This window comes from Triticum urartu, chromosome 3 (assembly GCF_003073215.2).
Source record: "Triticum urartu cultivar G1812 chromosome 3, Tu2.1, whole genome shotgun sequence".
Taxonomy (NCBI): domain Eukaryota; kingdom Viridiplantae; phylum Streptophyta; class Magnoliopsida; order Poales; family Poaceae; genus Triticum; species Triticum urartu.
The window spans coordinates 93,206,447-93,278,535 of NC_053024.1; the positions used below are offsets into that span (position 1 = coordinate 93,206,447).

General features: G+C 44.8%; 1 protein-coding gene across 1 annotated transcript; it reads right to left on the bottom strand.

Annotated features, from left to right (window-relative positions):
• Positions 1–34,667: 34,667 nt before the first annotated feature.
• On the bottom strand, positions 34,668–42,750 carry LOC125543056 (ABC transporter B family member 11-like). Its single transcript, XM_048706301.1, has 12 exons — positions 42,334–42,750; positions 41,259–41,313; positions 40,123–40,298; positions 39,306–39,527; positions 38,991–39,229; positions 38,356–38,881; positions 37,988–38,261; positions 37,247–37,874; positions 36,921–37,149; positions 36,571–36,837; positions 36,226–36,489; positions 34,668–35,608 (listed from the first exon to the last, which is right to left on the bottom strand). The coding sequence occupies exons 1-12, from the start codon at positions 42,559–42,561 to the stop codon at positions 34,964–34,966; spliced, it is 3,753 nt and encodes a 1,250-aa protein (XP_048562258.1). The 5' UTR covers positions 42,562–42,750; the 3' UTR covers positions 34,668–34,963.
• Between the last annotated feature and the right edge of the window lie 29,339 nt (positions 42,751–72,089).

Below are 72,089 nucleotides of genomic sequence, written 5' to 3' on the forward strand. Positions count from 1 at the left end.
CATTACTAGGTTGAGCATCATTATGAACATCATCATTAACATTTTCATTAGGTTCATGTTCATTACCAGATTGAGTTTCAGCATCAGAAATAGAAATATCATTTGGATTATCAGGTGGTTCAACAATAGGTTCACTAGAAGTTTGCATAGTTCTATCATTTTTCTTTTTCTTCCTTTTAGAAGAACTAGGTGCATCAATATTATTTCTCTGAGAATCTTGCTCAATTCTCTTTGGGTGGCCTTCAGGATACAAAGGTTCCTGAGTCATTCTACCAGTTCTAGTAGCCACTTTAACAGCATAATCATTTTTCTTACTATTCATCTTATTCAGCAATTCCTTTTGAGCTTTAAGTACTTGTTCTACTTGAGTGGTAACCATAGAAGCATGTTTGCTAACAAGTTTAAGTTCACCTCTAATATTAGCCATATAATCACCCAAGTATTTAATTATATTAGCATCTTGTTTTAATTGTCTACCAAAATAAGCATTGAAGTCTTCTTGCTTAAACATAAAATTATCAAACTCATCCAAGCATTGGCTAGCAATTTTAGCAGGAGGGATTGCAGCTTTATCATATCTATAGAGAGAATTTACCTTTACTACCTGTGTCGGGTTATCGGGGTCTGGAGGTTCTTCGATAAATAAAGGATTAAGATCATAGGTTTCTTCAACAGGCGGTAAATTAAGACCATGTATTTCTTTAATAGGAGGTAAATTCTTAACATCTTCAGCTTTAATACCTTTTTCTTTCATAGATTTCTTTGCCTCTTGCATATCTTCAGGACTGAGAAATAGAACACCTCTCTTCTTCGGAGTTAGTTTAGGAATAGGATAATTAATTGGAGCAGGAGCTGGCTCAGGAGGTGCCCAATTATTTTCATTTGTCAACATATTATTCAATAAGATTTCAGTTTCATCCGGTGTTCTTTTCCTGAAAAGAGAACCAGCACAACTATCCAGGTAATCTCTGGAAGCATCGGTTAGTCCATTATAAAAGATATCAAGTATTTCATTTTTCTTAAGAGGATGATTAGGCAAAGCATTAAGTAGCTTGAGAAGCCTCCCCCAAGCTTGTGGGAGACTCTCTTCTTTAATTTGCACAAAGTTGTATATTTCCTTTAAAGTAGCTTGTTTCTTATGAGCAGGGAAATATTTAGCAGAGAAGTAATAGATCATATCCTGGGGACTATGCACACAACCAGGATCAAGAGAATTAAACCATATCTTAGCATCACCCTTTAATGAGAACGGAAATATTTTGAGGATATAAAAGTAGCGAGATCTCTCATCTTTAGTGAACAGGGTGGCTATATCATTTACTTTAGTAAGATGTGCTACAACAGTTTCAGATTCATAGCCGTGAAAAGGATCAAATTCAACCAAAGTAATTATAACAGGATCAACAGAGAATTCATAATCCTTATCAGTAACACATATAGGTGAAGTAGCAAAAGCAGGGTCAGGTCTCATCCTAGCATTTAGAGATTGCTTATTCCATTTAGCTAATAACCTTTTGAGTTCTATCTTTGCAAGCTAAAATAGCTAAATAAGCATCTTGATCAAATAAATAACCTTCAGGAATAACAAGTGATTCTTCATCATCACTTTCATCTTCATAATCAGATTCAATATTTTCAATCTCTCTAGCCCTAGCAAGTCGTTCCTCGAAAAAATCACTAAGTGGTATAGTAGTATCAGGCATAGAGGTAGTTTCATCATAAGTATCATGTATAGCAGAAGTAGCATCATCAATAACATGCGACATATCAGAACGAATAGCAGATGCAGGTTTAGGTGTCGCAAGCTTACTCATAACAGAAGGTGAATCAAGTGCAGAGCTAGATGGCAGTTCCTTAACCCCCCCCCCCTCGTAGTTGAGCGATAGATCTTGGTTTTTGGATCTCTCAAGTTCTTCATAATGATAAGCAGATATAAATCCCAAGTGACTCAGAGAATAGAGCTATGCTCCCCGGCAACGGCGCCAGAAATTAGTCTTGATAACCCACAAGTATAGGGGATCGCAACAGCTTTCGAGGGTAGAGTATTCAACCTAAATTTATTGATTCGACACAAGGGGAGCCAAAGAATATTCTCAAGTATTAGCAGCTGAGTTGTCAATTCAACCACACCTGGAAACTTAGTATCTGCAGCAAAGTGTTTAGTAGCAAAGTAATATGATAGTGATGGTAACGGTAACAAAAGAGTAATGAAAGCAAAGTAATATTTTTGGTATTTTGTAGTGATTGTAACAATAGCAACGGGAAAGTAAATAAGCGTAAACCTATATATGGAAAGCTCGTAGGCATCGGATCAATGATGGATAATTATGCCGGATGCGGTTCATCATGTAATAGTCATAACATAGGGTGACACAGAACTAGCTCCAATTCGTCAATGTAATGTAGGCATGTATTCCGAATATAGTCATACGTGCTTATGGAAAAGAACTTGCATGACATCTCTTGTCCTACCCTCCCGTGGCAGCGGGGTCCTAATGGAAACTAAGGGATATTAAGGCCTCCTTTTAATAGAGAACCGGAACAAAGCATTAGCACATAGTGAATACATGAACTCCTCAAACTACGGTCATCACCGGTAAGTATCCCAATTATTGTCACTTCGGGGTTAACGGATCATAACACATAATAGGTGACTATAGACTTGCAAGATAGGATCAAGAACTCTCATATATTGATGAAAACATAATAGGTTCAGATCTGAAATCATGGCACTCGGGCCCTAGTGACAAGCATTAAGCATAGCAAAGTCATAGCAACATCAATCTCAGAACATAGTGGATACTAGGGATCCAACCCTAACAAAACTAACTCGATTACATGATGAATCTCATCCAACCCATCACCGTCCAGCAACCCTACGATGGAATTACTCATGCACGGTGGTGAGCATCATGAAATTGGTGATGGAGGATGGTTAATGATGACGACGGCGATGAATCCCCCTCTCCGGAGCCCCGAACAGACTCCAGATCAGCCCTCCCGAGAGGTTTTAGGGCTTGGCGGCAGCTCCTTATCGTAAAACGTGATGATTTCTTCTCCCCTATTTTTTCTCCCCGAAAGCAGTTATATAGAGTTGGAGTTGGAGTCGGGAGGTCTCCAGGGGGCCCACGAGGTAGGGGGCGCGCCCTAGGGGGGCGCCCCCCACCCTCGTGAGAAGGGACAGGCCCCCTGGTCTTCATCTTTGGCGAGGATTTTTTATTATTTATTGTAAGATATTCCGTGGAGTTTCAGGTCATTCCGAGAACTTTTGTTTTCTGCACATAAAACAACATCATGGCAATTCTGCTGAAAACAGCGTCAGGCAGGGTTAGTTCCATTCAAATCATACAAGTTAGAGTCCAAAACAAGGGCAAAAGTGTTTGGAAAAGTAGATACGATGGAGTCGTATCAGCGCCTTACCCCCCTGGGCGCGCCCTCCACCCTTGTGGCCGCCTCGTGGCTCTTCCGACTTGCACTCCAAGTCTCCTGGGTGTCTTCTGGTCCAAGAAAGGTCGTCGAGAAAGTTTTATTCTGTTTGGACTCTGTTTGGTATTCCTTTTTTGCGAAACTCTAAAACAAGGAAAAAAAACAGAAACTGGCATTGGGCTCCAGGTTAATAGGTTAGTCCCAAAAATCATATAAATAGCATTTTAATGCATGTAAAACATCCAAAACAGATAATATAATAGCATGGAACAATCAAAAATTATAGATACTTTGGATACGTATCAAGCATCCCCAAGCTTAATTCCCGCTCATCCTTGAGTAGGTAAATGATAAAAACAGAATTTCTGATGTGGAATGCTACCTAACATATTCATCCATGTAATTTTGTTTATTGTGGCATGAATGTTCAGATCCATAAGATTCAAAACAAAAGTTTAATATTGACATAAAAACAATAATACTTCCAGCACAATAACAAGATAATTATGTCTTCTCGAAATAACATGGCCAAAGAAAGCTTATTCCTATAAAATCATATAGTCTGGCTATGCTCCATCTTCATCACACAAATATTCAAATCATGCACAACCCCAATGACAAGCCAAGCAATTGTTTCATACTTTTGACGTTCTCAAACCTATTCAACTTTCACGCAATACATGAGCGTGAGCCATGGACATAGCACTATGGGTGGAATAGACGGTGGTTGTGGAGAAGCCAAAAAGAAGGAGATAGTCTCACATCAAATAGGCGTATCATGAACGTGGTCATATAAGGTTGGTCTAGGCCGCTTCATCCAACAATACCGCCGAATCAAAATAAGACGTTGGTGGTAAGCAGTATGATGATCACCGCCCACAACTCTTTGTGTTCTACTCATGCATATCATCTACGCATAGACCTAGCTCGGATTGAAGGAAATATGCCCTAGAGGCAATAATAAAGTTATTATCTATTTCCTTATATCATGATAAATTTTTATTATTCATGCTAGAATTGTATTAACCGGAAACTTAGTACATGTGTGAATACATAGACAAACAGAGTGTCACTAGTATGCCTCTACTTGACTAGCTCGTTGAATCAAAGATGGTTGAGTTTCCTAGCCATAGACATGAGTTGTCATTTGATTAACAAGATCACATCATTAGAGAATGATGTGATTGACTTGACCCATTCCGTTAGCTTAGCACTTGATCGTTTTAGTTTACTGCTATTGCTTTCTTCATGACTTATACATGTTCCTCTGACTATGAGATTATGCAACTCCCGATTACCGGAGGAACACTTTGTGTGCTACCAAACGTCACAACCTAACTGGGTGATTATAAAGGTACTCTACAGGTGTCTCTGATGGTACTTGTTGAGTTGGCATAGATCGAGATTAGGATTTGTCACTCCGATTGTCGCAGAGGTATCTCTGGGCCCTCTCGGTAATGCACATCACTATAAGCCTTGCAAGCAATGTGACTAATGAGTTAGTTATGGGATGATGCATTACGGAACGAGTAAAGAGACTTGCCAGTAATGAGATTGAACTAGGTATTGAGATACCGACGATCGAATCTCGGGCAAGTAACATACCGATGACAAAGGGAACAACGTACGTTGTTATGCGGTTTGATCGATAAAGATCTTCGTAGAATATGTAGGAACCAATATGAGCATCCAAGTTCCGCTATTGGTTATTGACCGGAGACGTGTCTCGTTCATGTCTACATAGTTCTTGAACCCGTAGGGTCTGCACGCTTAAAGTTCTGTGACGATCGATATTATGAGTTTTTGTGTTTTGATGTACCGAAGGTAGTTCGGAGTCCCGGATATGATCACGGACATGACGAGGAGTCCCAAATGATAGATACGTAAAGATCGATATATTGGACGACTATGTTCGGACACCGGAAGTGTTTCGGGAGGTTTCGGGCATATACCAGAGTACCAGGGGTTACCGGAACCCCCCCGGAGTATATTGGGCCTAATGGGCCCTAGTGGGAGAATAGGAAGGGCGGCCAGGGCAGCCGCGCGCCCCTCCCCCTCTAGTCCGAATTGGACAAGGATGGGGGGCGGCGCCCCCCTTTCCTTCTCTCCTTCTCTCCCTTCCTTCCCTTCTCCTACTCCTACTTGGAAGGGGGGAGTCCTACTCCCGGTGGGAGTAGGACTCCTCATGGGGCGTGCCATAGGAGGCCGGTCCCCTCCCCCTCCTCCACTCCTTTATATACGGGGAAGGGGGCACCCCTTGGAGACACCGGGAGTAGGACTCCTCATGGGGCGTGCCATAGGAGGCCGGTCCCCTCCCCCTCCTCCACTCCTTTATATACGGGGAAGGGGGCACCCCTTGGAGACACCGGGAGTAGGACTCCTCATGGGGCGTGCCATAGGAGGCCGGTCCCCTCCCCCTCCTCCACTCCTTTATATACGGGGAAGGGGGCACCCCTTGGAGACACCGGGAGTAGGACTCCTCATGGGGCGTGCCATAGGAGGCCGGTCCCCTCCCCCTCCTCCACTCCTTTATATACGGGGAAGGGGGCACCCCTTGGAGACACAACAATTGATCATTGATCTTTTAGCCATGTGCAGTGCCCCCTCCACCATAATCCACCTCGGTCATATCGTAGCGGTGATTAGGCGAAGCCCTGCGTCGGTAGCTTCATCAACACCGTCACCACGCCGTCGTGCTGAAAAAGCTCTTCCCGGAAGCTCTACTGGATCGTGAGTTCGCGGGACGTCACCGAGCTGAATGTGTGCTGAACGCGGAGGTGCCGTATGTTCGGTACCGAGGATCGGTCGATCGTGAAGACGTACGACTACATCAACCGTGTTGTCATAACGCTTCCGCTTACGGTCTACGAGGGTACGTGGACGATACTCTTCCCTCTTGTTGCTATGCATCACCATGATCTTGCGTGTGCGTAGGGAATTTTTTTGAAATTACTACGTTCCCCAACAGTGGCATCCGAGCCAGGTTTATGCGTAGATGTTATGTACGAGTAGAACACAAGTGAGTTGTGGGCGATACAAGTCATACTGCTTACCAGCATGGCATAGTTTGGTTCGGCGGTATTGTTGGATGAAGCGGCCCGGACGGACATTACGCGTTCGCTTACGCAAGACTGGTTCTACCGACGTGCTTTGCACATAGGTGGCTGGCGGGTGTCAGTTTCTCCAACTTTAGTTGAACCGAGTGTGACTACGCCCGGTCCTTGTTGAAGGTTAAAACATCACTAACTTGACGAACTATCGTTGTGGTTTCGATGCGTAGGTAAGAACGGTTCTTGCTCAACCCGTAGCAGCCACATAAAACTTGCAACAACAAAGTAGAGGACGTCTAACTTGTTTTTGCAGGGCATGTTATGATATGATATGGTCAAGGCATGATGCTATATTTTATTGTATGAGATGAGTTATCGGCAACTGGCAGGAGCCATATGGTTGTCGCTTTATTGTATGAAATGCAATCGCCATGTAATTGCTTTACTTTATCACTAAGCGGTAGCGATAGTCGAAGAAGCAATAGTTGGCGAGACGACAACGATGCTACGATGGAGATCAAGGTGTCGCGCCAGTGACGATGGTGATCATGACAGTGCTTTGTAGATGGAGATCAAAGGCACAAGATGATGATGGCCATATCATATCACTTATATTGATTGCATGTGATGTTTATCCTTTATGCACCTTATTTCGCTTTGATTGACAGTAGCATTATAAGATGATCTCTCACTAAAAATTTCAAGGTATAAGTGTTCTCCCTGAGTATGCACTATTGCAAAAGTTCGTCGTGCCGAGACATCACATGATGATCGGGTGTGATAAGCTCAACGTTCTTATACAACGGGTGCAAGCCAGTTTTTGCACACACAGAATACTCGGGTTAAACTTGACGAGCCTAGCATATACAGATATGGCCTCGGAACACTGAGACCGAAAGGTCAAGCGTGAATCATATAGTAGATATGATCAACATAGTGATGTTCACCATTGAAAACTACTCCATTTCACGTGATGATCGGTTATGGTTTAGTTGATTTGGATCACGTGATCACTTAGATGATTAGAGGGATATCTATCTAAGTGGGAGTTCTTAAGTAATATGATTGATTGAACTTTAAATTATCATGAACTTAGTCCTGATAGTATTTGCATAACTATGTTGTAGATCAATAGCTCGCAATGTAGCTCCCCGTTTATTTTGATATGTTCCTAGAGAAAAACTAAGTTGAAAGATGTTAGTAGCAATGATGCGGATTGGATCCGTGATCTGAGGATTATCCTCATTGCTGCACAGAAGAATTATGCCCTTGATGCACCGCTAGGTGACAGACTGATTGCAGGAGCAGATGCAGACGTTATGAATGTTTGGTGAGCTCGATATGATGACTACTTGATACTCTAGTGCACCATGCTTTACGGCTTAGAATCGGGGATTCAAAGACGTTTTGAACGCCACGGAGCATATGAGATGTTCCAAGAGTTGAAGTTAGTATTTCGGACTCATGCCCATGTTGAAAGGTAGGAGACCTTTGACAAGCACTTTGCCTATAAGATGGAGGAGAATAGCTCAGCTAGTGAGCATGTGCTCAGAATGTCTGAGTACTACAATCACTTGAATCAAGTGGGAGTTAATATTTCAGATAAGATAGTGATTGACAGAGTTCTCTAGTCACTATCACCAAGTTACTAGAACTTCGTGATGAACTATAATATGCAAGGGATAACAGAAATGATTCCCAAGCTCTTCGTGGTGCTGAAATTGATGAAGGTAGAAATCAATAAAAGCATCAAGTGTTGATGGTTGACAAGACCACTAGTTTCAAGAAAAGGGCAAAGGGAAGAAGCGGAACTTCAAAAAGAACGTCAAGCAAGTTGCTGCTCAAGTGAAGAAGCCCAAGTCTAGACCTAATCCCGAGACTAAGTGCTTCTACTGCAAAGGGACTAGTCACTGGAAGCAGAACTGTCCCAAGTATTTGGCGGATAAGAAGTATGGCAAAGTGAACAAAGGTATATTTGATATACATGTTATTGATGTGTACTTTACTAGTGTTTGTAGAAACCCCTCAGTATTTGATAGTAGTTCAGTTGCTGAGATTAGTAACTCGAAACGGGAGTTGCAGAATGAACAGAGACTAGTTAAGGGTGAAGTGACGATGTGTGTTGGAAGTGGTTCCAAGATTGATATGATCATCATCGCACACTCCCTATACTTTCGGGGTTAGTGTTGAACCTAAATAAATGTTATTTGGTGTTTGCGTTAAGCATGAATATGATTCGATCATATTTATTGCAATACGGTTATTCATTTAAAGTCGGAGAATAATTGTTGTTCTGTTTACATGAATAAAACCTTCAATGGTCATACACCAAAGGTGAATGGTTTATTGAATCTCGATTGTAGTGATACACATATTCATAATATTGAAGCCAAAATATGCAAAGTTAATAATGATAGTGCAACTTATTTGTGGCACTGCAGTTTAGGTCATATTGGTGTAAAGCGCATGAAGAAAATCCATGCTGATGGGCTTTTGGAATCACTTGATTATGAATCAGTTGATGCTTGCGAACCATGCCTCGTAGGCAAGATGACTAAGACTCCGTTCTCCGGAACAATGGAGCAAGCAACTGACTTATTGGAAATAGTACATACTGATGTATGCGATCCAATAAGTGTTGAGGCTCACGACATGTATCATTATTTTATGACCTTCACAGATGATTTGAGCAGATATGGGTATATCTACTTAATGAAACATAAGCCTTAAACATTTGAAAAGTTCAAAGAATTTCAGAGTGAAGTGGAAAATCATTGTAAACAAGAAAAATAAAGTTTCTACGATTTGATCGCGGAGGAGAATATTTGAGTTACGAGTTTGGTCTACATTTGAAACAATGCAGAATAGTTTCGCAACTCACGCCACCCAAAACACCACAGCGTAATGGTGTGTCTGAACGTCGTAATCGTACTTTACTAGATATGGTACGATCTATGATGTCTCTTACTGATTTACCGCTATCATTTTGAGCTTATACTTTAGAGACGGCTGCATTCACGTTACATAGGGCACCATCGAAATCCGTTGAAACGACGCCTTATGAACTGTGGTTTGGCAAGAAACCAAAGTTGTCGTTTCTTAAAGTTTGGGGCTGCGATGCTTATGTGAAAAAGATTCAAGTTGATAAGCTCGAACCTAAATCGGAGAAATGCGTCTTCATAGGATACCCAAAGGAAACTATTGGGTACACCTTCTATCACAGATCCGAAGGCAAGACATTTGTTGCTAAGAATGGATCCTTTCTAGAGAAGGAGTTTCTCTCTAAAGAAGTGAGTGGGAGGAAAGTAGAATTTGATGAGGTAACTGTACCTGCTCCTTCATTGGAAAGTAGTTCATCATAGAAACCAGTTCCTGTGACACCTACACCAATTAATGAGGAAGCTAATGATAATGATCATGAAAATTCATATCAAGTTACTACCGAACCTCGTAGGTCAACCAGAGTAAGATCCGCACCAGAGTGGTACGATAATCCTGTTCTGGAAGTCATGTTACTTGACCATGACGAACCTACGAACGATGAAGAAGCGATGGTAAGCCCAGATTCCGCAAAATGGCTTGAGGCCATGAAATCTGAGATGGGATCCATGTATGAGAACAAAGTATGGACTTTGATTGACTTGCCCGATGATCGGTGAGTCATTAAGAATAAATGGATCTTCAAGAGGAAGACGGACGTTGATAGTAGTGTTTCTATCTACAGAGCTCGAATTGTCGCAAAATGTTTTCGACAAGTTCAAGGTGTTGACTACGATGAGATTTTCTCACTCGTATCGATGCTTAAAAGTCTGTCCGAATCATGTTAGGAGTTGCCGCATTTTATGAAATCTGGCAAATGGATGTCAAATCTGTATTCCTTCATGGATTTCTTAAAGAAGAATTGTATATGATGCAACCAAAAGGTTGTGTCGATCCTAAAAGGTGCTAACAAAGTGAGCAAGCTCCAGCGATCCATATATGGACTGGTGCAACCATCTCGGAGTTGGAATATATGCTTTGATAAAGTGATCAAAGCATATGGTTTTATACAGACTTGCGGTGAAGCCTGTATTTACAAGAAAGTGAGTGGGAGCACTACAACATTTCTGATAAGTATATGTGAATGACATATTGTTGATCGGAAATAATGTAGAATTTTCTGGAAAGCATAATGGAGTATTTGAAAGGAGTTTTTCAAAGAAAGACCTCGATGAAGCTGCTTACACATTGAGCATCAAGATCTATAGAGATAGATCCAGACGCTTGATAAGGTTTTCCAATGAGTACATACCTTGACAAGATTTTGAAGTAGTTCAAAATGGAACAGCCAAAGAAGGAGTTCTTGCCTGTGTTGCAAGGTGTGAAGTTGAGTAAAGACTCAAAACCCGACCACATAGAAAATAGAAAGAGAATGAAAAGTCATTTCCTATGCCTCAGTCATAGGTTCTATAAAGTATGCTATGCTGTTTACCAGTCCTATTGTATACCTAAGCATGATTCTGGCAAGGGAGTACAATAGTGATCTAGGAGTAGATCACTGGACATCGGTCAAAAATATCCTTAGAGGACTAAGGAAATATTTCTCGGTTATGGAGGTGATGAAAGAGTTTGTCGTAAAGAGTTACGTCGATGCAAGCTTTTTACATCGATCAAGATGACTCTAAGTCTCTATCTGGATACATATTGAAAGTGGGAGCAATTAGCTAGAGTAGCTCCATGCAGACCATTGTAGACATAGAAATTTGCAAAATACATACGGATCAAAATGTTGCAGACCCATAGGCTAAACTTCTCTCACAAGCAAAACATGATCACTCTTTGGGTGTTAATCACATAGCAATGTGAACTAGATTATTGACTCTAGTAAACCCTTTGGGTATTAGCCACATGGAGATGTGAACTAATCACATAAAGATGTGAACTAGATTATTGAATCTAGTGCAAGTGGGAGACTGAAGGAAATATGCCCTAGAGGCAATAATAAAGTTATTATTTATTTCCTTATATCAAGGTAAATGTTTATTATTCATGCTAGAATTGTATTAACCGGAAACTTAGTACATGTGTGAATACATAAACAAACAGAGTGCCACTAGTTCGTTGAATCAAAGATGGTTAAGTTTCCTAGCCATAGACATGAGTTGTCATTTGATTAATGGGATCACATCATTAGAGAATGATGTGATTGACTCGACCCGTTCCGTTAGCTTAGCACTTGATCGTTTTAGTTTACTGCTATTGCTTTCTTTATGACTTATACATGTTCCTCTGACTATGAGATTATGCAACTCCGGATTACCGGAGGAACACTTTGTGTGCTACCAAACGTCACAACCTAACTGGGTGATTATAAAGGTGATCTACAGGTGTCTCTAATTGTACTTGTTGAGTTGGCATAGATCGAGATTAGGATTTGTCACTCCGATTGTCGGAGAGCTATCTCTGGGCCCTCTCGGTAATGCACATCACTATAAGCCTTGCAAGCAATGTGACTAATGAGTTAGTTACGGGATGATGCATTACGGAATGAGTAAAGAGACTTGCCGGTAACGAGATTGAACTAGCTATTGAGATACCGACGATCGAATCTCGGGCAAGTAACATACCGATGACAAAGGGAACAACGTATGTTGTTATGTGGTTTGACTGATAAAGATCTTCGTAGAATATGTAGGAACCAATATGAGCATCCAGGTTCCGCTATTGGTTATTGACCAGAGACGTGTCTCGGTCATGTCTACATAGTTCTCGAACCCGTAGGGTCCGCATTCTTAAAGTTCTGTGACAATCGGTATTATGAGTTTTTGTGTTTTGATGTACCGAAGGTAGTTTGGAGTCCCGGATATGAGCACGGACATGACGAGGAGTCTCGAAATGATCGAGATGTAAAGTTCGATATATTGGACGACTATGTTCGGACACCAGAAGTGTTTCAGGAGGTTTCGGACATATACCGGAGTATCGGGGGTTACTGGAACCCCCCGGGGAGTACATTGGGCCTAATAGGCCCTAGTGGGAGAAGAGGAGGGGCGGCCAGGAGCCGCGCGCCCCCTCCCCCTCTAGTCCAAACTGGACAAGGAGGGGGCGGCGCCCCCTTTCCTTCTCTCCTTCTCTCCCTTCCTTCCCTTCTCCTACTCCTACTTGGAAGGGGGGAGTCCTACTCCCGGTGGGAGTAGGACTCCTCATGGGGCGCGCCATAGGAGGCCGACCCCCTCCCCCTCCTCCACTCCTTTATATACGGGGAAGGGGGCACCCCTTGGAGACACAACAATTGATCATTAATCTTTTAGCCGTGTGCGGTGCCCCCTCCACCATAATCCACCTCGGTCATATCGTAGCGGTGATTAGGAGAAGCCCTACATCGGTAGCTTCATCAACACGGTCACCATACCATCGTGTTAACGAAGCTCTTCCCGGAAGCTCTACTGGATCGTGAGTTTGCGGGACGTCACCGAGCTGAACGTGTGCTGAACACGGAGGTGCCGTACGTTCGGTACTGAGGATCAGTCGATCGTGAAGACGTACGACTACATCAACCGTGTTGTCATAACGCTTCCGCTTATGGTCTAGGAGGGTACGTGGACGATAATCTTCTCTCTCTTTGCTATGCATCACCATGATATTGCGTGTGCGTAGGGAAGTTTTTGAAATTACTATGTTCCCCAACATGGATGCCACTGTAGCGAAACGTAGCATGCAATTTCAAAAAAATTCCTACGCTCACACAAGATCTATCTAGGAGATTCTCATCAATGAGAGGGGGAGAGTGTGTCTACATACCCTCATAGACCGAAAGCGGAAGCGTTTGACAACGCGGTTGATGTAGTCAAACTTCTTCTCATCCCGAGCGATCAAGCACCGAACGTGCGACACCTCCAAGTTCTGCACACATTCAGCTCGATGACGTCCCTCGAACTCTTGATCCATCAAAGTGTCGATGAAGTAGATGAGTTCCATCAGCACCATGGGGTGGTGACGGTGATGGTGAAGTGATCTCCGTAGGGCTTCGCCTAAGCACTACGAAAATATGACCGAGGTGGTAAATGGTGGAGAGGGGTGCCGCACATGGCTAGGCAATTGTCTGGTGTGTGCTAGGCGCGCCCCCTCCTCATATATATATATATATATATATATATATATATAGGTGGGAGAGAGGGAGGAACAACCATAGGAGGCTCCCAAGTAGGAGGAATCCTACTTGGAGTCCCTCCCAAGCCGCGTGCCCCCTGCCATATATAACCGAGGGAGAAGGGAAAGAGGGGGAGAGGGAAGGAAGTAGGAATCCTAATCCACACTTTCCTTGCCCTCCCCTCTTTCCTTCTCCTCCTCATAGGGCTGGCCTCTATAGGAGCGCACCAGGGCTGGTGTGTTCCCTCACTTGGCCCATATCTTTGCCGGGGGTGCCCGGAACCCCTTCCGGTGACCCGATATGTACCCAATACTCTCCGGAACACTTCCGGTGTCTGAATACTATCGTCCTATATATCAATCTTTACCTCTCGACCATTTCGGGACTCCTCGTCATGTCCGTGATCTCATCCGGGACTCCGAACAACATTCGGTCACCAAATCACATAACTCATATAATACAAAATCGTCATCGAACGTTAAGCGTGCGGACCCTACGGGTTCGAGAACTATGTAGACATGACTGAGACACCCCCCCGGTCAATAACCAATAGCGGAACTTGATGCTCATATTGGCTCCTACATATTCTACGAAGATCTTTATCGGTCGAACCGTAATGACAACATACGTTATTCCCTTTGTCATCGGTATGTTACTTGCCCGCGTTTCGATCATCAGTATCTTCATAGCTAGTTCAATCTCGTTACCGACAAGTCTCTTTACTCATTTCGTAATACATCATCCCGCAACTAACTCATTAGTCACATTGCTTGCAAGGCTTCTTATGATGTGCATTACCGAGAGGGCCCAGAGATACCTCTCCGATACTCGGAGTGACAAATCCTAATCTCGACCTATGCCAACCCAACAAACACCTTCGGAGATACCTGTAGAGTATCTTTATAATCACCCAGTTACGTTGTGACATTTGATAGCACACAAGGTATTCCTCCGGTATCCGGGAGTTGCATAATCTCATAGTCAAAAGGAATATGTATATGACATGAAGAAAGCAATAGCAATAAAACTTAATGATCATTATGCTAAGCTAACAGATGGGTCTTGTCCATCACATCATTCTCCTAATGATGTGATCCCATTCATATTATTGCCTATAGGGCATATTTCATTCACCGTTCTTACCTACGCATAAAACTACAACGGTGTTTCGTCAAATTTGCTGTTTTAACCTTCTTCAAGGACCAGCCGCAGTCAAATTCGATTCAACTAAAGTAGGAGAAACAGACACCCGCCAGCCACCTTTATGCAAAACTAGTTGCATGTCAGTCGGTGGAACCGGTCTCATGTGCGTGGACATGTAAGGTTGGTCCGGGCCGCTTCATCCCACAATACAACCAAATCAAAATAAGACGTTGGTGGTAAGCAGTATGACTATCAACACCCACAACTCTTTGTGTTCTACTCGTGCATATCATCTACGCATAGACCTGGCTCAGATGCCACTATTGGGAAACGGTGCATGCAAAACAAAAAAAATCTACGCACACATAGTGATCTATCCATGGAGATGCATAGCAATGAGGGGGAGAGTGCGTCTACGTACCCTCGTAGACCGTAAGCGGAAGCATTTCTCAACGCGGTTGATGTAGTTGAACTTCTTCGCGCTTCAACCGATCAATTACCGAACGCACGACACCTCCGCGTTCTGCACATGTTCAGCTCGGTGACGTCCCTCGCCTTCTTGATCCAGCAAGACGTCGAGGTAGTAGATGAGTTCTATCAGCACAACGGCATGGTGACGGTGATGGTGAAGTGATCCTGGCAGGGCTTCGCCTATGCACTACGAAGATATGACCGTGGGAGTAAACGATGGAGGGGGGTGCCGCACACGGCTAACAATTGTCTGGCGTGTGCTAGGCGCCCCCTTCCTCATATATATAGGTGGGAGGGAGAGGGGATAGGCCAAGGGGCGCCCAAAGTAGGTCTGAATCCTACTTGGGCTCCTTCTCTTGGCTGCGCCCCCCTGCCATGTTTGTCGGAGGGGGAAGGAAAGAGAGTGGGGAGAGGGAAGGAAGTGGGAATCCTAATCCACACTTACTTTTCCCTTCCCCCCTTTCCTTCTCCTCCTTAGGCCGGCCAATATGGGGGGGGCACCAGCCCCTTGTGGCTGATGTGTTTCCCCTCTTGGCCCATAAGGCCCATATCTTTTTTCGGGGGTGCCCGGAACCCCTTCCGGTGACCCGATAAGTACCTGGTACCCCCCGAAACACTTCCGGTGTCCGAATACCATAGTTCTATATATCAATCTTTACATATCGATCATTTCGAGACTCCTCGTCATGTCCGTGATCTCATCTGGGACTCCTAACAACATTCAGTCACCAAATCACATAACTCATATAATATTATATCGTCATCGAACGTTAAGCGTGCGGACCCTACGGGTTCGAGAACTATGTAGACATGACCGAGACACCTCTCCGGTCAATAACCAATAGCGTACCTGGATGCCCATACTGGCTCCTACATATTCTACGAAGATCTTTATCGGTCGAACCGTTATGACAACATACGTAATTACCTTTGTCTATCGGTATGTTACTTGCCCTAGATTCGATCATCGGTATCTTCATACCTAGTTCAATCTCGTTGCCGGTAAGTCTCTTTACTCATTCAGTAATACATCAGCTCGTAACTAACTCCTTAGTCGTTTGCTTGCAAGCTTATGATGTGTATTACCGAGAGGGCCCAGAGATACCTCTCCGATACTCGGAGTGACAAATCATAATCTCGATCTATGCCAACTCAACAAACACCTTTGGAGATACCTATAGAGCATCTTTATGATCACCTAGTTATGTTGTGACGTTTGATAGCACACAAGGTATTCCTCCGGTATCAGGGAGTTGCATAATCTCATAGTCGAAGGAATATGTATTTGACATGAAGAAAACAATAGCAATAAAACTGAACGATCATTATGCTAAGCTAACGGATGGGTCTTGTCCATCACATCATTCTCCTAATGATGTGATCTCGTTATCAAATGACAACATATGTCTATGGTTAGGAAATCTTAACCATCTTTGATCAACGAGCTAGTCTATTAGAGGCTTACTAGGGACATGGTATTTGTTTATTTATTCATACATGTATTTAAGTTTCTAATCAATACAATTCTAGCATGAATAATAAACCTTTATCATGAATAAGAAAGTATAAAATAACAACTTTATTATTGCCTCTAGGGCATATTTTTTTTGAATATTTACTGTAGGGTAAAAACCCCACAGCCCTTTATTCCAGTCGCCCAAAAAACAAACTGTACAGAAAGGGAAGAGAAGATTACAAACCTAAACTAAGGGGAAGAAGAACTTACAATTACATAAGGGAGTTGACCCAATCTACAAGCCTAGACTTATAGCTATCCTTAAACCTATGTGACAGGAGTAGAATATCATGTACAAAACTGCCCCTCCAGGCAGCAAAAGTAGCCTGGACGCCCCTGAAAGTTCTCCCATTTCTTAGAATCCAGATATTCCAAGCAGCTGTGAGCATAACTTCAAAGAAGAAAGGATGCCCAAATCTCTGCCTTGCTTGGGATATACTTTGCTGAATAGTAGAACCGTGTGACCAATCAACCTGCAGGTAGTTCCAAACCCTGACACTGAAGTTACATCCAAAAAAAAGATGAGCTCTGTCTTCCCAAACATAGGCATTACAGATGACACAGAGATTATCGGCCGTAGAGGACCTCCAGTGCCTGCGTACTAGCATGCCTTAGTGTTGAGCCTGTCAAAAAAGAGAAGCCAGCCAAAAACCTTGATTTTCATAGTACATCTGCTTTGCCAAAGCCACTTGCAAGGCTGAATAGTTGGTAGGTGTGTGTGCATGATGTCATAGAAGCTCTTTGCAGAGTACTGACCAGATTTACTAGGCCAAATCCAAACATCAGGCAATGTTGGATCGCGCTGGAGATGCAACAACCATGCTTCCAAGGTTTCTAGTTCTGTAGCTGCCTGTTGAGAAATTGGCAGATAGAACATGGAAAACAAATCCTGAGTTTGTAAGAACTCCCGGACAGAAACCTTATCATCCAAAACAAATGAAAAAAGCCTTGGCAATCTGAGGCGAAGTGGTCTTGAATCACCCATATTGACTTGTACCGAAGCAATGGACGTATATGTGTCAGCAAGCTTTAGAATGTCTTTCCACCAAAAAGAGCCAGTTAGGACTGTTGCATGGGGCACTACTCCATCATAATAACTATCCCAAATCAGTTGCACCCAAGGGACCTGGTGTTTGTTGTAGAACTTATGCATGTGTTTGAGGAGCAGACCTTGATTTTGGACATTGAGGTTTAAAATGCCAAGACCTCCCTTATCCTTCGGCCGACACACTAAATCCCAGGCAGCAAGTGATTGCTTAGGCGCCTCAGAATTTCCTCTCCACAGGCACTGCCTGAAAATCCTATCCAACTGTTTGATAATACCAAGTGGAATATTCAAACTACAGAGGAAATAGATGGGCATGGAAGTAAGTACAGATGTGAGCAATTGCAACCTGGATGCTTGGTTGAGCATGGCAGAACTGACAGATAATCTCCTTTCAACACTATCCACTAGGGGCATGAAATCAATGATTCTAGGTCGTGTAGTGCCAAGTGGCAAACCCAGATATGTGAAAGGTAATTGCTCTAGCTTACATCCCAGAATGGAAGATAGTCTCTGTGCCTCAGTTGGATCAACATTAAGTGGCACCATTGATGATTTAGCAAAATTAACCTTTAGGCCCGTGGACTGTTGAAAGATGTGAAGCATATTCTGAAGAGCTATCAACTGTTCCTCAACTGCAGAAAGGATAATTATTGTGTCATCTGCGTACTAAATGATGGACCTCTCGGATTCCTGGAGTTGGAACTACGAGAAGCACAGTCTCTTCTCGGTAAAATCTGCATATAAAATGATGATCGCAACGAAGCAAAGGAGGGAAGCATGGCTAGAAGGAACAACAGGAACATCAAACATATCACTGGACAAGAGCGTGTGGACATCATTATGGCATTTGAGCGTTCCAGGGAAAATAAGGATGTTCCTATGGAGACTTGTGCGGCAAGCACTACCCACCGAGGATGTCAGGGAACACCGAAAGATGTCTACCTCAAGCTCATGCGGCCTATGTGGTGCTAGGGATTCCTGGAGGCATTCCCTTCTTGACTGCTCTATGTCACGATGTATATGGGCTTTAATGGATGGGGAGCACTTGTTCATCAATCGTTACTTGGCAGATTTAGAAGTAATCAAGGATCAGTAGCAAAACAAGAAGACATCAGCAATGCTAGACCAAAGGCCCCGCCGGCGTGTTTTGCAAAGATCCATGTCGATGCCGGAGTGTCAACACGCCGAAGTAGAGGGACGGCCGTGGCTGTTTGCCGTGATAGTACAGGCAACTACCTGGGGAGCTGGGCATTGGTGGCCGAAGGAATATGTGATGCTGCAGTATTGGAATGTATGGCGTGCCGGGAAGCCTTTGCACTTGTTGACGACCTAACGATCTCCAATTTTGTTGTGGCCTCCGACGCAAAGCAAGTAGTGCAAGATATCTCCAACAACAGCAATGGATTATACGACATGATGATCAAAGCAAGAGATACTGTGTTCAACTGTAATATCGTTTTTGAAGGGCGTCGTTCCAATGGCGATGCTCATAATTTAGCTAATTTTTCGCTTTCTTTAGCTCAGGGGCGCTATATGTGACTTACTCACCCCCATAATCCTCGATGTATCCCACATACTGTGATTTTCTATGAATGAATAAAGTCTTTCATCCCTCAAAAGAAAGAGCTCTCCGAAAATAGTAGAGCTCCTATTGGACGCTCGCAGGCGTCCAGCAATAGAAATGACTCGAAGAAGACATCAGCAATGCTAGACCAAAGGCCCCGCCGGCGTGTTTTGCAAAGATCCATGTCGATGCCGGAGTGTCAACACGCCGAAGTAGAGGGACGGCCGTGGCTGTTTGCCGTGATAGTACAGGCAACTACCTGGGGAGCTGGGCATTGGTGGCCGAAGGAATATGTGATGCTGCAGTATTGGAATGTATGGCGTGCCGGGAAGCCTTTGCACTTGTTGACGACCTAACGATCTCCAATTTTGTTGTGGCCTCCGACGCAAAGCAAGTAGTGCAAGATATCTCCAACAACAGCAATGGATTATACGACATGATGATCAAAGCAAGAGATACTGTGTTCAACTGTAATATCGTTTTTGAAGGGCGTCGTTCCAATGGCGATGCTCATAATTTAGCTAATTTTTCGCTTTCTTTAGCTCAGGGGCGCTATATGTGACTTACTCACCCCCATAATCCTCGATGTATCCCACATACTGTGATTTTTTATGAATGAATAAAGTCTTTCATCCCTCAAAAAAAAGAGCTCTCCGAAAATAGTAGAGCTCCTATTGGACGCTCGCAAGCGTCCAGCAATAGAAATGACTCGAAGAAGAAAAACGCACAGGACAGTGTTGAACCCACGACCTCAAGCTTAGTAGAGGCGACACCAACCACCTGAACTAGCTGCTGAGTATGCACAAATGCAGCGCAAATCTTAAATACAATGACAAATCTGTTTTTTTCCTTCAAAATTTCCAACAATTCTTGCAAACAAATGTAAACGATTTTCCTTAAATATATTTGAAAATTGTGAATAAATATCAAAATTCGAACAAAATTCTAAAACCTGAACAATTATTGAAAACGTGAACAAAATTTTGAAATTCCAAACATTTATTGATTTTTTATATACTTTATTTTTTGTAAAATATATATTGAACATTTTTTATATATTATGAACATTTTATAAATACAAATTGAACATTTTTGTGATATATGCTGAACAATACTTAAGTACATGTTGAACAATTTCTAAAGTATATATTGAACATTTTGGTACTATGTGCTGGACAATTTTTAAATACACATTTAACATTTTTTTTGAAATAGAGAGTTGTATTAATTAAGTAGAGAAAACATAGTTCGTACAATCATGCAAGGTCTCGCTGAACACGCAGGTTGACACTGTGCCTTGCATAACCCCACCACGCAACTCTCTACGCCCCAACTGGGCAAGACTATGAGCTAACCTATTGTCCATTCTATCTACTTTGCAAACTCTAACTTTTCTGTTCCCTTTCATGGCTTGAAACTCCTTTGCAATTGTTCCAACCTCCGATCTATCAATAGACGAGAGGATGAGCGCCTTTGTCACCGAGCTGCAATCCGTCTCGATGATTAAGGGTAGATCTGTCCCCGACATTGCCTTCCGTAGTCCTTCTAGGCAAGCCATGGCTTCTGCGCAGTCCGCTCCATTGCACCGCGGTATATAATCCCAAGCTGATAAGATAATTCTTCCATCATGGTCTCGAATCACAGCTCCCCAGGCTCCACTCCTACTTTCCTCCAAAAAACTTCCATCAACATTGACCTTAGCCCATCCGAGCTCTGGCTTTTTCCATCCTTTTTCCTTTGTATTATCATGTTGTTGCACAGATGGCAATTTAACCATCGGACTTTTCCCTTTTTGATCTATCTCAGAAGTTCCGTCCGCAATCAAGCGGAGGTTTGCAAGGTAGTTTTGTAGAAAACGAGTAGAGTGGGAAATTTTCGCTTTACCTTTAGCGAAGATCGCGTCATTTCTATGGTGCCTAACACGCCACCAAAATAGCATAAATTTTTTTTTCATATCTTCACTCACCTTATCTAGCAGGATTAGGACCCAATCCCTTCCAGTATATTCTATTTCATGCTTAGGGGGCAGGTTCCATACCTCCTTGATTTCGTGCCACAGGGCCCTTGCAAATGTGCATCGATGTGCCATATGGAAGCCTGTTTCATCCTCGGCCCCACATACATTACAAATCGGGGTGAGACCTGGGATGCGACGAAATCTATTAGTTTGAACCGCTAGTGACTCCGTTGCTAGTCTCCATGTAAAAATACGTACTTTTTGGGGTACATTTGTCTTCCAGATATTATTCCAAATACTATGATCCCCTTGGGTATTGTGGCTGGACCCAATCACCACAGAATCTTTTTCGTTCATGGCTAACCGGTATGCGCTACGAACACTGAAAATTCCAATTTTTTTCGGGCTGCCAAGCAATATAATCCTCATCATCATATTTGGTAGTCGGATACTTAAAATAACATTTGCGTCTTCGTGTGTAAATATACGCGTGATGTAATCCTCCTTCCAAGCGTGACTCGCCTGGTCGATGAGGTCTACTACCCATCGAGTTCGGGAGCTTGTTGGGCTTATGTTTATTTTCATGTTTCCTCTCGGGATCCAATTGTCTCTCCAAATGCGGACACTATTTCTGTTGCAAATGCGCCAAATACATCCTTTTTTAAGGAGTTCCAAACCATGCATGATTCCCTGCCAACCCGGCGACACATTATGAATAAACGCCATGTCTAGCAGATCAACCCAATGGTAGTATTTTGCCTTAAGCACTCTCGCGCACAAGCTGTCAGGATGTGCAATAAGTCGCCAGGCTTGCCTAGCGAGAAGAGCCTGGTTAAAAACTTTAAGATCTTTGAATTCCATACCTCCTTGGCTTTTACGTTTTGTAAGTTTCTCCCAACTCAACCAATGAATACGTCGACGATCTTTATCATCTCCCCATCAAAAGTCTCTGGTCATGTGCATAAGCTCCTCACAAAGGGTTGCTGAGAACTTGAAAACACTCATTGCAAAAGTGGGGATCGCTTGGGCCACTGATTTAATTAGTGTCTCCTTAGCTCCACTGGAAGAATATTTTTCTGTCCAATCATTCATTCTTTTCCTCGCTTTATCTTTTGTGTGCTTGAATTTCCCTTTTACCATACGTCCTTCTGAAACCGGCAAACCCAGGTATTTCTCCTCAAAAGTCACAGTCACTACATTCAGGATATTTATTACGTCCTGTCCATCTTCTTGTGAGCATTTGTTTCCAAGGAGCAGGGAGCATTTAGATGGACTTATTAGCTGTCCAGTGGCTCTCTCATAGTTGTCCAGGATGTTCTTTACCTTATTGGCCTGATCGCTATTAGCTTTAAAAAATAGCAGGCTGTCATCCGCGAATAAAAGGTGTGAAATACCAGGGCTTTGTCTACAAATTTTCAGCTCCTGTAATTCACCCGTTTCCACCTTACTCTGTATTAGCCGTGAGAGCCCATCAGCGACAAAGAGAAAGAGATAAGGGGAAATTGGATCTCCCTGTCTCAAACCATACGTAGGAGTGAAGCTCTACAGCAGGTTCCCGTTGAAACGAACAGAGTATTTTACTGTTTTCACACAAGTCATGATCCATTGTATCCATTTTTCTGCAAAACCTAATCTTCTCATCGCCCCTTCAAGGTAATTCCAGTCAACTCTGTCATAGGCCTTTGCAAGGTCTAATTTGTATGCGCAATATTTTCCTTTTGCGTCAGAACTTTTTTGAATGCTATAGATACATTCAAATGCAATCAGAGCGTTGTCAGTAATCATGGAGCAGTGGTCTCAATCTATATTTTGTGATATGCGTTGAACAATATTTAAATTTACATTGAAAAGTTTTGTATAAAAATGTTTTTTTGAATTAATATATTTTTTCCAATGATAGAACAAATATTTTAAAAGAGAACAAAGTAAAAAGAAAAATAAAAGAAACAAAAGGAAAACAAAAAGAAACAGAAACAGAAAAAAACAGCGATGCGTACCCGGGCCGGCCCAAGTCGGAGCGCCTTCAGCGAAACCCCGACGTTTGGATGCTCACGAGCGTCAAATAGGATCCACCTTCAGTGAAGCCCCGACGTTTGGATGCTCACGAGCATCAAATAGGATCCATCGGAAAATAGCCCTAGCGGTTGTGCATACGCGCGCCCCGCGCAAGGCTCCCATAGGCCAGCCCGCAATGGAGTTGTGGATACGCGTGCCGCACGTGACGCTGCCATGGGCCGGCCCATATGCTTAGCTAGCACTATCGAGTACGTATACTTCAGAAGGGGTTACCAATATGGAACAGGTTCTTGAAACAGTACCTAAAAAAGTGACACAGTTGATGAACGACTCCCTTAATGCCCCGTACACGCAACAGGAGGTGAAGACGGCTCTCTTCCAAATGTTTCTCACTAAGGCGCCGGGATCCGATGGGTACCCCGCACATTTTTTTCCAGAGGCATTGGGATATGTGCGGTAACGAGGTTACTAATACAGTCTTAAAGATTGTTGAGGGCACGGAATCAGCAGCATGTATCAATGAAACTGTGTTGGTATTGATCCCCAAGATAAAAAACTCTACACTCCTTTCACAATTCCGACCAATCAGTTTATGTAATGTGCTCTACAAAATCGCTTCCAAAGTGATTTCTAATAGACTGAAGGTGGTCTTACCGGACATAATATCGGAAGAGCAGTCCGCCTTTGTGCCTGGCAGGTTGATCACGGACAATATCATAACAGCATATGAGTGCCTACACTTTATGAAGCGCAATAAAGCAAAGAAACATCAAGCATGTGCGTTGAAACTGGATATGATGAAGACCTATGATAGGATTGAATGGCCTTATCTTAGAGCTGTCATGCTAAAATTGGGCTTTACTGAAAGATGGGTAAATATTGTTATGAACCTTGTTACTACAGTAAAGTTTTCAGTTATGTTTAATGGAAGAAAACTGGAGGAATTTCAACCATCTCGTGGAATCAGACAAGGGGACCCAATATCTCCATATTTGTTCTTGTTAGTAGTAGAGGGCCTTTCGTGCCTAATTAAATCAAAAGGAGAGTCATCAAACATGCATGGTCTACAGGTAGCACCCTCGGCGCCACCGATAAACCATCTCTTATTTGCTGATGACAGCCTGCTGTTTTTCAAGGCTAACAATGCTGGAGCTATGGAGGTGAACCAGTTACTGGATTGCTACTGCCAAGCATCGGGGCAAAGGATTAACTTCTCAAAATCTTCTATCTTCTTCAGTAAGGGGGTTCCAGGGAACACCAGAATGGAAATAAAAGGGGTGCTAAATGTTCCAAATGAAACACTCAATGAGAAGTATCTTGGAATGCCGTCGGATATTGGTGGGTCGAAGAACGGGGCCTTTAAATATCTTAAGGACCGTCTATGGAGCAAAGTGCAGGGCTGGCTCGAGCGCACCTTATCAACGGCGGGGAAGGAGGGCTTAGTGAAATCTGTAGCCCAGGCGGTCCCAGTCTTCTCAATGTCCTGCTTTAAACTGCCAAGAGGATTGTGTGAACATTTGAATATGCTCATTAGGAAATTCTGGTGGGGAAGCAAAGATGGGAAACGAAAACCGCATTGGATGTCTTGGAAAACAATGACGCAACCTAAGTGCATGGGTGGTCTCGGGTTTAAGGACTTCGAGCTCTTTAATCTAGCGATGTTGGCTAGGCAAGCTTGGCGCATGTTACAAAATCCTGAGACATTAAGTGCACGTCTCCTCAAGAGTATCTACTTTCCTAATTCCTCCATCTTGCAAGCTAACTTGGGAGGACACCCAAGCCAAATCTGGAGAGCAATTATTGAAGGCCGTGACACACTCAAGCTAGGCTTGGTCAAGAGGATAGGTAATGGTGCCTCGACAGATATATGGAATGACTCATGGCTCCCAAGGAACGAGAATCTGAGACCGTATGGATGCCGTGACCGACCCTCTGACACTTGTTTCCGAGCTCATAGACCACACCACAGCGACATGGAATAAGTCGCGGGTCGAGGAGGTGTTCATGCCAATGGAATCGCGAGTCATCTTAGGGATTCCGCTGTGTACACGCTCCATCCAGGACTTCTGGAGTTGGAATTTTGATAAGCACGGGCGGTTCTCGGTTAAGTCTGCATACAACTTGCTGGTGGCAATAAAACAGAGGAGAGAGGCGTGGTTGGAAGGGACTGCGGGTTCATCAAATTTAGCAATAGAATCCAACTCATGGAAGAAACTTTGGAAAACACAGGTGGTTGTTTTCGATGATGGATTCATTGGCACATGACAAGTTTGTTCTACTCTCGGTCACGTTATGGGAAATCTGGTCGGCTCCTCGCAAGGCCATCCATGAGGGAATTTTCCAATCCCCCCAGGCAACTCTCTCCTTTATAAACAGATTCATAGGGGAGCTCGAGGTCATCAAGGCTCCATCGCCATCTGCGCAAACGCGAGTGCAGCAAACCAATCTTGGACTACGACCAAAAGCACCACCTGCTGGATTCGTCAAAATTCATGTGGATGTGGGAGTGCTGAAGGGCAGAGGTGGTTCGGCGGCAACGGTGTGCCGGGACAGGGATGGACAATTTTTGGGCAGCGCTGCACTTGTCATTGTTGGAGTTGATGATCCAGCGGCCCTAGAAGCAATAGCCTGCAGGGAGGGTTTGGCTCTTGCTGAAGACCTCAATGTCCAGAATGTCGTCATTTCATGTGACTCAAAGCAAGTCGCCTCGGATATTGGAAGTGGTAGCAAAGGTCACTATGGAGCAATAGTTAGTGAGATCAAGCTCAAATCAGAGCAGTTTCAATGTAATTTTATTTTCGAGAGTCGTGCTGTCAATCTTGAAGCACATAGATTAGCCAAGTTCCCTCTTCGTCTAGGTCCGGGGCGCCACGTCTGGTTTGGCCAACACCATGACCTACGTTGTATCCCACAAACTGTGGACTTTGATAAATAAAATGGCTATTACCCCTCAAAAAAAAGAGTGCGTATACCGCAGACATCTTTTCTGTGACAGCAGGGTTTCAGGTGTCGCCGTCGTCACGGCCGCCATATGTGGAATTTAGGTCCTCTCGCCTTCGGATAATGTGCTGAGAGGTGAGGCAATTTCGGATCTTCAAGACCTCCATGTTCTTCGTCAACGTCTAGTGATCATCATAGCTTTTGCGAATAAATTTTCTCTCGTTCTTTTTGCGGGGCCATGAGGTTAGACAGTTTTCTATCCTCGCAGATCCAATTATTCGGATCTGATAATTTTATGTTGCTTTGTCAAGCTTTTTTCCGTTGGTTTGATTCTTTGTGGAGGTGAAATCTTTAATCGACACAATGATGAAGATATAGTGATTCGAAGGCCTGCATTTCTAGGGGATCATCCTCGGCCCAAGTATGTTCATCGTTAAGGCTTCCCATCTTTTTGGATGGGCGACTCAAAGCGCTTTCAAAAATCATTATTGATAATGTTTGTGCGGGTGAAAGAGTGACAACATCATTGCTCCAGTCTAATTACATCCTCTTTACTGAAGCCTTTGGAATATTTCTTCGAGCAGAGATTGATACCGTAAAGAACGTGTTTCAAGCTAGAGATCTCATTGTAATTCTTAGTTATAGAAGTTACTTTGTATATTCTTTGTCTTAGGTCCAAATCAGTGTACTGTATTTTTTATGAGTATGAATAAAGGTACACGTGTTTCTTAAAATGAAGTATACTGTGGACGAATTTTCTTGGTCGGTTTTTTAATTTCAATGGTTTTCTATTAGGGACATATTCTAACATTTTGAAAATACTAAGAATTTAAAAAACAAATTTTGTGTACATATAAATGAAAATCAAAATTATTTATGAATTTAGAAAGTGTGAGCAAATTATCTTTTTGGAATTTTAAAATTTTCCTCAATTTTTAAAAGCATTAAAAATCTTCATGCATTTAGAAAATTTCTTTACTCCAAAAAACTTTGATGCATTTAATAATTGATCATGACTTCCAAAAATGTTCCCAAATTTCATGATGAATATATTTCAGTGCATGAACATTTTTTAAAATACACGAGGAGCATCATTTAAAAATGTTCATCTAAAATTTTAAACTGTTAACATACACTTTCTGCATATGAAATTTTGTGACTAAAAAAATGGTTCAATTTTTTTATAATATAGTTTTCCAATAATGTTTTATTTATTTTTTAGAAAAATTGTTCACCTTTTTTTAACAAGTACACATTTTATTTTTATTATGAAAAACAAATGAAAGCCAACAAAAAACTAAGGGAAACTGAAACCCCCCGAAAGAAAAACAAATTGTTTGCTTGAAAACAATATGAGAGGTGTTGCTCGGTAAATTTGGGCAGTAAGGCCATTTCTTATGTGCTACCTTAACCGTTTGTCGTCTATACTTGGGGGCCTCTGCAGTCATTTACGGAGGAATGGCGAACCTTGGAACACTCAATGTGCTTGCTTGCAGAGAAGCATTAGCTCTTCCAGACAATCTTCATATTCAACGTATTTATGTCGCTTCGGGCTAAGGACGGTTGTCAAGGATATGAAGTAGGGTCCATTGGGAAGCTATGATGTCATCATCCAAGACATCGAAGGGACGTTCCACAATGTTTGCCTCCTGTAGATTCTTTTTATGAGCTTAGAAACATCAACTATGAAGCTCACAATCTCGCAAAGCATGCTCCTTCTTTGGAGTGGGTCACCACTTCTTGTTAGGCCTCCCCTATGACACAATTTTAGTTCTTCTGAACGTTATATTTGAATAATAGAGCTTTGCATGCTTGCCGAAAAACAATCTACCAAGGTGAGTGACTGATAGGAGGTCTCTACATAGTCGCCAAAGGAAAACTTTGTTTCTTTTCTTTGCAATTGTTCTTGTTGTCGATTCCTCTCGTCTTTGGCATGGTCTTCTGCAACTTTGAGGATTTGGGTAGTTGCTAAAAGCAAAAGATATAACATGTGGCATTATTGTCCTATGTGTCATCAACTTTAGATTCAACGGGTTGTCTTCGGTGTTTCGGCATGTCATGGCAGTGTTAGATAAGTTTGATTGGTTTCTAGTTCTCTTGTCTTTGTCAGTAGCCAATCTTGCAAGCAGCGTGTCCCAAACCACAATGTGCTCGGTGATCTTAGGTTTTCACCTGCGGGGGTGTAGGAGTAATGCAACTTTTCACAACCTATGAGTCCAGTTGTGTTTGTGAAGGCGTATTCTTCCATCTTTTTTACCTGAGGTCTCAAGAAAATTCGAGATGTAAATATGAAGATAGAGGCAACAACTTTGTAAGACTTTAATAACACAACAACCATACGATCCAATGCCATATCACATATGGGAGTGTTGTCACCATTGCGAGGTCTCTGTCATTCCTTACCTGGAAATATGATTAATATTTTGATAACGGGAAATATATTAGTATCAAGATGATATCAATTACACCCGTTCTATGCAAAGGATGGCAACACATGAGCTACGAGAAAGGTTCTCGGAAACAATGCCTCCAAGAAGGTAATAACGTGTAGGTGCCTTCATTGTGGGATGTAAGCACTTCAGGTCAAATCTTGGGTTTTCACCCCAGATAGTAGGTCAAAATATGATCGAAACCTTTGCACATAAGGGAACAATGTATAAAACAATGCAATTGCCAGGTGCAACCATCAAAGATCAGACCTAGGGTTTCCACCCCGGGCTCGAGACCCAATGCTCAACGAGCACCACCAAGTCAAAGAAACCACATGTTGCCACCACCCCTTAGCAAAGAAGATGAAGTTGCTTGAAAGGGCACCCACACATCATGGTCATGGGAAACTGAGATCTAAACATTTCCGTGGCATGCATTCATGCCTGAAGGTAGATATTCTCGTGCATATCCTTGATGTGGATATCACCACGCGATGAAGTATATGTGTGTGATTGCAAAACTGTTACAAAACACTAAAGAGTCGAACGTTGTCGGAAGACATTTGATGGGCACGTGCTCCAGAAACCTTGTGGCGGATACCGATAACAACATGTTACTGAGAGAAGGCGTCAACACCGTGGTCATCGTAAATCGTAGACTACAACCCCCGACCCACTTTCGCACCTCTTGTCGCCGCGGCCGCTTTGCCGCTACCACCAGACGACTAGCCCCTAAGTTGTCGATGCCAAATTTGGGCGTTGGAGGCCCATCAACATTGGCAGCCACCCCACACTAGCCGTTGTCACACATGCATTACAATGACCACCTATGGCATCCGAGACAGCCATTTTGGCATTCGAGCTCCATCTACTATGCTACGTCATCTAGGGCTGCCGCCCCACCTAACTGGAGAGCGCCCCCTATGAGAGATCATTACACGAGAATGCATCCCCATTGCCGAGCTGGCCTTACCCGCCGGTGACTTCCGGCAACAACAAGGGAGGACAAGGAAGGAGGTGGCGGCATTGAAGCGCACACACAGGAGGATTCGGAGGCGGTGGCTCGATCTAGATTTGGGCCCGATCTGGGCCTAGAAGGCTACAGAGGCGGTTGTGCCGCAACTGCCTACTCGTAGCTAGAGAGCTTGCGATGGTGGCGACGGGCAACACGCGGAGGTGCAGGTGTTGTAGCTCGGTCTAGGCTGCGGGAGGCTGTGCGGGATTTGGATGTTAGACTGCGCCCTATCGGCCGTGCAAGTAGGGGCGGGCCATGATGTTGCCGCTACGACCTCGAGGTGTTGCGGTGGCGTCGGGGAATTCCAACATGGACGGTGTATGCCCCATGTCAGTGGGTTGAGAGGTTGGTTGTGTGGCATTTTCAGATGAAAATCCTGCCTATCTTTGGTCGGTGTCGGTGGCGACAACACACGTGGGTGTTGTTCCCCTACTTGGAGGCGTCGCCTAGGTGTGTCGGCATCCCCTCGCTCCCACTTGGTGATGGTAGTTTTCTCCGGGCGAAAGCCTAGGTTCGAAGCTGGATCGGCATGATGGCGACATCCTCAACGTCATTTCTCTCTTGGGAGCATTGCATTTGGAGACACGACCTGGAGGTTCTGTGTGTGGCGCTCTCCCGGTGTTCGTCGTTGTACAAGAATGATCTTCAAGGGCGCAATGTATGCCGTTGCCGATGAGTCAACGACGGTGCCTTTCTCGGGACCGACCAAGTCCCGCAATCTACTTGCCATCTCCTATAGGCATCAAGGTTAGATGGCGCGACGACAAGGGGAATCCCGTTGAAGCTGCTGATCTTCGAAGGTGACCGGCATCTGTCGAGATGCGGCAATGTTGCTCAGTTAGGATAGGCTCTTTTGCGTTGTAGTAGTGTCAATGGTGGCTGTCTTCGGACTAGCCTTGGTGTGGAATTTGTACTACGCTCGTTGTTCACAACGAGTTGTAGTCGTCTTACTTGCAATTCTGCCTTCTATAAAAGTACTAGTAAGTGTGCACGTGCAACGCGCGTATAACCTTGAGAAATAAATCTCCAGTTGCATGTAATATGTAGCATGTCAATTCTGCAAAGAGGAAGTTAAGTACTTCCCGTGCATGGAGAAAAAGGATCCCGCCATGATATAGTAATTCTAACTAATATGATAAACAGAAGGCACATGAAACTAATGAGGTTAGTATAATATAGCCAAAATAGCACATCTGCATTGCTATATTAACACACACCTTGATAGTTAGCGAGCATCAAAGGAAGAAATTAAGATAGCTTGAGCAAAATACAGGAATAAGCAAATAATTTGGTGGGTTATATTCTTCATCTTTTGAAACTGGTAGGCCCGAGTTTCATACAGAATAAATCTAATAGCTTTACAGTCAATCGATCAAGAATAAGAATACATCCATGGCCTATACATTCAACTATGTTGTAATATGTACGAAGTCGAACAACCATTTATGAGTTTGTTCTTGCAGCTCTTATCAGGTTTAGTACAAAGGACTAAAGTAGCAGAAGATGAGTCTGAACTGAAGGAAATCAAATAAACCAAATATGATAGTAGAAGATCACATGGTACACATGGAGCCAATATCATATCCAGCCTTTTGTACTGTCCCTGATATCTGAGATGTGATTTGTTACTATGGGTGTAGCATACACATTTGCTAAATTATATATAGCATTAGTTGGCACCAAAAATTACTATACACAATGTGGATGTGGATTATACTCTTGTCATTTTGAAGTTAAGCTTTGATCAGCATATATGCAAGGAAGTGCACGCAGATGAACAGAAAGTCAAATTTTCTTTGCTTTTTGCTATTCACGGAAGTATACATGCAGTGCACCTACAGACCTTGAATGAAACTAAGGGCCATAGTTAATTAGCACCACCACCACTTTATGAAGGAAAAAAATACCAACCAGTGGATATGCCCACTCTTCTAATGCTATTTGTGCACATCATCTTACCATGCACTTCAAACACACCGAAACAGACTCTTAATTAAACTAACGTCAGTGAGCGTGAAGACCGCATCACAGCAGAGGAGGGCCGCCTGGGCCGGGGCTCAAGACGGGCCATCGGTAAGTTGCGCAGATCTGGCGGGCGGGTGGTCTGCTCCATTTTAGAGTCTACATTCCTAAAAACAAAACATTTCATGCATGAAAATCTGAGTCCTAGGCCCTAGCGACAGTGGTAATCAAAGATTAATTTATGATCTATTATCATAAAATAAGAAAAGAGATAAATTTACTATATGTGCTAGCGGGCATTACCTCAAACACACTCTGTGCACCATGGTGCGGGATCAGCACCAACAGAACATTGGCGTGATGGCATGGGGAGGACGATAGCTGATGTGTGGCCACCACCTTCTTCCACCTGAGATCCCCTTCCACCTCTCCGGTGCCTCAATCTCCCCTCTCCTTCACCGCACGGCCACTGCAACCACCTTGACCGATGTAATCAAGGAGTACAACTTGGGAAGACGATGGCAACGACGGCAAGTCCAGAGTAGTACGATGGAGGCTGCAGCGGCTGGGCAGTGGTGCTGGCGACGGAGGCGGCGTTGAGCATGATGCGGTCATTCCCCCTAGAGTAGCTGTTAATATGAAGACGGTGGCAGCGGCGACTCCATGGAGGCTGCAGCGGCTGGGCAGGGGCACTGACGTGGGAGGCGGCGATGGGCATGATGCAGACTGCACAGTAGGCCGCGCTAGGCGGGGGCTCCGGCGAGGGAGGCCGCACTGGGCGAGGGCGCTAGCGAAGGAGGCCTTCCTGTGCTGGCGCGCTGCATGCCGGACTTCGTCCTTGTTGTCGTCGGGCCGGCGGATGTGCGTGTGGGTTGGCGTCGGGGGTAGCCGGGGAGAAGAGTTGTGGCCTTGATCTGCGGCCGTATGCTGGCGGCGGCGATCTAACCTAGGAGGATGCGATGGACATGGAAAGATAGAACAGGAAGGAGCCGGCAATGGTGGTCGATCGATATGAGAAGGAGCTGATTACGCTTTGACGGAACACGTATTCTTGGCGGACGATTTTTTGGCAGAGTACGTCCGCCGGAGGGTTTTTGCTAAGCGGTAACGTGGTGCTATATTAGATTAATCCGAGCTGTTAGATCTGAAGAATTTTGGAAGAGGTAAAAGAAATTTTCAAGGTAAAACTTGAAGCTTCCTTGAACTGAATGTTGGTTATGCAAGCAGTCGAAGTTAGGACCTAGCGTGCCAGTTATGCACTCTGAAGAATGTAAACCTTTGAACTTGTCTATCAAGTCAAGGATACATGATCCAACTACCGACATACTTTATAAAATCTGTCAGAACACTACCCGTAATAAATATAGCGAAAGCAAGCACTTGTAAGCACAATGTCTGAAAATGTCAAACTGTGTACAAGTCAAGTTTACACTAAAAGTAGAAATAGATTTTATGCACTGTAAATGACAGAATCTACCAACAAAGCTTAAAGGCACGGACTGGCAATATATATTTGTGAACCGAACATGACATAAACTGGTAATATAACCTCACGCCACAGTTTGGAAATAAATATGATAGTACATGACATTAACATTAAAAGTAATGTTAAAGAAATTTCAAGCCATCTGACAAAAATAGAATATCACATTAACCAACAATCTACCCTGTTTTCACTCTAATTTAAGGGAAATAAATATGTTTTTACATGATAGGGAAGACAAATGACACATGCTCCTTTCCAGTGGCATAGGACGCTGGACGCGACTGCGTAAGGAGACATGCTCGTACCTGTCGTCGCCGCGTAGCGCTGCAGGCCCACGTCGCCGTCGTTCCTCGGGACGAGAAGACCAGGAGAGTCAAACCAAGAGTCGAGCTATCGAAGACGACGAACACTCAGACAGGTGAACGAAAAGAAGGAAGTGACGGAACGAAAAGAAGGAAGTGAATCAAGGTCAGGGTCTGATCGATCATGTGATCCGAACAAACATGAAACGAGAGATTTGGTTTTCACGTTATTATCTGCCTACATGCGAACATGGGCCAAGCCTTTTTCTTATTTCCTTCTATGTACGCAGTACACAAGGCTGAGTTTAAAAAAACATGATGGCGTAGATCATGGTAATTATTATTACTTGATATTTTCCTTCTATGTACGCATCACACAAGGCTGAGTTTTAAAAAAACATGATGGCGTAGATCATGGTAATTATTGTTAATTGATATTTTCCTTCTATGTACGCGGCACACAAGGCTGAGTTTCAGAAAAACAAATATATGGTGACGTAGATCATGGTAATTCTTGCTGATTGATATGATTAAAATAGGCACAGGTTGGAGCGAGATCATGGTAATTATTGCGTAATTATGATGGCGTAGGTCATATGGTAATTGTTGATAATTGATTATGGTAAATGATGTGATATAACATTGAGGTAATCCGGTCCATTGAGAGATGGCGGATGTATGGCTGAGATGTAATCTTCCTGCCACAACTCGATTGTTTAATAGTAGTAGAGATGTTGCACACTTGCATACTCTAGAAAAAAAAGAGGCAATACATCTAATAACCATGGTGGTGCCATAGGAGTGTGACAGACACACGCATATCATAGCTGTTGTTCAGACAACAGATTAGGAAGGCCTCTACTGTGCACTACCCGATACACTGACTTGAAAAAGAAGGAAACATTATACATCTATGTCGTAAGCTAATCACAGAGATATGCAACAGAATGAATATCAATTAAAGCATAAGCAATTACTAGGAGTGAAGTTAAGAACATGACAAAGAAACCATTTCATTCTCAGGTAAAGCGTAAGATTTCAATGGATATATGTACAATGGACATATTGTACTCCCTCTTGAAAAATGTCACCCACCAATACCATTAACAAGTTTCATCGTTCAAAGCTGTTTATGAGCACCACATGAAACTATTAGCAGATTTCATAACATAACCAATGAAAGCAAGTGTAGACTTTAACGACAAGAGCGGAATGCAAGGACTTCTAAACGAGTCATGTATCTGTGCATCATACCATGTTTCCATTTACACTTTTATAAAGCGTAAGGCTATAAAAAGAACAGGAAGGAGAAGAAACGAAAACAAGGCCAAAACATTGGAGAATATCTATCCTTTACACCTTGGGAAGGAGTGGAACTTCTGTTGTTGCTACGTTGAGAGCGTGGTCACTTTGATACACTAAAAATGAAAAACCAACTGAAATCTGAAAAGACTATTCAATGCTCGTCATCCTACGAAGCAAGAGCACAGCGTTGCTGGTGTATCCGCTTCAGGAGCTGCTAGACTGCAAGGCAACAAGGGACGCGTAGGCACCACCTGGCAGGCGAAGCAGCTGCTCATGCTGGCCTTCCTCGGCGACCACCCCGTTCTTGACCACTGCAATCTTGTCGGCGGCAGTGATGGTCGACAGTCGGTGAGCCACGACCACGGTTGTCCTCCCGACCGTCACCCTGTCCAGGGCCTCCTGCACCATGCGCTCCGACTCCGCGTCCAGCGCGCTGGTCGCCTCGTCCAGGAGCAGCAGCTTGGGGTTCTTGAGGATCGCCCTGGCGATGGCTATCCGCTGCTTCTGCCCACCCGACAGCTGCACCCCGCGCTCGCCGACGCTCGTGTCGTACCCGTTTGGGAGGGTGGAGATGAACCTGTCGGCATTGGCGGCCTTGGCGACGGCAACGATCTCATCCTCGGATACCTGCTCCATCTTGCCGTACGCGATGTTTGCTCTGATGGTGTCATTGAAGAGGACCGGCTCTTGGCCTACCAGACCAATCTGCTGCCTGAGCCAGGTGAGCTTGAGGGTCTTCAGATCCACCCCATCTAGAAAGATGCCGCCAGAGTCAGGATCGTAGAACCTCTCGATCAAGGCTATCACTGTAGATTTCCCACTTCCGCTTTCCCCGACAAGCGCAACAGTCTGCAACAAACAACCAGGATGACAATGCATGAGATCAGTGGCGGAGCTAGCTCAATCTATGCAGCTACAGAAAAATATATTCTTCAGAGAATATCCCCCTGGCCTTAACATAGCTCCGCCACTGCATGAGATACTGAGATCTGCGTTAGTGCTTTTGTTTCACTCCAGGGTTTAGTACCAACCACTCATGATGTTTCAGTTCTGGGCACTAGTTTTAACTTAGCCAACAAACTAGCTGCTGTAAACTACGGTATTAACTCAAATGCAGTTGCATTGCTTAAGATTTCTGAGAAACACTTGGTTCTTTTTTACTTCTCTGCAAAGCTACTGTATTAACTCAAATGTTAGGTGCTGGTATGGTCTCTGTTATCGAGACAGATGGTTTCTCTTAATGGAAATCGGAAGGGGAGGCCCTTCTTTTATTAATTTTTTTTAACTCAAATTTCATCGCATTGCTTAAGATTTCTAAAGGAACTGAGAGCTCTGTTTACATTGGGTTATGTTCTATCCACTTTTTGCCCCAGTCAAGTTATTTTTATCTTGTTCAAGTTCTTCTATACATCAGATCACTTCAACAGTACTGTAAAAAGTGGGAGAAAGCCGAAAACCAAATGTACCTTGCCAGATGGTATCCTCAAGCACAAATCTCTGAAGATTTGCACATCGGTCCGAGCAGGGTACTTGAAGCTCACGTGCTGCAACTCTATATTCCCTTCCACTGCCTCTAGTGTCGTTCCTACCTCATGGCTTGCGTCAATCTTGGATTTCCTATCAATAATCTTGAAAATGGAGGCAGCTGCATTTTGCACTTTCGCAAAATCCCGAGCAAGGGAACTCGACTGAGAAACCCCAACAGCCATCATGGTTAAAGCAAAGAAGACCTGCACTTTCAAGAAACAGCAGCGGCAATGAGAAGAAGACCCAGATCAATTATTTGAGTCTACGAGTTGTTCGGTTCTCACCCTGAAGACTTGCCCAACTTCTGCAGTCCCATTGTGTACAAAGCGAGCTCCAACGTAAAAGGATATGGCATAAAAACAGAAGAGCAACGCGAATGAGAATCCATAACCCACACCACTTATAGCGCCCTGACGAACTCCTTGTCTCACAGGACCTTCACATTTCTTTCGGTAGCTTTCAATTATCTTCTCTTCTGCACAAAATGAAGCAACAGTTCTGATGTTACCGATTGCGTCAGTGGCAATTGTGCTCGCTTGTTCATACATTTCCTGCAGGCAACATTACAAAGAATTTCAGCTAATTACCACACAATGATATGATCGCCATGAAAAAGGAATAACAGACCATATACCTTGGCATCAGCACCAAAACCCCTCATTAACCTCGTTTGAGCATAACTCTGTGCAATCACGCAAGGAAGGAAGCACAATACAATGCATGCTAGTTTCCAGTTTGAAATCATGGCTATTACGATACCGACAACAGCAGTGCTTATGCTTTGCACTATCAATGACAAGACATCCCCAGCAATGCTTTTAACAGACGCCGCATCCCCTGATAGTCTGGAGCCTATTGCGCCGCTAGAGAATTGGAACAATGATTGAGAATCAGGAAACAAAAAAATGATGGCATTCTACAATATTGATGTATCAGATGAATAAGTGAACACAGAAGTACCTGCTGTTCAGAGGGTCATCGAACCATCCTATTTCCTGGTAAACAACCCGACTAAATGAAACCGCACGTATGCGCTCGATAAGTTTACCACCTGCCATGTTGAACAAAGCGTATTGCAATGGGATGACAAAGATGGAGATCACACCCAATATCACATACATCTCTGCCCAGAATACGGAGTCTTTTCGCAATTGTTGTGGCGGTTCATAGAATGTGTTAATGGCACTTGAAAGCAGCATGCCGAACACAGGAAGTATAGCACCATTGGCTGCACCAGCAGTGCATCCTAACAGAAGGATTGGAATCTCAGGCTTATGGAGGTACAGCAGGCGTCTGATCACATTCTTCCCTGACTTGGCATCATCAACCCCTTTGGTTTCATGTTCATGCAATGAGAATGTTTGCGAGTTTCTTCTGCTTCCACCCTGTGGTGAATATCTACTCATAGATCTCCCAAAGGATGGCTTTATACTGCTATGTTGACTTGCAGAATTTGCAGTATCAGATGCTGATTGTAACCTGCTGGAGTCATCTCCATGAGATCCCTCCCTTTTCGTATTAACCTCTTGCAGCCGTAAAAGTTGGGAGTAGGCTCCATCGGGATCCTTTATCAACTCAACATGCGGCCCTGTTGTGCAAACATGCATTTAGAGCTTGTTTCTAACATCAAAATCTGAAACTTCACCCTTGCTGAATAAATGCAATAAGGCTAGCTAAAAGTGATGCAGAAATTCAGCTTACCTTGCTCCACAAGCTGTCCACGGTGTAGCACTGATATTGTATCAGCATTTTTTACAGTGCTCAGGCGATGCGCTACAACTATTGTGGTTCTGTTCACCATGATATTATTTAGTGCATCTTGAACTACACGTTCAGACTCGGCATCAAGTGCGCTTGTAGCTTCATCAAGAAGTAGTATGCTGGGGTTCTTCAAAATTGCTCTTGCGATTGCAATTCTTTGTTTCTGTCCACCAGATAGTTGTGTTCCATGCTCACCAACCATTGTATCCAGTCCCTGGTAATAGTTGTCAACTTATAATTAGGGGTGAAAATAATACTGCTAAAATACAAGATTGCAGAATGCATGAGAAGGGATTAACTGGGCATACATTTGGTAACTTGTCGATGAACTTCGCAGCATTAGCAAGCACAGTTGATCTCCTAATTTCTTCCTCTGTCGCACCCTTCTTTCCATATTCTATGTTTTCTCGTATAGTAGTTGTGAAAAGAATAGGTTCTTGGCTAACAAGCCCTATTTTCTGCCTTACCCAGCTAAGGTTTAGCTGTTTCAGATTAACACCATCCAAAAGAACTTCACCTGATTGTGGATCATAGAATCTCTCTACCAAGCCAATTACAGTAGATTTCCCGCTTCCACTCTCCCCAACCAGTGCCACCGTCATGCCAGTTGGAATGGTTATAGAGAAGCCATTGAAGATAAGTTGCTCAGGCCGTGCAGGGTAACTGAAATGGACATCTTTCAATTCAACATTTCCAACAAAGTTCTCCAATATAAGACCACTCTTATCACTTGCGTCAATCTCAGGTTTTCTATAAATGGTTGCAAGCATTTTGTGAGCCGCAATCTGTCCTGATGCAAAAGCAGTTAAGCATGGAGAAGACTGTCCAAGAGCCCTACAAACAATTAGATGAAACAAACGTCATGCAAATGATGTCAATTTAATTTGAATTTGGAGCTTTGTATCTCGAAAATAGATGCTGCCATGCAAATGAAAATACTAACATTGCACCAGTCATGATGGCCATCAACACATTAATGATATAGCCACCAGTATATCCCTTTTCAATAATCAGCTTTGCACCATACCATACAGCTAATCCATAGCTGCAGAAAACAATAAGCAGAAGTGAACCAACTCCAAGGCCCCCGGCAATACCCTGGTGGACTGCTGACTTGTATGATATTTTCAAATGCTCTTTGTATTCACTAATTGCTCTGCTCTCTCCGGTGAAAGATATCACCTGTTTTCATGAAGGAAATGAGAAGTTAGCTAGGCGCAAGAATTATAAGGGTAATAGTTATGGAAGATAGATATACCGTTCTGATTGATCCTATTGTCTGTTCAACCACTTTCCCTGCTTCAGCATAGGCCATCTGGGAACGGTTTGATAACTTTGATAGAACAAGTGACATGACTGCAGCGGCTGCTACAATAGGAGGAATACTTGACAACATAACAAGGGACAGAAGCCAGCCTCTTGTAAATGCGATGATAAATCCACCCAGAAATGTTGATACCAGTTGGAGAAACTTGCCCACCTTCATAAGTAGTCAAATTAAAGTGTGTTAAACCACAAGTTTCTAGAGATGATGTTCTATGCATTACACACGATCTTGCTACTGTAATCAGTAAAAAGAATCTCAACATGCACCCAAGTGCAAGTAGTTTTGTATTGGAGGAAAGCATCAAGATGACACGGGTATTACAGCGGCGAGCAGGCGACTAGCACACTGATAAGAAATGGACAAAATAACAACAGAAACAACCTTAGCTAGCCAAAAACGAACGGTAAAAGGAAGCACTAGCCCACCGACAAAGCCAAATCGGGAGGCCTAGCATGCTGTAATCAGTAAATGTGTATACTGGAAATAGCCTCAATTTTTTTGCATAGTTGAAACTGCAAAGCTTTTTATAAAAAACTAACATACATCAAAATCACAACTCACTTAAAATAACTCTTATGATCTTTATAAATCCATGCAAAGGAGACATATACTTGAACTAACTTGACCTCGTTGTGTGATAATTTGTAATAGAAACAGAATAATGAAGGTATGCATTAAAGTACCTGAGAAATGGGAAAATCATAAATTTAAAATTTAACAGGGAGTCCATGGATAAGATATGGCTCACCTTTTCTCCAATTGCATCTTGAATTAACACTGTGTCACTAGACATCCTTTCAATAACTTCTCCAGTTGACGTCTCCACATCGAAAAATGATATATCTTGTCTAAGTATGGTCTCGAGGTACAGCCCACGGATGCGTGCAGCCTGTCTTTCTCCAGTCACCATCCAGCATGACACCTCTGCATGCAGAAGGACAGTTCAAAGAGATAGTACGATAATCATATGTATCCAATTGCAGTTTCTGACATCTTTATGAAAAATAATACCAAAACCAGTCTCTAATATGCTTCGTACAAGAATGAGTAGGATGGTCTCTTTACGGAAGTATTTGCCCATATCCACCTCAACTTTTGGTTAAAAAAGTATACATCAAAGCTTACATTTAAATTATTGCAAATATAATTAGAGTTCATCAGCTGGTTGGATTATGTCTTCTCTTTTACTCCAAAAATGGAAATTCTAGTGATTTTATGTTTTCTTCGGTTGGTGTGAAAAAACTGGTAATATAAATAGTTAGCTTCTGGTGCGCAATCCTCTTCCAGTGCTTCGGTGCAACAATATGCAAAAACCATTAAACTGGTCGTGACAAATTCCATAAAGTTCTTAGAACTTTTACATAAGTAAAAAATGCATGCCAAATAAATAACCTCAAGATATGAATGGGTAGGATGCATCACATATACTAAGCCAGAGACAAATTTATTTCCTTAAGGGGCATAAATGAGTACAGTAGAATTAACTGGTGGGTCTGGCATAGCATATTATGAGTGTAGTTAATAAATCTCATCAACAAATGGGTAGTGATACATGCATATAATTTACTTCCTTTCCAGCATTGTGGCAAATAATTTCTGGTCTTCATTTCATCCAAATTAGGATTGCCAATTTTCTAAGCAATAGAAATCATTCATACTTTTCAAGAAGAACAGCATATTCAGCATATGCATCTTGAATCGAAAGTTTCTATATATGCAGAGTCCTGAACAGGTGGAGTACACATTTATTTTGTAAGAAACTACGTAAATATCCATGAGCCAAGCAAATATGGATAACATGTGAGAAATTTACACCAGAAGACAATATGGGATTATGCACTTCCAAACTGCTTCTATAACAGAAATGATACTTTTGATACTTACGAAGAAACCCTGCCACTCCAGAAGCTAATGCTAGATACACAAATCTGACAGCAACCTGTAAAGACAAAAAGGCATACAATATAAAATGGTGAAAAGTAGTGCCAATGTAAAACCAGCAACTCAGATTATAAATGCCAGCTGATGAAACTTCATTTTCAGTAAGAAGTACTACTACTGTACTACATGTTCAACTTGACAGTAAAGAGCATCAGGCATGAAACATAGAAACAGAAGTAATATACATGTACACGTCAAATAGCAATTAGTACTGCATAACATTCCTAGGGGACGAGAGAATACAGCCAGCTAACTTTGAGATACAAGCCCTCACAAAAAACACTTTGAGATACAAGCGGACCTATATATATTCTACCGAACCATTTCCAATAGTGTTTTGGACATTCGTGCATGGAACATTTTGACCATGAAAAGGACCGGCCCTATCAAATTCTGCTGGCTTTGGTGAGGAATTCGTTCTCTTAGTTATGAAGTTGTGATCACACAGTCACCCTTACAAAATTCGTTAGCAGAGCAAATTAAGATCCATATATCAAACAGTAGAACTTTGGTACTTGCCACCTTTCGAGATCCATAACAAATCGTGAAAGTTCTGGTGATCTGGAACTCTAAATTACTACGTACACAGCACGGGAACATCGAACAAATTGATCACAAATCAAGTAAGCTCCATACCAAAAATAGCAACGCAAATTAATTAACTCCATACCATAAATATCAAAAGGAACTAATTATGCTCCATACCGGGAAACAAATCGGAACAAATTACTAATGATAAATATGTGATCGACACTCTTCTCAGATATAACTAAATCAATCGCCAAAAGACTAAACGTTCGGTCTGAAGGGTTCGATTTACTCGAGTCCGACGCTGCCTATTCCAAAACCCTCGAAAACTCTTGCGAAGAACTGGCGAGCGAGCGAGGCGGGAGCAAGGCGAAACAGGCGGGCGAGGAACTACTCCTAGCCGACGCGGCATTGAATCGTCGACCGCCCAGGAACGCGAGGGAGAGGAGAGGAAACCCTCGACGGGGGCGGGAGCGGGGGCGGCGCGGACCTTGGAGACGGCGTGGACGAGGTCGGCGCGGTGGGCGGGGCCGAAGGCGTCGACGAGGTCGCCGACGAGGAAGGCGAGGAAGGGCATCGCGACGCCGTTGGCCATGGCCGCCGCGGCGCCGACCGCCATCAGCGCCGCGTCCCGCCGGTCCGCGAACGCGAACAGCCGGTACATCGGCACCCTCTTCGCCGCGGCGGCGGCGCCTCCCGCTCCTCCCGCTGGCGCCATCTGGTGCCGAGAGACCGGTCCGAGGCCGCCGGCGCCTCCCCGTCTAGCGCCCTACTCTCCCGCGCCTCGCGCTGCCGTGGGAGGGGAGGGGCGGTGCGACTGCGATGGTGAGTGCATGGGTGTGTGTGGCGCCCCTCCTGGTGTTTAATGTGGCGGCGGGCGGGGTCGATCGCGTAGCCGCCAGCTGTCTTCTTGTTGGTGGAATCTTCTCCGTCCTGTTTGTTTTGCCCCGGCGTGGGTTTATCACTTTATCTCTCCCACCCTCTCTCTCTTTCCCCGGTATAATTCTTGGACTCGTCGGCTCGTCAAAATAAAATAAAAAAACTCAAATGTGGTAGCACCATTTTGGATAGCCAAAGTGCCAAACCCATTTTCGCCGTTGCCGTGTAACAAAATCCTAGTCACAGACCTATTTTGTGTCGTATGTCAGGAGCACATGTACTCCCTCCGTCCAAAAATACTTGTCATCATAAAAATGATGTATCTAGAACTAATGATGACAAATATTTCCGGACGAAGAAAGTACGTGTCATGCTAGGAACAAACAAGTCAGGGACAATACTACCAGCGTGTTGTGTAATTTTTCGGAAGTGGAATGGGACGTCTCAGATCTGGAGACAGCTCGGTGGTAATGCATATCTTTTTCACGAATACGCATAAAGCGTATCATTTAATTGATAGGGAGAGGAGTTTACATGTGCTTGGCCAAGCTACACACTCGTGGCCAGACCTACGCAAAGTTACGGTTACAAGGTTCGATCAAGGCGGTTCAAAAACAAAGGAGCGCAGTCCTTTTGCGCCAGCCGTGGCCCACATTGCAGCCTCGGCCAGAGCGGCACGGGAGGCCTCGGTCACAGATGGGCGGACGTCGTCGAAGGTGCAGGCATTTCTATGCTTCCAGAGGGTCTAGGCGACAATAATCACAAGGGAGGCCGTGCCCTTGCGAAGAGAAGCTGGGGCAGAGGACATGGATGCCTGCCACCAGTCGAAGAAGGGCTCGTGGCCGAGAGGAATGCTGCTGGTGAGTCGAAGCTTGGAGAATACCTCGTGCCACACCATGCGAGAGAAGGAGCAACCGATCAAGAGGTGTTGCATGGATTCAGTGGCCTGGTCACAGAATGCGCAGGCGTGGCTGTGCGGCAGTCCGTGGCCCGCGAGTCTCTCACTTGTCCATCACCGGTCTTGTAAGGCCAGCCATATGAAGAACTTGGCGCTAAGAGGGGCCCAAGTCTTCCAGGTGAGTTTGGCATGCGGGGATGAGGTGGAGCCGAGGAAGAGAGCATCGTAGCAGGTTTTTGCAGAGTATGTGCCATTTGCTGTCCATCGCCACCGAAGAATGTCGGGATGCCCGGAGGTTGATAACGGAAGTAGACGCCTCCATAGCTCAATGTACTGAACTGTCGCCAGGGGACCCAAGGCGCCAACGATGTCCTGAACCCAGGACCGGTCCTGCAGTGCGTCGGCCATGAGGCGGCGTTGGCGGCGTCGCTTGGGCACCATAGCAAAGATGGCCGGCGCAATCTTGGTGATGCACTGGCCATGAACCCAATGGTCGGTCCAGAACTTGCAAGTGCGCCCATCACCAAGTTCCCACCGGGTGGAAGCACGGAAGATGGCCTGCGTCTCGGGGTCGGCGGGGGGAGGAAGATGGCTCCAGGGGCGCGTCTGGTCCGTGGCCTGAAGCCAGAGCCAGCGAGTGCGGAGGGAGATTCCAGTGCGGCGCAGGTCGCGGATGCCGAGCCCGCCAAGCTGCAGCGGCATGCAGACGCGGCGCCAGTTCACTGCGCAGTGTCCAGAAGCGGAATCTTCCCTGTCGTGCCACAGGAATTCACGGACGAGGCGGTTGACCAGTTTGAGCACGTGGGCGTTGAGGGCGATAGCCACGAGCAGATACCCAGGCATGGCGCAGAGCACATGTCGAACCAGGGCGAGCTGCTCACCGCAAGACAACAGGGATGCCCTCCAGGTGGACAGCTTCTTGCGCATCCGGTCCACTAGCGGCATGAGGTGCGAGGAGTGGATCCTTCGGACCGACAGCGGCAGTCCTAGGTAGGTGATAGGGAAGTGCTTGACCGGGCAATCCAGCTCAAGCCCTATAGTCGCCTCATCAACAGGGGAGCATTGGATGGGAGTTGCAGAACACTTGTCAAAGTTGGTGCGTAGGCCAGAGGCACCGCCAAACACGGACAGCAGCTCCCGGAGAGCGGCGAGGGCGTGCCGGTCTGGGTGACAGAAGAGCACCACGTCGTCGGGGTAGAGAGATATACTCGAGGCCATGTGGTGGGGAGTGAGCCGGTGTAGAATTCCAGTTTGGACCGCACGCAGAATGACGGAGTTGAGCACGTCGACCACGATGGTGAAAAGCATCGGTGACACCGGGTCGCCCTGGCGCAACCCCTTGGCATGCCTGATTGGTGGCCCAGGCGATCCGTTGATGAGGACGCGGGTGCTCGCGGTGGAGAGCAAGATGGAAATCCATTCCCGCCAGTGTGGGTCGAATCCACGGTGGCACAAGACTTGGAGGAGAAATGGCCAGGAAACCGAATCGAAAGTGCGGGCAATGTCGAGCTTGAGCAGGACGCGCGGGAGCTTGCGGTTGTGGAGGTACTTGGCAGTTTATTGGACCAGGAGAAAGTTGTCGTGGATGCATCTTCCAGCGATGAATGCGCTCTGATTGATAGAGACAAGCTCGGGTAGCTTAGGAGCTAGGCGAAGGGAGAGCACTTTGGAGAAAAGCTTCGCTAGGAGGTAGATGAGGCTGATTAGCCTGTAGTTGGCGAGCGAGGACGCGTCAGGCTTCTTGGGCAGCAAGGTGATCAGCGCCTCATTGAGATTTCCGAAGCCAAGGCCGCTGAGAGCATACAGCTTGTTGAATGCCTCACAAATGTCCTTCTTGATCACGGGCCAAGCGGAGCATAAGAACTCAGCGGCGAAACTGAAGGAAATATGCCCTAGAGGCAATAATAAAGCTATTATTTATTTCCTTATATCATGATAAATGTTTATTATGCATGCTAGAATTATATTAATCGGAAACATAATACATGTGTGAATACATAGACAAACAGAGTGTCACTAGTATGCCTCCACTTGACTAGCTCGTTGATCAAAGATGGTTATGTTTCCTAACCATAGACATGAGTTGTCATTTGATTAACGGGATCACATCATTAGGAAAATGATGTGATTGACTTGACCCATTCCATTAGCATAACACTTGATCATTTAGTTTGTTGCTATTGCTTTCTTCATGACTTATACATGTTCCTATGACTATGAGATTATGCAACTCCCGTTTACCGGAGGAACACTTTGTGTGCCACCAAACGTCACAATGTAACTGGGTGATTATAAAGGTGCTCTACAGGTGTCTCCGAAGGTACTTGTTGGGTTGACGTATTTCGAGATTGTCGGAGAGCTATCTCTGGGCCCTCTCGGTAATGCACATCACATAAGCCTTGCAAGCATTGCAACTAATGGTTAGTTGCGAGATGATGTATTACGAAACGAGTAAAGAGACTTGTCGGTAATGAGATTGAACTAGGTGTTGAGATACCGACGATCGAATCTCGGGCAAGTAACATACCGATGACAAAGGGAACAAAGTATGTTGTTATGCGGTCTGACCGATAAAAGATCTTCGTAGAATATGTGGGAGCCAATATGAGCATCCAGGTTCCGCTATTGGTTATTGATCGGAGACAGGTCTCGGTCATGTCTACATTGTTCTCGAACCCATAGGGTCCGCATGCTTAACGTTACAATGACAGTTTCATTATGAGTTTATATATTTTGATGTACCGAAGTTTGTTCGGAGTCCCGGATATGATCACGAACATGACGAGGAGTCTTGAAATGGTCGAGACATAAAGATTGATATATTGGACGGCTATATTCGGACACCGGAAGTGTTTCGGGTGATTTCGGAGAAAACCGGAGTGCCGGAGGGTTACCGGAACCCCCCCCCCCCGGGAGAAGTAATGGGCTTTATGGGCCCTAGTGGAGAGAGAGGGGCGGCCAGGGTGGGCCGCGCGCCCCCTCCCCCTCTGGTCCGAATTGGACTAGGAGAGGGGGGCAGCGCCCCCCTTTCCTTCTCCCTCTCCCCCTTCCTTTCCCCCTCCTAGTAGGAGTAGGAAAGAGGGGAGTCCTACTCCTACTAGGAGGAGGACTCCTCCTCCTTGGCGCGCCCCAAGGGCCGGCCGACGTCCCCCCTTGCTCCTTTATATACGGGGGCAAGGGGGCACCTCTAGACACACAAGTTGATCCTCGTGATCGTTTTCTTAGCCGTGTGCGGTGCCCCCTTCCACCATACTCCTCGATAATATTGTAGCGGTGCTTAGGCGAAGCCCTGCGACGGTAGAACATCAAGATTGTCACCACGCTGTCATGCTGATGGAACTCTTCCCCGACACTTTGCTGGATCGGAGTCCGGGGATCGTCATCGAGCTAAACGTGTGCTAAAACTCGAAGGTGCCGTAGTTTCGGTGCTTGATCGGTCGGGCCGTGAAGACGTACGACTACATCAACCGTGTTGTCATAACGCTTCCGCTGTCGGTCTACGAGGGTATGTAGACAACACTCTCCCCTCTCGTTGCTATGCATCACCATGATCTTGCGTGTGCGTAGGGAAATTTTGAAATTACTACGTTCCCCAACAGTGGCATCCGAGCCTAGGTTTTATGCGTTGATGTTATGCACGAGTAGAACACAAGTGAGTTGTGGGCGATATAAGTCATACTGCTTACCAGCATGTCATACTTTGGTTCGGCGGTATTGTTGGATGAAGCAGCCCGGACCGACATTACGCGTACGCTTACGCGAGACTGGTTCTACCGACGTGCTTTGCACACAGGTGACTGGCGGGTGTCAGTTTCTCCAACTTTAGTTGAACCGAGTGTGGCTCCGCCCGGTCCTTGAGAAGGTTAAAACAGCACTAACTTGACAAACTATCATTGTGGTTTTGATGCGTAGGTAAGAACGGTTCTTGCTCAGCCCGTAGCAGCCACGTAAAACTTGCAACAACAAAGTAGAGGACGTCTAATTTGTTTTTGCAGGGCATGTCGTGATGTGATATGGTCAAGACATGATGAGATATAAGTTTTTCTATAAGATGATCATGTTTTGTTGAAGTTATCGGCAACTGGCAGAAGCCTTATGGTTGTCTCTTTATTGCATAAGATGCAAGCTCCAAATAATTGCTTTACTTTATCGCTATGCAATAGCAATAGTTGCAAGAGCAGTAGTTGGCGAGACGACCATGTGACGACACATTGATATAGATCAAGATGATGGAGATCATGGTGTCATGCCGGTGACGATGGAAATCATGACGATACTTTGGAGATGGAGATCGAAGGCACAAGATAATGATGGCCATATCATATCACTTATATTGATTGCATGTGATGTTTATCTTTTATGCATCTTATCTTGCTTTGATTGACGGTAGCATTTTAAGATGATCTCTCGCTAATTATCAAGAAGTGTTCTCCCTGAGTATGCACCATTGCGAAAGTTCTTCGTGCTGAGACACCACGTGATGATCGGGTGTGATAGGCTCTACGTTCAAATACAACGGGTGCAAAACAGTTGCACATGCGGAATACTCAGGTTATACTTGACGAGCCAAGCATATACAGATATGGCCTCGGAACACGGAGACCGAAAGGTCGAGCGTGAATCATATAGTAGATATGATCAACATAGTGATGTTCACCAATGAAGCTACTCCATCTCACGTGATGATCAGACATGGTTTAGTTGATTTGGATCACGTGATCAATTAGAGGATTAGAGGGATGTCTATCTAAGTGGGAGTTCTTTAGTAATATGATTAACTGAACTTAAATTTATCATGAACTTAGTCCTGGTAGTATTAGCATATCTATGTTGTAGATCAATAGCTCGCGTTTAGCTCCCCTGTTTTATTTTTGATATGTTCCTAGAGAAAACTAAGTTGACAGATGTTAGTAGCAATGATGCGGATTGGATCCGTGATCTGAGGTTTATCCTCATTGCTACACAGAAGAATTATGCCCTTGATGCACCGCTAGGTGACAGACTGATTGCAGGAGCAGATGCAGACGTTATGAATGTTTGGCGAGCTCGATATGATGACTACTTGCTAGTTTAGTGCACCATGCTTAAATGGCTTAGAATCGAGACTTCAAAGACGTTTTGAACGTCATGGACCATATGAAATGTTCCAGGAGTTGAAGTTAATATTTCAAGCAAATGCCCGAGTTGAGAGATATGAAATCTCCAACAAGTTCTATAGCTAAAAGATGGAGGAGAATAGCTCAAGCAGTGAGCATGTGCTCAGATTGTCTGGGTACTACAATCGCTTGAATCAAGTGGGAGTTAATCTTCCAGATAAAATAGTGATTGACAGAATTCTCTAGTCACCATCACCAAGTTAGTAGAACTTCGTGATGAACTATGATATGCAAGGGATAACGGAAACGATTCCCAAGCTCTTCGTAATGCTGAAATCGACGAAGGTAGAAATCAAGAAAAATATCAAGTGTTGATGGTAGACAAGACCACTAGTTTCAAGAAAAGGGCAAAGGGAAGAAGGGGAACTTCAAGAAGAACGGCAAGCAAGTTGCTGCTCAAGTGAAGAAGCCCAAGTCTGGTCCTAAGCCTGAGACTAAGTGCTTCTACTGCAAAGGGACTGGTCACTGGAAGCGGAACTATCCCAAGTATTTGGCGGATAAGAGATGGCAAAGTGAACAAAGGTATATTTGATATACAGATTATTGATGTGTATTTTACTAGTGTTCGTAGCAACCCCTCGGTATTTGATACTGGTTCAGTTGTTAAGAGTAGTAACTCAAAGCAGGAGTTGCAGAATGAACCTAGACTAGTTAAGGGTGAAGTGACGATGTGTGTTGGAAGTGGTTCCAAGATTGATATGATCATCATCACACACTCCCTATACTTTTGGGATTAGTGTTGAACCTAAATAAGTGTTATTTGGTGTTTGCGTTGAGCATGAATATGATTTGATCATGTTTATTGCAATACGGTTATTCATTTAAGTAAGAGAATAAATTGTTGTTCTGTTTACATGAATAAAACCTTATATGGTTACACACCCAATGAAAATGGTTCGTTGGATCTCGATCGTAGTGATACACATATTCATAATATTGAAACCAAAAGATGCAAAGTTAATAATGATGGTGCAACTTATTTGTGGCACTGCCGTTTAGGTCATATTGGTGTAAAGCGCATGAAGAAAATCCATGCTGATGGGCTTTTGGAATCACTTGATGCTTGCGAACCATGCCTCATGGGCAAGATGACTAAGACTCCGTTCTCCAGAACAATGGAGCGAGCAACAGATTTGTTGGAAATCATACATACTGATGTATGTGGTCCGATGAATATTGAGGCTCATGGCAGGTATCATTATTTTCTGATCTTCACAGATGATTTGAGCAGATATGAGTATATCTACTTGATGAAACACAAGTCTGAAACATTTGAAAAGTTCAAAGAATTTCAGAGTGAAGTGGAGAATCATCGTAACAAAAATGAAAGTTTCTACGATATGTTCGTAGAAGTAAAATATTTGAGTTACGAGTTTGGCCTTCAGTTAAAAACAATGTGAAATAGTTTCACTACTCACGCCACCTGGAACACCACAACATAATGGTGTGTCCGAACATCATAACCGTACTTTATTAGATATGGTGCGATCTATGATGTCTCTTACCGATCTACCACTATCGTTTTGGGGTTATGCATTAGAGATAGCTGCATTCACGTTAAATAGGGCACCATCTAAATCTGTTGAGACGACACCGTATGAACTATGGGTTGGCAAGAAACCTAAGCTGTCGTTTCTTAAAGTTTGAGGTTGCAATGCTTATGTGAAAAAGTTTCAACCTGATAAGCTCTAACCCAAATCGGAGAAGTGCGTCTTCATAGGATACCCAAAAAGAAAATGTTGGGTACACCTTCTACCACAGATCCGAAGGCAATATATTCGTTGCTTTGAATGGATCCTTTCTAGAAAAGGAGTTTCTCTCAAAAGAAGTGAGTGGGAGGAAAGTAGAACTTGATGAGGTAACTGTACCTGCTCCCTTATTGGAAAGTAGTTCATCACAGAAATCTGTTCCTGTGACTACTACACCAATTAGTGAGGAAGCTAATGATGATGATCATGTAACTTCAGATCAAGTTACTACCGAACCTCGTAGGTAAACTAGAGTGAGATCCGCACCAGAGTGGTACGGTAATCCTATTCTGGAGGTCATGTTACTTGACCATGACGAGCCTACGAACTATGAGGAAGCAATGATGAGCCCAGATTCTGCGAAATGGCTTGAGGCCATGAAATCTGAGATGAGATCCATGTATGAGAACAAAGTATGGACTTTGATTGACTTGCCCAATGATTGGCGAGCTATTGAGATTAAATGGATCTTCAAGAGGAAGACGGACGCTGATAGTAGTGTTACTATCTACAAAGCTAGAATTGTCGCAAAAGGTTTTCGACAAGTTCAAGGTGTTGACTACGATGAGAGTTTCTCACTCGTATCTATGCTTAAGTCTGTCCGAATCATGTTAGCAATTGCCGCATTTTATGAAATCTGGCAAATGGATAAACAAAACTGCATTCTTTAATGGATTTATTAAAGAAGAGTTGTATATGATGCAACTAGAAGGTTTTGTCAATCCTAAAGGTACTAACAAAATATGCAAGCTCTAGCAATCCATCTATGGACTGGTGCAAGCATCTCGGAGTTGGAATATACGCTTTGATAAGTTGATCAAAGCATATAGTTTTATACAGACTTGCGGTGAAGCTGTATTTACAAGAAAGTGAGTGGGAGCACTACAACATTTCTGATAAGTATATGTGAAAGACATATTGTTGATCGAAGATAATGTAGAATTATTCTGCAAAGCATAAAGGAATATTTGAAAGGAGTTTTTCAAAGAAAGACCTCGGTGAAGCTGCTTACATATTGAGCATCAAGATCTATAGAGATAGAGCAAGACGCTTGATAAGTTTTTCAATGAGTACATACCTTGACAAGATTTTGAAGTAGTTCAAAATGGAATAGTCAAAGAAAGAGTTCTTGCCTGTATTACAAGGTGTGAAGCTGAGTAAGACTCAAAGCCCGACCACGGCAGAAGATAGAACGAGAATGAAAGTCATTCCCTATGCCTTGGCCATAGGTTCTATAAAGTATGCCATGCTGTGTACCAGACCTATTGTATACCCTGCCCTAAGTTTGGCAAGGGAGTACAATAGTGATCTAGGAGTAGATCACTGGACATTGGTCAAAATTATCCTTAGTGGAATAAGGATATGTTTCTCGATTATGGAGGTGACAAAAGGTTTGTCGTAAAGGGTTACGTCGATGCAAGTTTTCACACTGATCCAGATGACTCTAAGTCTCAATCTGGATATATATTGAAAGTGGGAGCAATTAGCTAGAATAGCTCCATGCAGAGTATTGTTGACATAGAAATTTGCAAAATACTTATGGATCTGAATGTGGCAGACCCGTTGACTAAACTTCTCTCACAAGCAAAACATGATCACACCTCAGTACTCTTTGGGTGTTAATCACATAGCGACGTCAACTAGATTATTGACTCTAGTAAACCCTTTGGGTGTTGGTCACATGTCGATGTGAACTATGTGTGTTAATCACATGGTGATGTGAACTATTGATGTTAAATCACATGGCGATGTGAACTAGATTATTGACTCTAGTGCAAGTGGGAGACTGAAGGAAATATGCCCTAGAGGCAATAATAAAGCTATTATTTATTTCCTTATATCATGATAAATGTTTATTATTCATGCTAGAATTGTATTAACCGGAAACATAGTACATGTGCGAATACATAGACAAACAGAGTGTCACTAGTATGCCTCTACTTGACTAGCTCGTTGATCAAAGATGGTTATGTTTCCTAACCATAGACATGAGTTGTCATTTGATTAACGGGATCACATCATTAGGAGAATGATGTGATTGACTTGACCCATTCCGTTAGCATAGCAGTTGATCATTTAGTTTGTTGCTATTGCTTTCTTCATGACTTATAAATGTTCCTATGACTATGAGATTATGCAACTCCCGTTTACCGGAGGAACACTTTGTGTGCCACCAAACGTCACAACATAACTGGGTGATTATAAAGGTGCTCTACAGGTGTCTCCGAAGGTACTTGTTGGGTTGACGTATTTCTAGATTAGGATTTGTCACTCCGATTGTCGGAGAGGTATCTCTGGGCCCTCTCGGTAATGCACATCACATAAGCCTTGCAAGCATTGCAACTAATGAGTTAGTTGCGAGATGATGTATTACGAAACGAGTAAAGAGACTTGCCGGTAATGAGATTGAACTAGGTGTTGAGATACCGACGATCGGATCTCGGGCAAGTAACATACCGATGACAAAGGGAACAAAGTATGTTGTTATGCGGTCTGACCGATAAAAGATCTTCGTAGAATATGTGGGAGCCAATATGAGCATCCAGGTTCCGCTATTGGTTATTGATCGGAGACAGGTCTCGGTCATGTCTACATTGTTCTCGAACCCATAGGGTCCGCATGCTTAACGTTACAATGACAGTTTCATTATGAGTTTATATATTTTGATGTACCGAAGTTTGTTCGGAGTCCCGGATATGATCACGAACATGACGAGGAGTCTTGAAATGGTCGAGACATAAAGATTGATATATTGGACGGCTATATTCGGACACCGGAAGTGTTCCGGGTGATTTCGGAGAAAACCGGAGTGCCGGAGGGTTACCGGAACCCCCCCCGAGAGAAGTAATGGGATTTATGGGCCCTAGTGGAGAGAGAGGGGCGGCCAGGGTGGGCCGCGCGCCCCGTCCCCCTCTGGTCCGAATTGGACTAGGAGAGGGGGGCGGCGCCCCCCTTTCCTTCTCCCTCTCCCCCTTCCTTTCCCCCTCCTAGTAGGAGTAGGAAAGAGGGGAGTCCTACTCCTACTAGGAGGAGGACTCCTCCTCCTTGGCGCGCCCCAAGGGCCGGCCGGCCTTCCCCCTTTCTCCTTTATATACGGGGGCAAGGGGGCACCTCTAGACACACAAGTTGATCCTCGTGATCGTTTTCTTAGCCGTGTGCGGTGCCCCCTTCCACCATACTCCTCGATAATATTGTAGTGGTGCTTAGGCGAAGACCTGCGACGGTAGAACATCAAGATCGTCACCACGCCGTCGTGCTGACGGAACTCTTTCCCGACACTTTGCTGGATCGGAGTCCAGGGATCGTCATCGAGCTGAACGTGTGCTAAAACTCGGAGGTGCCGTAGTTTCGGTGCTTGATCGGTCGGGCCGTGAAGACGTATGACTACATCAACCGCATTGTCATAACGCTTCCGCTGTCGGTCTATGAGGGTACATAGACAACACTCTCCCCTCTCGTTGCTATGCATCACCATGATCTTGCGTGTGCGTAGGGAAATTTTGAAATTACTACGTTCCCCAACAGAAACCATCGGGCCCGGGCGCCTTTCAGTGGGGGAGCAGCCTGATCGCGTTCCAAATTTCTTCCTCGGTGAATGGCGCGTTGAGGCCGGAGAGGTCAGAATTGGGCACACCAAGCATGTCAAGGTCGAGGGTGAAGTCGCGCTCATCTGTGGAACCAAGCAGCTGCGTGAAGTGGGAGAAGGCCGCTTCTGCCATAGCCTCATCATCAAGGAGGAGCTGCCCGTTGTGTTGAAGCTCGAGCATCCTTTTCTTGTGGAGACGTCGAGAGGCCTGGATCCGCAGGAAGGCCGAACTGGTTTCGCCGTTCCGCAGCCAAGCAAATCTAGAATGCTGGTGCGAGATCGTACGGTCTAGGGAGGCGAGGCTGAGGTAGGCACATTTGAGGCGATGCCGCAGCCAAGCCTCTGGTGGCGTGCGCCTCGTCGAAGCGTGCGACCAGCTCTCGAGCCATCGTCAGCTGCAGAGTGATGCCTCCCAGGGTTTTCGCACCCCAGCTCCGCAAGCGCCTAGCGGTAACCTTGAGGCGAGCGTATAGGCGCCGGAACGGATCAGGGTGCGGCGGGGAGGAGGTCCAAGCATTAGAAACCACGTCTAGGTAGCCGTTGAGCTTCGGCCGGAACCGCTCGAAGTGGAAGCGCTTAGCCTGGTTGCAGCGCACCGCGCAATCGATGAAGAGAGGGGAGTGGTCAGACGCCACCGAGGAGAGACAGCGCAGAAGACATTGAGGCTATGCAACATCCTAGCTTGAGCTGCAGAGCACGCGATCATTGCGGACAAGGGTGGGGTTCTCCTGCTCATTGGACCAAGTATAGCGGCGGCCGTGGAGGTAGATGCCGCGAAGCTCAAGGTCGGCAATGAAGCGGTGAAAACGACTCATGGTGCGGTGGTTGAGCCTGTTGTTGTTCTTGTTGGCAGCGGAGGTGATCATGTTGAAGTCGCCTCCAATGAGCCAAGGGCCGGCACACGTGTCTCGAAACTCTTGCAACTCGCCAAGAAAGGTGATTTTCTCATCATCACCCTGCGGGCCGTAGACACCAGTCAGCCACCAATGCTGATCCCTGACAAGGGGGGAGACAAGGGCAGAGACGTGGTGGTCACCAATGGTTGGCCTGGAAAGTGAGATCGTGTCGCAGCGCCAAGCAAGCAGGATGCCTCCGCGAGTGCCATTGGCAGGACGGAAAAAGAAGTCGAGGAAGGGGGCGCCCAGGGTTTCCAACACCAGGGAGTCAGACATGCTAGCAAGTTTGGTTTCCTGGAGACAGACGATGCAAGGGGCAGCCGAGGAAATAACGCTACGGACTGCAGAACGTTTAGCACGAGAGTTTAGGCCTCTGACGTTCCAAAAAATGCTCTTGAGGTTTTCATCCATAAGAAGTGGGGGGGCGCTGGGTACAGGCACATGGGCCAGGCTGATCAGATTTCCACGAGGCGGGGGCTTCCGGTGCGCGGCGGGGAAGAGTTGCACTCCGCGGAAGGAACGCGCCAGGCGTAGAAGTCGGCAAAGGCCTGGAGGATATCTGCAGCCAGTGGGCGGTCAAACAGAGCCGCATATTTGGAGAGAGTGGCCTCATCCATTGGGGCATCATCGTTGAGTAGGCCTAGGTATCGGAGAAGCACGCGCTTGGCCTTCATTTCGGAGTACAAGCCGCGGTCAGCCTTGGCGATTCGCCCGCTCCTCCTCAAAGTGAAGTTGGGTGGCACCTCTTTGCGGCGTCGACGTGGCGCAGGCACGGGGAGAACATGGTCAATTTGTGTTTGCATGGCGCTCACAAAGGTGCAGAGATCAGGCAGTGCAGAGCGTGCATGGTGCAGCTGCATGGGTGGATCGGTCCCGGCCAATGGGGAAGCGCCAGACGTGGCACATGAAGCGGGCACGGGCCACGGATCCGCCTCGGGATCCCCGGAGGGGGAAGCGAATAAGGAGCCAGGATCCGCCATCAAATTAGCGGTGGGATCCGCGTGAGCATGCATGGGATCTCCCTCGAAAGGCGCGAGGATCAGTTGTGCAGGCGCGGCATGCCCGAGCCTAGGCATCCGAGGCCCGGCATGCATGTCCCCGCCCGTGGTAGGGGAAGGTGGGAACCGGGAAGGTGTCAGGTGTTGGTCGGGGGAGGACAGAGGTTGGTCAGAGATCGTAGCTTGGACAGAAATGAGCCCGTTTTCCTGGAGCAGAGAGACACGCTCGACAACATGGCCGTTGGTGATGGAATCACAACTGTCTTCAGGGGACCGCTGTGGCACCCCGACTCAGAGCGACTGGTTTACCATGCATTGCCAGCCCAGAGACAATGTCTTCTGGCAACACACAACATCTTGGTATAGAAAACAACCTCTTTATTGATGCTAGCGGAACAGAGTTTATATTACAACAGTTGTCGAGGCCAAGCGGCACACCTGGTGCGGCTGAACAATATGTACATTATTTAGTGAACATAAAGGGGCCTCGATCAGGACAACTACGTGGCAGCGGAATAACGTCGTAGCGGAAGCTCCATATCACAGGGACACCGATGTGGACACGATCTAGACTCGAGCATCGCTCCTCCCCAACGAGACTTTCCTGAAATCTGGCATGACACGCCAGGTCAGTACATTGAATGTACTTGCAAGCTCACAACAGGCATAATCATAATGGCAAACAATATCATGATACTTAACCAATTATTAATAATGCGACACTACATGTCAAACATGTTGTGATCATGCTCGAACATCCCTCGGGACAACTTACCAACTGGGATCATTTCCGGATCACAAACAAACCACCAACGTGGTCTTAACAAGAGTAACTCGTGATCCTTACGGCGATCACAACCACGACCAATATCTGGTCCCGAATATCTCGATGGCCTTTCTGCCATCCTCAACAATGCAAAGTTCATAGCTTAGTGTGCAAATTTTATTAAACGTTGACTCATGGTGGGACCTACTACGATGTGTCTATGACCGTGGACTCGGCTATCGATAGGTTATACACTCTCCAGAGGTAGCACACTGTACCCACACCATAGAACCCATGGCCTCGCACTCCCATTCGGGTGGACCAACGGTATTCCGACAAAACCCTTCCATTGCCATGACACTCTCCCAGCCACTCCGACCCAATCCCCAACGGGCTAGTCCTGGGTGGCCCCGTGTCTACCAAAGACACACCGACCACCGTCGTGGCCAAAACAATCCCACTCGGGGACCCGGTACCATAATCTCAACAACGGGCACACAAGGTTATGCCTGCTTACCGAGCCAGGGTGAGCACGACACAACCTTCCCTAGTTGGAGGCACCGACCAGAGGCAATGTCAATGGACCGAATCAAGGCCTTCCCAAAAAGGCAAATGTGGCTGCACTGGGAAAAACTCGATTCAGCGGCACCATGACCCAGTCAACATTATATTCAAGTTGAGTTATAACCAGGTTCAACTTAAGATGAAAATGACCGGTGTCATAGCATGCCATGAAATGCAAAACTACACATGCATCACTTAATAATAGAAAAAAGACCGATTGTCATCTGTATACACACTAAGCATAAACATCAACAACTCATTTTACTTTGCTGATTAATATAGCTCACATATTAGCCAAAATATTTTGCAGCAAGTTTTATTATTTTCTCATGCAAGAACGTAACTCCGATTAATTTCTCATGTGATTAATAAAGATTTTCCCACAAAAAAATCCCAATTTCTTTCCCATCCAAGTTAGGTTCAAACGTTCTGCAAGTCAAGTAAAATGGCTAAACAAGCACTTAACAGAATAGTTTCTTAGCAAATTTTTATCATTTTATTTAAGGCAAGAGAATAACTTCAAATAATTACTAACATGCATAAAGAATCATTTCTATCATCACCACAAATAAATCTTAACTTGGCTCTACCAACTAAACTAATTTCAACATTCTGTAAATCAAGCATAATAACTCACAAACATTTAACAGAATAAAAATAACACCATAGTTATTTAAATGCATGGATTAATCATTTCATTCAAGTAAGAAAATCACAAATATTGAAATGACACCATGAAAATGTTGCTGTGGCTTGCCTTAGTGTAAATGAGGTTCACGAGCCTTCTGGTGATCCTCAAGACAAGCCTCACCCTCTGAAAATAAATGTAAACACAAAAAGCAAATATCAAGAACACTTCTGAAAATCACCAGAAATTCTAAACAGCTCCGAAAAATCTCATCTTTGGTGAGTTGCTAGATTTCTTTTCAGAGAACACAATGCAAAAAGAATCAATTCATTTGGACTTATGGTTGAAAAGTTATAACTATTTGAAGCTCTCTGGAATTTAAGTGATTTTGAATTTAAATAAATAGCTGAGAGGGGGGTGACGTCGAAGGCGTAAAACCTCAGGGCGCCACCACTCGTACCGCTTCGTGCGCGTATAGAGTGGCTGACTAGCGGGCCCCGCTAGTCAGGTGGGGGAAGGGGGAGAAGGAAACAGAGGAGGTCGCGGCTTCGTCGGAGCTCTCGCCGGCGACGAGGGCTTCTTGGCCAAAATGAGAGGGAGGGATTTAGAGAGGGGACGGTGGCACACCTGCCCATACCCGTAGCGTGGCTAGGGGTGGTCGGACAGCATCGGAATCAAGCTCGCAAGCAGAGGTAGAACACGGTGGTTGCCGGAGTTGAGGAAGACGGCGAACGGAGGCCACTCCAGGGGCTCCAAGCGGGCGAGACGGCCTCACCAGAGAGAGGCGGAAGCCCTGGAGGGGTTGCCCTAGCCTGGGAGGGGCTAGAGCTACTGCGGCGACCAGAGGAGATCGCCGGCGAGCTCGAGCTCGGGGACGGCGGCCCGAGGCCTGCCCGGCCAGGCTACGGCTTCCTACGCGTTTGTGGGATGTGTGGGAGTGCTGGATGGTGCTCGAGGAGGATGGGGGTGGCTCCATTTATAGGCGAGCGGCGAGGGGGGTTCGGGCTCCGCCGGTGGACACCTGTCCACGGCGCCCGGCGACGAGCGGCGTCAGTGAGAGGGGGAGAAGGCGATGTAGGTCACGCGGAAACTGTGGGCGGACGGATATGAGCACATGATCGAGGGGAAGGTGACGAGCACAGTGCGCTCCGCACTGTTGGGCTGGCCAGACCTTGCCCGTGCTTGCTGCGGCGAGCTCCGGCGTCGGTGAGCGCCAGAGGGAGGTTAATGGCATTGAGACGAATATGGTGACGCGGTTTGGCACGCTCGGGAAGGCGAGGGAAGCGAGCACGCGCGAACAGAGCGCTCGACGGCACTCAGAGCGCGTCGACACGCATGCCAACACCCCTGGACTAACGTGGTCACCGCGTGAACTATGACATCAGGCCGATCTAAGCATAAAATTCATGTCTGGCATGTTGTTCGTGGTAGTTTTGAGTGTTACCACGATTTGGTTTGGATCCAGGTGCAGTAGAGAGGTTTTTACAAGCCAGGTAAGTTTCTGATCAGTAACTTTGAACAATTACTGTGGTCAAACGGCTGGGAGTTAGAGGTTGTGCTTTGGAGGCTAGTCATGAGTTACTAAGGTAAAGGTGCACAAGAAAGTTCAGGTCAAATGGAGCAAGTAAAATGGTAGTTGATGTAGAAACCACCATTTCTGTCCAGAACAAAAAATATTTTCTGTAGCAAAAATATTCCAAAAAGTGATGAAATATTTTTGCTCAGGAAGGTGCCCTAGCATTCACAGAATATTTGTGAATTATCTCAGATTTTTCTGAGCCATAAAAATTAGGGTTGCTTTGGAGCATACTGATCTGGCTAGGGTTTTTGAGAGGAAATGAATATTTTTCATTTAAGAAAAATATTCCAAAGATTATTTTGGGTGGATCAAAAAAGAAATGATGATTTAGGAGGGAAGTGAAGCACTTGGGTGAAAGCCAAGGATGCCCAAGTGTTTAAGTCCATATGAAAAGATTCAAAAACTCCAAGTTTTAGAAAGATTTCAAATGAAGATCAAGCAAATAAGAGAGGGCAAAAACCAGGCTGTCACAAACCTCCCCCACTTAGAATGAATCTCATCCTCGAGATTCGGTTGCTTGGGAAAACCACTCTGGATACTGATCCTTTAGGAATTCTTCCCGCTCCAGTTGCTTCTGATTCTATGTGATGCTCCCACTGAACCTTGTAAAATTTTCTGACTTTACTGCGAGTAACCCTTTCCATTTGATCCAAAATTTTAAATGGTCTCTCTTCATAAGTTAAATCTTTTGCCAACTCTATCTCAGCCATAGCAATCCTTTTCTCAGGCAGGGATATGCATCGTCTCAATTGCGAAACATGAAACACGTCGTGCACGTCTGCCAATTCAGGGGGTAGTTCCAGTTGATATGCAACAGTACCCACTCGAGACATAATCGGGAATGGACCAATAAATCTGGGGGCCAGCTTTCCACGAGTCTAAAATCTCCTGAATCCTTTCATAGGAGTGACTCGGAGGTATACGTGTTCTCCGGGTTCAAAACTGACCTGCCGGTGCTGTGCATCATAATAATTCTTCTGTCGAGATTTAGCCAATTGCAATCTATCTCTGATTTCCTTAACTTGTTTCTCAGCTTCCATCATGAGATCTGTTCCGAAGATACGGCTATCTCCAGTTTGAGACCAATTTAAAGGAGTGTGGCACTTACATCCATACAGAGCTTCATATGGTGGCATCTTTAGACTGGTCTGGAAACTGTTGTTATAAGAAAACTCGGCATATGGCAAGCAGTCTTCCAATTTAGCTCCCTTGGCTAGCACACAGGCCCGCAACATATCTTTGAGTATTTGATTTACCCGCTCTGTCTGTCCATCCGTCTAAGGATGATAGGCAGTACTATATTTCAGCGCTGTCCCCAAGGCTTGATGGAGATGGGACCAAAAAGCAGAGGTAAACAAGGAACCTCGGTCGGAGGTGATAGTTCGGGGTACTCCATGCAGACTGACTATTCGGGATACATACAGCTGTGCGAGTTGATTTGCTCTGTATGTGGTGCTGATCGGGATGAAGTGAGCAACCTTGGTTAGGGTGTCTACTATAACCCAGATTGCATCTTTGCCCCGCTGAGTCTTACGCAATCCTGTAATGAAATCCATACAAACGTCAACCCATTTCCATTGTGAAACTGGCAGCGGTTGGAGGAGTCCGGCTAGCTTCTGATGCTTTGCCTTCACCTTGTTGCATATGTCGCAACAGGCCACAAAATAGGCAATGTCTTTCTTCATCCCATCCCACCAGAATATTTGTCTAAGGTCCTCGTACATTTTTGTACCTCCGGGGTGAATGGAATATGAGGATTCGTGTGCTTCTGACAGGATTTTCTTCTTCAAGTCCGGTTGATTGGGTACACAAATTCATCCACGGGGAATCGGAGGGTACCGAATTTGTCCTTGGAGAAATCAGGGGCCTGCTTTGCCATCTGGCCCTTGGCACGTCTTTGTAGCTTGGCGTCAGCTGCCTGGGCCTTGCGGATCTCCACCTCAAGTGTGGGGGTAACTTCCAAAATATTAGCGAGGCCAGCATCCACGATGACCAAGTTGAGCTGAGCGATCTCCTCTTGAAGTTTGGGAGGCAATGATTTCAATATGGCATTTAAGCTGACGGGCTTTCGACTGAGCACATCGGCAATGACGTTGGCCTTGCCTGGATGGTAATTCATTCCAAGGTCATAATCCTTGACCAACTCTAGCCATCTTCGTTGATGAGGATTTAAATCTGGCTGAGTGAAGATGTACTTGAGACTTTTGTGGTCGGTAAAAATTTGGCACCTTTTTCCAATGAGGTAGTGTCTCCAAATTTTTAATGCATGAACCACCGCAGCCAATTCCAAATCATGGGTTGGATAATTTCCCTCATGGGGTCGTAGCTGTCGCGATGCATATGCTACTACCTTGCTGTCTTGCATAAGCATGCAACCAATACCTTGCCTGGAGGCATCGCAGCACACATCAAAGCTGTGATAAATGTCTGGAAGAGTTAATACAGGTGCGGTTGTCAGACGTATCTTCAACTCATTAAAACTCTTCTCACAATCCTCCGTCCACTTAAACTTCTTATCCTTTTTGAGCAGCTCCGTCATGGGTTTAGCAATTTTGGAAAACCCTTCAATAAAACGACGATAATATCCAGCTAATCTAAGGAAACTCTGGATCTGCATCACAGTCGTGGGCAGCACCCAATTGAGCACATCCTTTACTTTGCTCGGGTCCACGCCTATACCTTCGGCGGATAGTACATGTCCGAGAAACCCAACTTTCTTGAGCCAAAATTCGCATTTACTGAACTTGGCGTATAGCTGATGGTCGCGGAGTCGCTGCAGCACTGCTCGGAGGTGATCCTTGTGCTCTTCTTCACCCTTGGAGTAAATGAGGATGTCATCGATGAAGACTACCATGAATTTGTTGAGGAAGTCCATGAATACTTTTTTCATCATATGCATGAAGAAAGCAGGGGCATTGGTGAGACCAAAGGACATCACGGTATATTCGTAAAGACCGTACTGAGTAGTGAATGCGGTCTTAGGGATATCCTCCTTTTTAATTTTGAGCTGATGATATCCGGTCCGTAAATCAATTTTAGAGAATACTTTAGCCCCACTGAGCTGATCAAATAGATCATCAATCCTTGGCAGAGGATATTTATTTTTGATGGTGACCTCATTCAGCTGGCAGTAATCTACGCACATGCAGAGACTACCATCCTTTTTGTCCACGAAAATAGCAGGTGATCCCCATGGTGAAGAGCTGGGACGAATATAACCTGTTTGGAGCAATTCATCAAGCTGTTTCTTTAGCTCCACTAATTCTGATGAGGGCATCCGGTAATACTTCTTGTATAATAGTGCAGTTCCGGGCACAAGATCTATCGCAAACTCCAGTTCCCGATCTGGTGGCATGCCTGGCAGTTCTTCCGGAAATACATCAGGGTACTCACTGACCACAGGAATAAATTCCAATTCAACCACAGCGGTGCAAACTAATTCTGGCTTGGGTATTTTCTTGCGAGCATAGAATTTGGTAAGCTGCCCATTCAGACTGGTCAAAGTGACTTCTCGGGTTGCATAGTTTATGCAAACTTGATATCGCGTCAACCAATTCATACCCAATATAATATCCAACTTTTCAGACTCAATGATTATCAAAGATGTTGGAAAGTAGACTCCATTGATATTGATCTCCAGATCATGGCAGACCAGATTGCTCTTGATTATAGATCCCGGGGTTTGTACCAGCATATTTTTGCCGAAAAGCGTGCAAGGAAAGTTGTTTTGGGCAGCAAAACTCCGAGAAATAAAAGAATGGGAAGCCCCAGAGTCAAATAAAATTATGGCAGGTATGTCATTAACATAAAACATACCAATGACGACTTCTGTCTTTTCTTGGGCTTCATCGGCGGAGATATGATGCACGTGCCCAGTGAAGTTTTGCTGGGTTGGCCATGACTCCATAAAGTTGACTTGTGGCCTGCTTAGGGCATTCATCTTGTTGTTCTTGGGGCACTGTCTGGCGTAATGTTTGTTCTGCCCACAATTGAAGCAAGAATTATTGCGCTGACGCTCCTCATGTGTTGGGTTGGTCACGACATTCTTGACTTGAGTGATGGTCTTGTTAACATTCTGCTGCCAATTTGGCTTATATTCCACCTGAGTCTGCTGCCAGGTACGAGCCTTTTGCACTGGTTGCCCATCCTTCTTTGGCTCAAACTTACTCTTGTTGTCGTTGTTAACAGGCCTATTATCTGCTATAAGCTTGTGCTCCCATTCAGCAATGAAGGCCTTGTTCACCAGAATTTGGAAATCTGGGAAATCAAGCATACTGAGAGTACACCGGAGTTGTGGATTTAGACCTCCAAGAAATCTGTCAATCTTCCTTTCTTCGATGGCCACGTCATAAAGAGAGTAATGGGCCAGATGATTGAATTTTTGCAGATATTCGGCCACAGACCAATTTCCTTGGACGAGCGCGAGAAATTCACGCTGCTTAGTCTTCATAACTCCAGTAGGGATATGATATTTTCGGAACTGATCCTTAAACTTTTCCCAGGTGATTTCCTCATCAACCGGCCACATGGCCTTTGTATTTTCCCACCATATGGCAGTTGCGCCCTCAAGATAATGAGTGGCAAAGGGAACTTTATCATTTCCTTCAATACGAGCAATCTCAAGCTTTTTCTCCATTGTGCGCAACCAATCGTCTGCATCCAATGGGTCAACAATCTGACTGAAGCTGGGCGGATTGGTCCTCTGAAAATCTGACAGCTTTGAGTGATGACCATTCTGATTTCCATTCTGTCCAACCATAGCTTGCACAGTTCTCAATATTTCAATCAGATCATTGTTCCTTTTTTCTTCAAACATACGCAGAATTTGCTCGGTGGAGGGAGGATTAGGTGGTGGAGGTGGTGGCGGAACGTACGGGTCGTTAGAATGTCTTGCTTGTCGTGTGGAACGACGAACAAGAGTTCCCTCATGAATGTTGCTACTGCTGCCTCCACGCGTCATCCTGTTGTGGATTTTTTCCAAGACAACGCAATCGAGATGAGAAACACCCAAGAATAAAATTGGGGAAAAGCTAGCGACAAATCCCGGAAGGAAACAGAAGAGCGAAGAAAATACGGCGAATAAAGTCTCAACATAATTATACATAGACTCATACATGAAAGATAAACAATATGACTAGTTCAGCTACTCTCATACATGCAACAAAACATCATGACTCGTACGACTACATCCGTACATCATCCAGACAACTGTGAATACTCAAAGATACTACTGCTCTGCTGGTGCTGCGGCGTCCTCCCCTGAAGCGGTCTTGGATCCCGAACTGACGTGGTTAACGGAAACCTCCGGGTTAAAGGTAACACGACGGTGCTGCCTCGAGGGCTCTCCCTCAGGGGCAGGGGTAGGATGAAGCATCGGGGCTATAGGAGTAGCGAGAAGTGAGACCCACTCGGCAGGAGTACTGAGAGGGTTCACGGCCGAGACGCCCGTGCTACTCGGAGGAGTAACCGGAGAAATAGGGGAGCTAGAGCTGACTGGAACATAAGGGGTAAATCCCAGGGAAGATGGGGTAGTGGCGGATCTAGAGGTGACTAAAGTAGCGGCTAAAGCAGTACGGGCATGAGTCAGCTCTCGAGCCAGCTCGTGGATCATGAGATAGCTAGCAGTGACATAACGAGCAAGGTGGCTAGCAACGCTATCAGACTCCGGATCAATGAGAGGGAAACGGACATGATCGTTGTCGTGCAGAGATGGGTAGTAATAGAAACCTGGGTGGTTTTGCATTCGGACCTCGTTGTAGTGAAGCTCGACAAGGACCTCAAATGCAGCAAACTGGACAACCTGAGAAGCGGTGGAGGCGTAACCGCTCCGACAAGTATGAGTGTAAGAGCTGGAATCGGAACTAGTGCACAGAGTGACCACTGCGTGATACTCATACACTGAATCAACTAGATGCTCCCGGTACACACGATAGACTGGGCCGCCTTCGAGAGGGTACAACCGACGCCACATGTTGCGAAGGAGGTGCGGTGACGTGTACGACATCAGCTGCAACTGGCACGGATACGGCACCGAAGCCATCTACACCCACAACCATTAGCAGGTTAACATAAAAAATATAAACCGTATGCATGCAATGCAACAACCAACACAAATTACTACTGACACTCAACTTAAACTCGTATCTAACATCCAGTTAACACGTCGCAGTCTAGCGTGGCCTACAGTCAGCGCGGCTCTGATACCAAGCGTTGTGGCACCCCGGCTCAGAGCGACCGGTTTACCATGCATTGCCAGCCCAGAGACCATGTCTTTTGGCAACACACAACATCTTGGTACAGAAAACAACCGCTTTATTGATGCTAGCGGAACAGAGTTTATATTACAATAGTTGTCGAGGCCAAGCGGCACACCCGGTGCGGCTGAACAATATGTACATTATTTAGTGAACATAAAGGGGCCTCGATCAGGACAACTACGTGGCAGCGGAATAACGTCGTAGCAGAAGCTCCATATCACAGGGACACCGATGTGGACACGATCTAGACTCGAGCAGCGCTCCTCCCCAACGAGACTTTCCTGAAATCTAGCATGACATGCCAGGTCAGTACATTGAATGTACTTGCAAGCTCACAACAGGCATAATCATAATGGCAAACAATATCATGATACTTAACCAATTATTAATAATGCGACACTACATGTCAAACATGTTGTGATCATGCTCGAACGTCCCTCGGGACAACTTATCAACTGGGATCATTTCCGGATCAGAAACAAACCACCAACGTGGTCTTAACAAGAGTAACTCGTGATCCTTACGACAATCACAACCACGACCAATATCTGGTCCCGAATATCTCGATGGCCTTTCTGCCATCCTCAACAATGCAAAGTTCATAGCTTAGTGTGCAAATTTTATTAAACGTTGACTCATGGTGGGACCTACTACGAGGTGTCCGTGACCATGGACTCGGCTATCGATATGTTATACACTCTCCAGAGGTAGCACACTGTACGAGGGGGTGAAGATCAGGTGGAAGATGCCGGTGCGGAGGCCACCAACGGCAACACGCGCGCGCGAGCCGGCGGAGGAGAACTTGACGAGGAAATCATCTCTGGCGTGGATGTGGACGGAGAACTCATGAGAAGCGAGGCCATAGCGTGCGCGCAGAGCGTCGAAGACGGCCTCCCTGGTGACACCGGAGCGGCGTCCAGCAACCATGGCGAGTAGCGCGCGCTCAAGATCTCGCTCCGCCGCGACAAGCTCCGCGGACCGGGGGAGGTAGCAGATGGCGCCGGTGGGGTATTCAATTTGCAACTAAGCGATACACTACTCTGCAGATGCTACTGGAGAAAATATGCCCTAGAGGCAATAATAAAGTTGTTATTTATATTTTCTTATATTATGATAAATTTTTATTATTCATGCAAGAATTGTATTAACCGGAAACTTAGTACATGTGTGAATGCATAGACAAACAAAGTGTCCCTAGTATGCCTCTACTTGACTAGCTCGTTAATCAAAGATGGTTAAGTTTCCTGGCCATGGACATGTGTTGTCATTTGATGAACGGGATCACATCATTAGAGAATGATGTGATGGACAAGACCCATCTATTAGCTTAGCATAATGATCGTTCAGTTTTATTGCTACTACTTTCTTCACGACTTATACATGTTCCTCTGACTATGAGATTATGGAACTCCCGAATACCGGAGTAACACCTTGTGTGCTATAAAATGTCACAACATAACTGTGTGATTATAAAGATGCTCTACAGGTGTCTTCGATGGTGTTTGTTGAGTTGGCATAGATCGAGATTAGGATTTGTCACTCCGTGTATCGGAGAGGTATCTCTGGACCCTCTCGGTAATGCACATCACTCTGAGCGTTGCAAGCATTGTGACTAATGAGTTAGTTACGGGATGATGCATTACGGAACAAGTAAAGAGACTTGCCGGTAACGAGGTTGAACTAGGTATGAGGATACTAACGATCGAATCTCGGGCAAGTAACATACCGATGACAAAGGGAACAACATATGTTGTTATGCGGTTTGACCGATAAAGATCTTCGTAGAATATGTAGGAACCAATATGAGCATCCAGGTTCCGCTATTGGTTATTGACCAGAGATGAGTCTCGGTCATGTCTACATAGTTCTCGAATCCGCAGGATCCGCACGCTTAAGGTTCAATGACGATCGGTATTATGAGTTTATGTGTTTTGATGTACCGAAGGTAGTTCAGAGTCCCGGATATGATCACGGACATAACGAGGAGTCTCGAAATGGTAAAGACATAAATATTAATATATTGGACGGCTATATTCGGACACCAGAAGGGTTTCGGATGATCTCGGATAAAACCGGAGTGCCGGAGGGGTTACCAGAACCCCCCGGGGGACTAATGGGCCTTGGTGGGCCCTAGTGGAGATAGAGAGGGGCTGGCCAGGGCAGCCCGCGCGCCCCCTCCCCTTGAGTCCAAATAGGACAAGGAAGGAGGGGCGGCGCCCCCTTGCCTTTCCCCTCTCGCACTCCTTCCTTCCCCCTCCTAGTGGGACTAGGAAAGGGGAGTCCTACTCCCACTAGGAGGAGGACTCCTCCTCTTGGCACGCCCTCCTAGGGCCGGCCGGCCTCCCCCTTGCTCCTTTATATACAGGGGCAGGGGGCACCCCATGGACACACAAGTTGATCATTGATCTTTTAGCCGTGTGCGGTGCCCCCCTCCACCATAATCCACCTCGGTCATATCGTAGCGGTGCTTAGGCGAAGCCCTGTGTCGGTAGCTTCATCAGCACCTTCATCACGCCGTCGTGTTGACGGAACTCTCCCGCGAAGCTCTACTGGATCGTGAGTTCGTGGGACGTCACTGAGCTGAACGTGTGCAGATCGCGGAGGTGTCGTACGTTCGGTACTAGGATCGGTCGATCGTGAAGACGTACGACTACGTCAACCGTGTTGTCATAACGCTTCCACTTACGGTCTACAAGGGTACGGACGATACTCTCCCCTCTCGTTGCTATGCATCACCATGATCTTGCGTGTGCGTAGGGAAAATTCTAAAATTACTACGTTCCCCAACTGTGGCATCAGAGCCAGGTCTATGCGTAGATGTTATATGCATGAGTAGAACACAAAGGAGTTGTGGGCATGGGTATATACATATTGCTTGCCATCACTAGTTGATTCTTGATTCGGCGGTATTGTTGGATGAAGCAGCTCAGACGACATTACACGTACGCTTACGCGAGACTGGTTCTACCGACGTGCTTCGCACACAGGTTGCTAGTGGGTGTCTGTTTCTCCAACTTCAGTTGAATCGGTTTCAATGAACAGGGTTCTTTCTAAAGATCAAAAAGCAATCACTATACTACGTTGTGGTTTTTGATGCGTAGGTAAGAACGGTTCTTGCTCAGCCTGTAGCAGCCACGTAAAACTTGCAACAATAAAGTAGAGGACATCTAACTTGTTTTTGCAGGTCATGTTGTGATGTGATATGGTCAAGACGTGATGAGATATAAATTGTTGTATGAGATGATCATGTTTTGTTAAAGTCATCGGCAACTGGCAGGAGCCTTATGGTTGTCTCTTTATTGCATAAGATGCAAGCGCCATATAATTGCTTTACTTTATCGCTATGCGATAGCAATAGTTGCAAAATCAATAGTTGGCGAGACGACCATGTGACAACACATTGATAAAGATCAAGATGATGGAGATCATGGTGTCATGCCGGTAACAATGGAGATCATGACGGTACTTTGGAGACGGAGATCAAAGGCACAAGATGATAATGGCCATATCATGTCACGTATTTTGATTGCATGTGATGTTTATCTTTTATGCATCCTATTTTCCTCAGTACAATGGTAGCTTTATAAGATGATCCCTTACTAAAATTTCAAGGTATAAGTGTTCTTCCTAAGTATGCACCGTTGCGACAGTTCTTCGTGCCGAGACACCACGTGATGATCGGGTGTGATAAGCTCTACGTTCACATACAATGGGTGCAAGCCAATTTTGCACACACGGAATACTCAGGTTAAACTTGACGAGCCTAGCATATGCAGATATGGCCTCGGAACACTGGAGACCGAAAGGTCGAGCGTGAATCATATAGTAGATATGATCAACATAGTGATGCTCACCATTGAAAACTACTCCATCTCACGTGATGATCGGACATGGTTTAGTTGATTCGGATCACGTGATCACTTAGATGATTAGAGGGATGTCTATCTAAGTGGGAGTTCTTAAGTAATATGATTAATTGAACTTTAAATTTATCATGAACTTAGACCTGGTAATATTAGCATATCTATGTCATAGATCAATAGCTCGTGTTTAGCTCCCCTGTTTTATTTTTGATATGCTCCTAGAGAAAAACTATGTTGAAAAATGTTAGTAGCGATGCAGATTAGGTCTGTGATCTGAGGATTATCCTCATTGCTGCACAGAAGAATTATGTCCTTGATGCACCGCTAGGTGACAGACCTATTGCAAGAGCAGATGCACACGTTATGAACGTTTGACAAAGCTCGGTATGATGACTGCTTAATAGTTTAGTGCACCATGATTTACGGCTTAGAAGAGGGACTTCAAAAATGTTTTGAAATGTCATGGAGCATATGAGATGTTCCAAGAGCTGAAATTGGTATTTCAGACTCATGCCCGAGTCAAGAGGTATGAGACCTCTGACAAGTACTTTGCCTACAAGATGGAGGAGAATAGCTCAGCTAGTGAGCATGTGCTCAGAATATCTGAGTACTACAATCACTTGAATCAAGTGGGAGTTAATCTTCCAGATAAGATAGTGATTGGCAGAGTTCTCTAGTCACTATCACCAAGTTACTGGAATTTCGTGATGAACTACAATATGCAAGGGATAACTGAAACGATTCCCAAGCTCTTCGTGATGCTGAAATCGATGAAGGTAGAAATCAAGAAAAGCATCAAGTGTTGATGGTTGACAAGACCACTAGTTTCAAGAAAAGGGCAAAGGGAAGAAGGGGAACTTCAAGAAGAACGGCAAGCAAGTTGCTGCTCAAGTGAAGAAGCCCAAGTCTAGACCTAAGCCCGAGACTAAGTGCTTCTACTGCAAAGGGACTGGTCACTGGAAGCCGAGCTGCCCTAAGTATCTATCGGATAAGAAGGATGGCAAAGTGAACAAAGGTATATTTGATATACATGTTATTGATGTGTACTTTACTAGTGTTTATAGAAACCCCTCAGTATTTGATACTAGTTCAGTTGCTAAGATTAGTAACTCGAAACGGGAGTTGCAGAATGAACAAAGACTAGTTAAGGGTGAAGTGACGATGTGTGTTGGAAGTGGTTCCAAGATTGATATGATCATCATCGCACACTCCCTATACTTTTGAGATTAGTGTTGAACCTAAATAAATGTTATTTGGTGTTTGCATTAAGCATGAATATGATTTGATCATGATTATTGCAATACGGTTATTCATTTAAAGTCAGAGAATAATTGTTGTTCTATTTACATGAATAAAACCTTCAATGGTCATACACCCAAGGTGAATGGTTTATTGAATCTCAATCATAGTGATACACATATTTATAATATTGAATCCAAAAGATGCAAACTTAATAAGGATAGTGCAACTTATTTATGGCACTGCCGTTTAGGTCATATTGGTGTAAAGCGCATGAAGAAAATCCATGCTGATGGGCTTTTGGAATCACTTGATTATGAATTAGTTGATGCTTGCGAACCATGCCTCATGGGCAAGATGACTAAGACTCCGTTCTCCGGAACAATGGAGCGAGGAACAGACTTGTTGGAAATAATACATACTGATGTATGCAGTCCGATGAGTGTTGAGGCTCGCGGCAGGTATCGTTATTTTCTAACCTTCACAGATGATTCGAGCAGATATGGGTATATCTAGATGAAACATAAATCTGAAACATTTGAAAAGTTCAAATAATTTTAGAGTGAAGTGGAAAATCAACGTAACAAGATAATAAAGTTTCTACGATCTGATATTGGAGAGGAATATTTTGAGTTACGAGTTTGGTCTTCATTTGAAACAATGCGGAACAGTTTCGCAACTCACGCCACCTGGAACACCACATCGTAATGGTGTGTCCGAACGTCGTAATAGTACTTTATTGGATATGGTGCGATCTATGATGGCTCTTACCGATTTACCACTATCGTTTTTGGGATATGCATTAGAGACAGCTGCATTCACGTTAAATAGGGCACCATCTAAATCTGTTGAGATGACACCGTATGAACTATGGTTTGGCAAGAAACCTAAGCTGTCGTTTCTTAAAGTTTGGGGTTGCGATGCTTATGAGAAAAAGTTTCAAACCGATAAGCTCAAACCCAAATCGGAGAAATGTGTCTTCATAGGATACCCAAAGGAGACATTTGGCTACACCTTCTATCACAGATACGAAGGCAAGATATTTTATTGCTAAGAATGGATCCTTTCTAGAGAAGGAGTTTCTCTCGAAAGAAGTGAGTGGGAGGAAAGTAGAACTTGATGAGGTAATTGTACCTTCTCCCGAATTGAAAGTAGTTCATCTCAGAAATCAGTTCCACTGATTCCTACA

What these genes read in the sequence shown, in the direction of transcription:
- LOC125543056 (XM_048706301.1), bottom strand. Translation starts at nt 42,561, where the DNA reads ATGGCGCCAGCGGGAGGAGCGGGAGGCGCCGCCGCCGCGGCGAAGAGG. An exon ending in TGGAGTGGCAGGGTTTCTTC is followed by an intron (nt 40,299 to 41,258) that starts GTAAGTATCAAA and finishes TTCTGCATGCAG; the next exon opens with AGGTGTCATGCTGGATGGTG. An exon ending in AAGATGCAATTGGAGAAAAG is followed by an intron (nt 39,528 to 40,122) that starts GTGAGCCATATC and finishes CTACTTATGAAG; the next exon opens with GTGGGCAAGTTTCTCCAACT.